A 72089-nucleotide genomic window follows, 5' to 3' on the forward strand; every position below is an offset into this window, starting at 1 on the left:
GATTTTGGTTATTTTGTTGTAATTTTAAAATATTATTTGTGGGTAAGTACTTGAAACTTTTAACGTAGGTGTATTAATATATTTTATATACAATGATATTTTCAAATCCAATGTTTTCGACAAAAATAATTTAATCTACCGTATTACAAATAGCAAAATAAAATAGGTAGTTACCAACTAAAATATAAATATTATATTATAGCAAAATTATATTTGATAATATTAGCTGACAGGCCCTTTACTCAGAATCGTTTTTCATAATATGCAACGGTTTATCATTGAATTCAAATTGAGCACTTACATAATTGTCGGAACCAGATATTTTTGTCTGGGTGGGCCAGGCTGGGGCCACTGATTTAAAGGGAGGGCTAGTGGCGTAACAAAATTCGCTAAATATATATATAATATATTATACTATACTACCTATTGCTACCACCGTCCACTACCACCACACAATGAGTAGACCGGATTGTGTCAAAACCCAGTACAGATTTTATAAATTTTAAAGTATTTAATATTATGATGTAATTCTAAGCAAAAATACTTTGAAATCATACAGGGTGGGCCAGCCGCGGCCCACCCTGGCGCCGCCACTTTCTTACATATTTACTGTGACCTACTCAATGTCTCAATGACAAGGTACATTCGAAGTATTCTACTGTACAGCATTTATACCTATACTTCTTCCCTCCTAAAATGTATTGCAATTTAAAACCAAAGTTTAAAGTTTGTTCAAAATCAAAAAGGCCCAATTCACCAATATTTGACTTACCAAAAATAAAAGTTATGTAGTGGATTCAAGATATTGTTTATAACTTAAGATTATAATATACTGCCATAAACAAAAAACTATTCATCACCATTTAGTATTGGTAAAATGGTAAATTGGATATGTTATCGTATGCACTTTGTCGCAGATTGCAATCTATTGGCGGTTACGAAATAGTGGGACACTGTCATATGCTATCTACCACTCGATTACTATGATGAAATATTTTATGCACATACGACATATTTAAAGGACAGAAAGTTTGTGGAGATCTCTGAATTGGCCGTTGACTGAGGCTAAAAATTGTAAAAATATGTTGGTACAATTCCTGTCTCCTGATATGCTTTCAACGTGGTGGAAAGGAATCAATGAAAGGAACACACTTAACACCTTTTTGAGGGACATGGCACAATTTTAATATTTTTTTTCCAATTATACTGTAAAAGATCAAAACTTCAGAGCGTATAGGTATTTGTTCGTGAATATTGATAAATAAGGAGACTACGACGAACATGGCCGTTGATAATATAATATTTTTTAATAATAATATACCTATTATTACCATATTAATATATTATGCTATATTGCTATTACCTACCTACCTATGTATAATAATTTTTAATAATAGGTAGGTACACTAATACACTTAACTTTCGGGTATTATTTAATCAATCACTATGTGGTCGGTACAGCACTACGATAAAATAGCAGCTAAATGTAATAGTTTTTATTTGATTTTGAATAGTTTCCATTTAAGAGGACGTTCACCGGACCTTTGTTGTCCCGTATTACAAGTGCGTAATACAGCAAACTGTTAGCTCAGTTAGTTTAAAAATTAGAGTGAATTGACCAATTATAAAATTTAAAGGTAAGATTATTATCTAGGCAACCTCACGGGCTTTTAATTATATTTTAATTTGAAGAGATTGCCTATATAAAAATCTTACCTTTAAATTTTGTAAGAGGTCTATGCACTCTAATTTTTAAACCAACGGAGCTAAACGTGTTCTGCTGAGCCTGAGCGTACAATTTGCTTTGTACGCATTTGTGACATCAAATTTCAGTGTAACGTCCAGGATTATAGTGTAAATAGTGTTTGAAATTTGGGGGGGAGGGGCTGAAGCTCAGGTCTATACTCGATACTCTTATGATGCTTTTAAATTATAGTAGTGAAATCATTAGTTTATGGGAGGGCTAATGAAATTCTAGGGATAAGGCCCTTCAGCCCCCCCCCTATTTGTGCCTATGAATGTCCTCTTAAGTTTATTTTTATAAAATATAAATATAAAATTTTTAACCATCATTTTTGTTTTTAAAATAGTTTTTTGAAAAATAATAAATATTTGTTGTATATCATTAAAAAATAAAATTAAAAATGTAGGCTCAGACTAGACGTACAAGTGGCAAGTGTACAACAAACTTGTATGGAAATTAAAACAAAATCCAAGTACATGGTGAGACGTCTGCTATGGATTTGAAAATGTACTTATCCTTGATTCTCAGTATCTGAGCAGACAACATCAATTTATATTGAACTCTACTATATATCAATATGTCATGTAGCCAAAAATCAAAAATCAACGCTTTTTGTCAGACATCATAAGTAATTACTAATTACTAATTAGTATCTATTCTAGTGTGTCCACCTGGTTATGGTATGTGGGGCGCCTTTGATAACTAATAAATAGGTGTCATAGAAAGAATGCCAAGAGGCAAAATATTTTGGGGAATCTTTGAAATAAGACGGTCAGCTACTACGGCCCGTGTTCTCGAAAAACTTTGTTATTGTAGGTCGGCACTCGGAGTTTGTGACCTATGCTGTTCCACTGACCGCGACAGACCGTTGCAGTGAAACAGTACCTTGAGCATCTAATTTATTATTATTAGGTATATTATTTTCAAATTTGTTGTATTATAATTTTATTATATATTTAAAAATTTAATAATATAATTATAATATTAATATTTAAATTACGATACTTTATCAAGTCTGTTATATGAAATATAGAATATATTATTATGATATTATTGTGAATTTTGTGAAACAGTTTTGGTAATTAGATAACATTTTCGACGGACAGATGTCGCCACACGTATGAGCCAGTGTGTACTAACTGTGGTTTATGAAAGCAATTTTTTTTTGTCTCTGCGGCCTCGGTATCCGTCGCTCCCACCACCGCCGACGACGTCTCTTTCAGATTCCGACCCGCCGCGACGAGATTTTCACTTTATCATCTCTCCGATTGTGTTGTGTTTGAAGTACTACTAATATTATATATATACACAGCACACACACACTTATATTTATATATACATGTACACAATATTATAATCTCACTGCGTGTCTGCATCCTTCTCTTCTAGACTCTCAAACACTCGTACTCACACACACACATAAAATCCGAACTCATACTCGCACGCTCTTTCGCCTCACTACCGCTACCTATATATTATATATATTATTATATATTTTTTCAATCGAAAAATAATTTCGTTTTTTTTTATTATTATTATTATTATTAGTAGTAGTAGTAGTAGTAGTATATTATCATCATCATCATAATAATATTTATTATTTTTATTATCATTATCATTACTTTAATTATTGTTGTCGTTTTACACGGTTTTCGCCGGAACCACTGAACCAGTGCTGTTTCGAATTCACTAGATCGAGTTCGATTGCCCTCTCGTATCTCGCCGAACCATGTTTTAAAATTCGTATTTCGTAGGACCTGCTTGTGAATAACAGTACGCGCGCGCGTGTGCTGTGTAGTTTATGCGCGCAGATGGACCGCGTCCCGTACGGAGTGGAGACGACGCATCCGGACAACAACAACAACAACAACAACAACAAAGACGACGACGGCGACGGTAAGCCCGACGAATGAGTTAAGATTCAGTAAACGGACGACAAACGATGCGATGATCGTGTGCAGTCTGAACCGCGGCTATGTCCAGTCATTGATTTATCGCTGCGCTACAACGGTTTCAAAAAATATTACCCATTACCTACCTACCTATTAATCTATTACACGGCAGCGGTTTTGGACTGTCGTAAAATTTGTTCCTGTGATATAATTTTTAGATTATTGTTGTTTCTACTAAAATAAATTGACCCTTTTATTTGATTTGAGTTTTCGCATATCATTCCTCGAGTTCATGCCTTAATTAGGTACTTATATGGGTATTTTATCGTCTTTACCTGTCTTGATTTGTCCACTTGGCAAGTGCCTATTATTTTTATTTTACCTAAGTACTATACCTACATAGTAGGGGATAGTGTTGTAGGTACCATGGTACCATTTTTATTAAATATCCCCTTACAGCTCTAATTATTAATTCCTATTTCAAGTTAATGCATATTAACAATATTGTAGATATAATACTTGGATTTTTTTCCAAACTCAAAATCAACTGCCTTCTGAGATAATTTTTTTTTAAACAAACTAAAATAGTCCAAAGTACAACGTATAATGTACCTTGGAATTTAAATTGAAGTATACATAGAACAAGAAAAATAAATTCAAATTTATTACTTAAAAAATCATAAATGACCTAAGAAATTCAGTATATAGATAATATAATATAACCATTTAATTTTAGGTAGATTAGGAAGAATTAATAATTTGGCCCAAGGTATATGCATATTAATTTGGAAAGCCTTCTTAGGCCTTGATACTATTTTTTTGTAAGAATCGACTACACCATTAAACTCTAAACAATATTTAACGTAATCTAACCTTAAGAACTTCTATGACAAATTGTTGAAAATCAAATTAAAGAAATTATTTTGATTGGCGAAATAACATTTTTTAATTATAAATTCATGAGTGATTTTATTGTTCTAACTGTCGATATATTTCAATGTCGTGGAACTAGTGACTATAATTACTTCCACAAATCAATTCTTTACCAATTATTAAGGAAGAAATTAACATTAGCCCAAGGTACAACACTCTCCCCTACTTATACAATTTAAAACATTTAAATTAAAAAGCCAATACCTAGTAACATTTCATAGTCAGATGGAAAGACCCGCGGAAAGATTTTAAATAAGTACTTTTATAGTGTTAACATGATTCTGATTTTTTGATTATGACGTCGTAGGTATCTGGTACAATGTTACAAATAAAATGAACAATTTAAGGTTTTATTTTATTTTGTTATGATAATATAAATTTGTTAAAACACTTTATTTTAAATTTTTACAATGTAAGTAAAGAAATGAGTAAAATCTATTAAAAAAAAAGAACAATTCCCTGTTATGAATACCTAAAAAAATATATTGATTTTGAGAAATATAAATAAGAGCAAATAACTTCAAAATAACACTGCCCAGTCCACTGTTTTGCAGTGCCCTAATTAATAAACCTAAGTATATCTAATAATATTATACCCCCTATAGTTTCAAGATAGATTTAAACAGTTGCTCAAAATTATTTCTTCTGTAGAATCTTAATGCATATTATTACCTAATGAAAATATATATTGGGCTTTATTGGCTTTTTCTTCATTGTTAAATACTATTATAAGGTACTTTTTAGTTTTTAAATATAGTGTTCTAAGTCTCTAACCTAGTTATTTTATTTCAAAACATTTATTTTTATTCAAGCAAATAATTTGTAAATTGCAATTTACTATTAAAAACATAATTTGTATATACTAATTAGTAGGACTCTGAAGGTTTTGCATTTGCATGTTTTTTTTGGAATAATTAATTTATTGCTTACTTAGCTTGAAATTAATTTCACGACACTATGAATAAAATATTAAAAGTTTATTGTGCATATTTTTGCATATTTAGTGATTTTGTAATTTTAAGAGCATATATTTTTATTTTACTATTTTTTAGAGCATATTTGATCATTAATGATATGTTTATAACACAAATTGAAAATTTGACATAAAATAAAAATGATACTTTATAGGTAGGTACCGCCTAATGTACATTTTATTAATTTGTTTTGAGAGTTTTCACTAGTTATTAGTGTATCATATTTTTCAAAATCCCTAGTTGACCTACAATTTTTCGTTTTTATTAATAAATATTTAGGTACATTTATGAAAATTGTGATTAAAAAAAAGTGCATATTTTTAATGATATTTGTACTATTAAAAGCTCACAAGTGCATGTATACTCAGTACTTTAGTACTAAGCGCATTAAGTTCTGAGCCCTACTAATTAGGTACCTAATAAATCATCAAATTTTCACCAGTTATTATAAATAAATTATAAATTTTGTTTACTTACCTATATATTTTTAATTAAAATAAATGCAAATAAACCTATAGATACTCAACTTCATTGCCTAATAAGTTTCTTATTTATTTTATTGTTTTCAATAGGTACCTACCTACTTATTTTATATATGCCACTATCAAAATATGTGCAAATGAAAAGAGACTCAGAATGACATTTTGGAGCATAGCCAATATCTCATTCTAAATTCTTGTAGTCTTAAATATATCTTAGACTGATCAATGATATGTATATATACTAAATAGATTAAAAGTAGTTTGACTGTCTAAAGGTGATAATTTTCATTTGACAATTAAAATTGTGACTTCTAAGAATCTGATAATCTAGAAATATATTTATATTATTCAACTAGATATTTTTATCTACGTTAGATAATACTTTATTTTCAAATTATATTTATTATTCTTCTAGATTATTTCATTCTGTGTTTGATAATACTTAATTTTTAAATTTAAAAATATTATTAATTTTCAGCTGATAATAAAATATTTTGAAGGTACCTACTACTTTTATAAATATTAATACCTGTTATTTTTTCCCGGCCTAATAAACTCCTTAACTTATAACAGCTACAGAATTTATAGCTTTTGTTTGTTTGGTCTAGAAATTAAATACAATTTAAATTACTTTATTTATATAATTTAATAATTTTAGGAAGAATCAAGATTTGAATCAAAGATGGTATTTATTTTATAATGGATAGTCCTAGTTCAACAACTGGTGGTCGTCGAAGGCTTCCTACAACCCATTATGCTGAAGACCAAGCGTTTGACCAAATAGCTAAAGAAGTAAGTAAATTAGTATAATGATAGTATTGTATTTAGGTCCTTTTAAATTTTAAACATTTTCGTACTTCTTAGTTTTTATTTTGTATGCTTTCTTTTTATGATTATATTTTTAAGTTATTAAAGGTAAGTAGGTATATTATTATAATTATAATACTATTGTATAGATAAGATCAACTTTCTAAAAGCATTGATTATAATACTAAAAGTTATTCCAGAGTTTGCTACTGTTATTAATTTTATCAACTGAATGTATGAATATATTTTAGATAAATGTGGGTTTTAAATGTTAAAATATTATGTACTAAGCAGAATATAATACAAATTGTATGTACAATATCTTAAGAGGACGTCACACCTCTAACTGTTGTATCCATCTTACAAAATATATACATAGCAAATTTGTGATATTTTGCGATATTTACATTTTTAAGCGAGTTATGAGTACATTAGATATTGTATAATTTAAAAATGATCATAACTCACTCTAAAATTAAAATATCATAAATGTACCTAGTCCGGATTTATTTGTTCTTACATATCATTACTAAGCATATTGTGCAGTCTTATGGAAGGTTAGGTTATGAATGTAAAAGATGTTAACAATTCATTCAACAGAGTTCAGAGAAAATATTTAGTTTATTTAGCATATTTTGGAATATTTTGTAAATTGTGAGAAAAATTACTACATACCTGATTTATATTTATTTTAATACCTATTATGTCATCTGAAAAAATATTTTCTGTACATTTACCAACCATAATTTTTTTTTCATTTTGATAAGAAAAAAACACTGTGATAGGTAGTTCTTTTCAGTCACTTTTATTGTCTACCATACCGGCTAATCTATACTGATTAAGAACAATATATTTGTTTATCAAATGTCCAAATATTTTGTTTTGAAATTGCATGATTTTAAGATTTTAAAATGATTAAAATAAAATAAATACCTTTTAAAATAACAAATTTTAATATTAAAGCATAATATATTAATGTTCATTGATTATTTTTGCATATTTCTCTAAATTTTAGAGAATATTTGTAGGTTTTTTTCATAGAATATTAGCATCATATTTTAGGTCTCTAATATCTTATCTTATCCTTAGGTATCTTATCCTGACTATAATTATAATAAACCAACGTACTAACATAGGTAATATTTTTCCCTTTAAGTTTGGTTATAGATTAATTCACTCATATATTTAAGATAACTGTATAGAAATGGTTTTGCAGTAAGTAAATTTAAAGTGTAATCTCGAGTGTGATGTTCTCTTAAGTTACTGTTTTTCCTAATAATGTGACTAATAGTATAAGCAGAGAAAGTTTGGGTATTACTGATCTTATTAATAGTATGTTTGCCACATTTTTACAATATATTTAGGCAAAAAATGAAATATGTATAGAGGGTAATATACCCGGTATGTAAGACCAAAGAAAAAACTTTAATGACGTCTCTGTGCATTAGTGTATATATTATATTATATACATAAATGATAATAAATGGCAATAGGTTCAAATAAGCTATTACTTAAACACTAAATATTTTACTCATAACTGGCAATAATTACAGTAGAATTTTCTTTAAAATTATTTTTAGACTAAATTCTTGATCAGTGCCATAAGAGTATAAGACACATGATAAACAAGTGTAATAACTTTGATTATAAATAGTATTTATAATCAATGGTAATAAATAGTAAGTTATAACATTTTTCCATGCTAGATATGCATTTGAATATTTTTTTCTCTTTTATAAACTGTCCCCATATCTACTTTGTTGTTATTTTTAATGTAATGTGATGAAAATTTCCTTTTCATTTTAAGATCTAGTTAAAAATTAATATAATTACAAATATTTGTACATTAAATGTTTAGGTATATATATATATTATTCTTCAAGAAGATTATGGACCCCAGCACTGAACATGTTAGTATTTTATACTAAAGTATTGATATAATTATTATATAATCAATGTGTTATTTACATATTATATATATTTCATCAATTTAAATGCACATAAAAATAAAATGTTTGGTAAATTGTAGGTATAAAATTATAATAAAACTTCTAATAACCCTTAAGAAAATAAAGCAAGTTATGAATAAGGTATTTTAGAATGTACTTCCTTCAAAATTAAAACATAAATACAATATAAGATGCCATACATCATAATATTAATTTTAAATTTTATAATAAGTCAGTTCGCTCTAATTTTAAAAATAACAGAGTAAAATGGATTATTGTGAATGTAAAATTTGTTATAAAATGTGTATGTTTGGAAGACAGAGACAACACATACGGGTGTGACTCTTAATGTAACTTGACTAGTTAAAAATATTTTTAATAGATTTATTATAACCACTTAAAATTATAAAAATTAACAAATGTCATTGTACTTCCCTAAATATCTAAAAAAAAAATGTTTTATATACATTTTTATTACAATATTTTTCTATTACATATTATAATTACCTATATATTATATTTTAACACTTTTTTATCGAGAAAACATTTACCAAAACTTTTCCTGGTACATGACTATAGTAATTACTTATTAGTTAATTGGCTCTATTTGGTAGCAAACTATCGAATTGTATATCAGTACATATCATTGGCTTAATACGCGTTATGGCAATAATATATAATATATTGGTAATGTAAGAACAATATTAATAATGTGATAGGTACTTAAATAATTTTAGGGTAAAATTAGTCAACTCATTAATTTGATTCTTTGTATTCAGTTTTAACCATATTATGTTTGTTGTTATTCATTATATTATACTGCACGGAACTTTTGATCCTTTTTATTCAATTAGAAATAATAATTATTATGATAAATATACGCCGAGGAAATCAAAACACTTGATTTTTTTTCTATATATTAAGAATTTGTTTATAAATGATCCTGACCGTATCATTTATATTGAATTTTCAATCCATGAACAATAATAAATAAATATTAATCATATAAATTTAAAGCTTTTAGCAAATTTTTTAACTTTTTAAAAGTGTAATTTTTTCATAAAAACCCATATGCTAAAACAAATTGTTCTTTGCTTTCACTACTACTTGCAAACCTACAAATCTTAATTGATTAAATAATGTTTTGTATTATTATTTATTTATATTTGCATAGTTATATTTCAATAGAGGTTCCCAAACTGTGGTACTTACACAAAATGCCATCTGATGGTATTTGTTTGGCCAAATAGTGGTACGATTAATAAATTGGTTTTTTAATTTTTAATTTATCAATGTTTGTGGTAGATCTAAATATTATTTAATATTTTTTAAATTATTATTATTTATTACTATTTTTTGTACATTATTACTGTCATCATCAATCTAAGAAAATGCGTAAATAATCCGTAATCGTTGACACACCACATACACCTCACACTTGTAATTAAATAAATTGGACCTGATACTTCCCCGCTAATTTCTAACTTTCAAGTGCGTCTTTTCACTGAAATGTTGTAATTTTTTGATTTATAAAAATACTCACGTTTTAAAAACGTATATTGTAATTTTTACTTCCTTATCACTTTGATCATATGAAATTTAAATATTGAACAAGATTTTGTACGTATCTGGTTCATAATAAACATAAGTGAATGATTAAATACCTTGTTAAATATTTTGGGAACCTCTGGCTTAATAAGTTATTATTTATAATTTTTGGTGATACATAAATTAAATTAATTTAAAAATATATTAAAATTCATAAAACACTTTTTAGTAGGTATATGCATATTCATCAAAACACGTAATATGTAATAGGTTTTAACCAACAATGATAAGTTATAAATGCTAAAACTTAATATCTACCTACATTTTGTACAATATTTTATGTACGATATATTTAAAAATATTAGACCGGTTAATTTCACATTTTGCGTATTAATAAAATAAATTATCAACCACTCTAATAAGTAATACGTAATAACGTTATCCTGCATCAAATTTACTTCTTCAGAGCACCTATTAAATTAAATATTTAGCTTCTCGTGACCAACCGGTTTCCAGAGTTCGCTACGTACACCTAGTACGGTTATGTTTGATATGCCCTAATGCCGTATTGCTTATTAATTTTTCATTACATACAATACTATGTTATATCAACGGGTGTGCGTCCGTGTACGTGTTTGTGTTATGTAGTTCGCGTTCTTTCTATTGTACCTTCGTTATTTTAGTTGCGTTTTAAAATAATTTAAAATAGTTTTTGTATTTATTTATTTATGAATGGACCTATTATAATTTTTAAAATGCGTAATACACGAAGTCTCGTTTTTGTGTATCAAACCAACTTTTTGAAGCATTCATATTCAAAGTAATACAAATATCTGGTATTTAAAAATTTATTCTCCATCATCGCAAAATTTAAAATATGCTCAACTTTATAGGTTTATACATAATATAAAATAAAAATTAGGTTCAATAATTTTGACTTTTGGAATATTTATTAAATTTATAGTGTTAGTGTTAGTTCTCAGTAACTACCAAAAAGGTACAACAAAATATATAAAAATATTTTTGCACTACACTTTTGAATGTCAATAATAAAATGTTTTTCTACTGATGAACGTAGTAATCTGCAAATCTTTTATTTTGTCTTAAAATAATTCTGTAATAAGCTACCGCTAAATATTTTTAGTTTAGGTATTAGGTAAGCAATGACATAATTTGGCGTCTTGTTTCTTAAAACTAGATGTATTTTGGGTTCGTCCTGTACTCCTGTTAAACATTAGCTACACTATAACGTACTGTTTGGTGAAGATTTTATACATGAATTATTATCTATTTTCTATTTATAGAACAATAAGATTTAAAATATAGTTTTTTTTATCAGGTATTTTCTTTAAATTAAAGTATCTAAATAGTAATTTTGAATTTGTTTATAGCACACAGAAATATGTGTGTTATCGTGTAAAAATTAATAGGTTATTATTATTTAGCACTAGTATATAGTGCCATAAAATATTAATTTTATACCTATAGTAAATGGTGATATATTTAATACGTATCATATAAGGTAAATTAGTTGATTTTGCGATCGGTCTTGTGGATAGTTTAATTTTTCGTATGGTTATTGGACTGGTCATTACTTTTGACTATAATAAATACTAAATTACGTCATTATAGAATATTAAAATAACCAATAATTTTTTGAATTTATCATTATTTTGATCATTTTGGTGACCAGTATGTTTTAAGTACTTACAAATATTTTTACGTGAGTATGTGTGGTGAATCCGTGAATCTTAATATGAAAATCAGTGTTGCATTAGTAGTTGACAAAAATAAAATGTTGAACAAATTATTGATGGATGTTAAATAATAAACATTTAATATGAATAAAATATATTAAATTATAATAATGTATAATAATGAATTTTATTATATATAAAAATTACAGCATATTGTCTTTATATAATTTCAATTCGTCGTTATCCTAACAAGCCTAACATATTAAATATCTCCAACTTTCACGTCTATAAATCTTTGCACTTTTACACATTAACTCAAAATCTCATTATTTTTTTATGAAGATTATTATGTGCATTAATATTATCATCTACTTTATTTAAAATTGATTTTTAAAAAAATATATTGAAATGGCACCTAACAAAAAATGTTTTATTTAGAAATTTCTTACATTTTCCAAAATACCCATTGTAAAATATCCATAAAAATATGGATAACGACGTACATCATCAGTACAAATACAGAAATATTCGTATTTTATTCTACATCGGGTTCTCGATATTTTTTTGAAAATGCGTGGCTCGATGTAATTTAAAATATTCCATTTTATTTGTATTTTCATTAAAATAAAACTCATTTTCTATAAAACCATTGTACACTTACTTCACACTTATTATTTTAATGTTATAACGTGTATCATTCATACTGTTAGATGTAAACAGCATATTATGTACAAATATACACATGGTATTTTTTAAACATAACATACTTTTTATTTTGAAAATTATTTTGATATCGTTTGAAGTCATTAATAATAAAAAATAAATGTTCACTACCTATTTTTCATTATCATTTTTTAAGTTATTAGTTTTCGGAATGACAACATACTTTTTAATTTCATATTTCAAAGAAAAATATTGTTTGGAATATTTCTATACATATAAATGGAATTTATTAATCGAACGAGTAGATGATTAGTTATAACTTATACATTATAAAATTATTTAAAGTTTAAATGACCGAAGTATTGGACCAACATTTTGCGGCGTACACTGCTTTGTCACACTCCTATTATCTAAACTTTAAATAATTTAACTCATCTATAATAACTCAACCAATCCACTGCTCGTTAATGACATTATAAATATTTGTTATCATTCAATAATAAAATAAGATTAAATAAAAAAATGTTTGGAAACATTTTGTCTCTAAACCAAAATGTGTTTTCTCCGTCTTACTTAAACACGTACATTTCAGTTCAGCTGTTCGATTTTGTTAAGTGAACTTTAATAATAGAGTAAGTTTACCTTAAAGGTAAAAACATATTATCTATCTATCCTTTCTTATGCTTTTTTACGATGTTTTAATTTTTAAGCAAGTGATGAGTATGTAATATATCAAAATTTTAAAATTCTCATAAATTGTTAGTAATTTTTAAAATAAAGAGTATCTTACATAAAAAAAAAATCACCCTGTACATTGTATATGAGTTGGGGTAATGGTATCACAATGTATTATAGTCGTGTACGTAACGGCTTTTCGGAACATTCTTCGATCGTTCTCACGATAACTATTTTTCGTCTGTTTTGATGAAAATTACTTAGTCTAGACTTGTATTTACCTTTATTATTCTGTTCTTACTAATATTTTTTATTTTTGTTTTGTTCAAAATAAAACCTAACGATGTATATATGTTATAAGCCGATAAGATATCAAACCAATAAAAGGTGTGTGACTATGTTTGTGTAAGAACTTAAAATATTATTTTTATTTCTTCGTATACGTTTCTAACCCAAGGAAAAATATTTCAATAAAATGAACATTTAAAAAAAAATGTTTCAGGTTCTTAAAATACTGAGTTCTTGTTTCTAATTTCTTTATTTTTTGTCATTCCGTCAATACATACATACATATTACATAAGTGATACGTCATTACTCATTATGTTTTGTACAACATTGTATTTTTCCTTAGAAATACATTTTATTTCAAACATTTCGCATACTGATTTTTGTTATGCATGCATTGTACAATTTATTTGTTGATGCCTAATAGAAATGATCGTGGATGGACCAACATATATCAATCATCGTGATTCACGAGTTACGCAAAATAAAAATATATACGGTTTTATCTCAATATATGTTCATAGTTAAATTTATTTTGCGGTGGTCGGTCTATTATATTATAAAATAAAAAAATGTCATATTGACATAAAAAAAATCAATATGGTTTATATTTTATCTCGTGATGAATAGATTTAGTAGGAATAACCTATAAGCATATGGGAAATAACTTATGTAAGTACCTTGGTATTTTGTATGATGTAGGAATTTTTTTACCTTTTTATTCGTGATAATTGTTTATTTTGTAGTTTATTTGACTACAACAATTGTATACAGTATACCCGTATGCATGACGTAAATTCAATGTACTTATACAATGGATTTTTTGTTTTTTATGACATCAAATACCTTTTAAAAAAACCTTTACGTTTTTAATAATTTAATGTACTTGTACACCTAGAGTAAATAATGCATAATCGTGCATATGTTATGTATTGTATTTATAAGCCATTAAAATTAATTGTTATGATGTAATACATATTACTTAGGTATACGTTTATTTTAATTCTGACTCGTTTCGAAGCTAATGGTGACCAAAGCGAAAAAATTCCAAACGCATTAGTAGTATAAGTAGTACCTATATATTTTATTTTATTTTGTTAAAATAACAATAAATAAGAAACATAGTTCACATAATTTGTTTTGAAAATATGATTACTTATTTATGTAGGCGTATTAAGAGTAGGGTAATCAAGTGTGCAACTATTTCTGTTAGTTCTTCAAATGCGTATTATTCCGCTGTTAATAACAACAACTGTGTGTTTGAATTCGAATTATTCATTCAATTTAAATCGTTGTAAGCTACAATTCATTTTAACCAAACATTCATTCTAACAAGTTACAATTATAAAAGTTCCTATCTTATACTCAACAACTTTTTTATGGCAATAAATATCTGTATATATTGTATTCTTACTTACAAATTAAAGTACTAAAACTAAAAGTAAGTAGGTATAAAATAAGAATAGACTCTCACTCTATTATTATAGTCGTGTTAGCTATATTAACTAGGTATGCAAACTATACTCAGAAGATAACATTTTAGCGAGTTGCCTTATTTTTAGAAGTAATCACTTACGAATATCAAATTTGTATTATATAATATATTATTTATTATATACGTTAATCTTAAATTACTTTGTTGTACCCATTAATATATGAATTGTGTCTCAATCGGTGACTAATTTTACATTTTATTTTGATGACGTTGCTGTGATTTACTTGTATATGATTAATATTACTTTTTACATATTTAGTGCTACTTACTAATATTAATGAGTAATGTACCTACTAAAGGTTTTTCGGTTTTTCCATTAGTATGTGACTATTAAATTATCGGACTTGAGCCACATTCTTTCGAGGTATTTACTATTTATGTTGATACCAATGTGTTTTACGTTATTAATGATAAATATATTTTTGCTAAACATACAATTTATCATAAATACTAGTAGTTTTACTTAAAATACCATTTTTTTTAGAAAATCCATATAACAATATACAGGCTTTGGAATACAATTTGCTTTATTTATTTCTGTGTTTTTACGATACTGCGACTGCTCCTCAATTATTTCTTTGAACAATTCAATTATGACCCACATAAATTTGAACTGCCTATTTTCTTCTATTTTTGACTAGAGTTAAAGCATTATTATTATAACTATCTAAAATACTTATAAATTTCCTTTAATTGATGTTAGGTAGTTAAAATAATGCGTTGTTATTTCATACGTCGCCTATAGTATAATACATTTTTTTATGTAATTTGGTAATTGTTTTAGGTCTAGGAGCATGAGTTAGTATTTTATTGATATGAAATTATTCACACTATTATAGCCGATGTATTATTCATTGAAAACAAATTATTGCTAATTATGACCTGAGTATACAAAAAAAATTTTGTTAGTTAAAAAGTAACTTATAACCTAAGAATGCTTTGAACTTGGTTTATCAATTCAAGGTATGAATTATTTTTTGTTTTGTCTAAATAAGAATTTTTAATATTTTGTTTCTGACTCGCGTAACCGATGAAATCTACAAGTCACGTACTAACACCATTTATAAGCGATCCATCTAACCATCATACATAATACATTTATGTTATGCAAAAATATAAAAGTACAATATTTCTTTGGTATTTATCTTACTTACATTCATGTGCACGAAATTAAGAGGATGCCACACCCGTATTTGTTATTATAGTCGCACATTGGTATAGCGTATAATTTATGTACTTAGTGCATTATTTTTTTATTACAGTAAATTTATCAAAATAAATATAGACCATACACAGTATCTTGGAATGATTCAATAATTACAAATTTTGAAAAATATTTATTATTTAACCACCGTATTAAATTGTTTTAAAATTTAAATTTAAAAACTCCGTTATTTTGCATCAATATAGGTATAGAAACAGTTTGCATTCATCCGTACATTATTGATCGGTAAATATACCGTATACACTATGCTGTTTAATTACTAATGTTCCTATAATAAACTAATATAATAACATAATGTACCAATAAACATCTATAATAAAACTGTATGAGTAATGCTCCACGTAAAAAACGAGCGCTATGTGTGAGACCAAGACCACTGCAAACAGCTGGTGTTTCGAATTATTATATTTTGATGTCTGTTGTATTTTTTTTTTTATCACATACATCAATAATCATTAAACGAATAGTTGAGATTAAATTACAATTTTTGAATACGATGAATTCATGTTTGATATCTATGACATAACCATATACGTGTATACAAATGTTACGATAGGTACTATAGTGAATGTGTATTTGTGAGTAAATCACATTCTGCCTATTTCGAATAGCTTTATGACATCACCAACTAGTTTTTCCACTAATAGACCGAACACTAGACCTAAACAATAAATTGTTCGAATATTAATTTGATTTTTTCTGTTTTGTAGTCTGTAAACGTATATAATAGGAAACAATTGGTATAAAAATATTAAGGTCACAAAAAATATTTTTGAAAATTATTTATGATAGGTATAGTAATATTATTATTGTTAGTATATTCAGTGCTTGGAAGGACGCGTTCAAGTGATTTCGTTCAATGTTCAGGAACTTAACGCGAAATTAGTTATTTTTTCGTTTGAAGGAACATATTGTGGAATTGCGTTATTTTTTGGAGGAACATGAACGATTTTATTAGTTCTTTTTTTCATTCATTAAATATAGGGAATTTAAATAATTTTTAGATCAAATGTTTTTATAATTTTTTTTTAGAAATGTAATCAATAGGTTGATTAGTTGATCGTATATCATAAAACTTAAAGTTAAAAAGTTACTTTTGTTTGTACTTTGGCTTTTTGGAGGTATTTCAAATACAATATAATATAATTATTATAAAATATTATAATTTAAAAATGTTGATTATCTCAGAAAAATATAGAAATTTTGTAAAAATTAACGCCGTGTCCTACGTGAATCATAACAGCTTGTATTTCGCCGTATGGAACGCAGTGCACTGCTGCGGAACAGCATGGTTAGAATATAATTCGCATGCACTCGTCGGATTCACGTAGGACAGTGTGTAAGAAAATAAATAGTATGCGCTGACATCGTTCAAAGAAGTAACTTATTTTATTGCTTAACATGTGAAACGTGTTAAGACTTTTTTTTATGATACATCGTTTTTGGATTAACTTATATTCATTATCAAGTTATACCTAGATTATATATTCGGCTCTACGCTATTAAATAATATATTATATTTATTTTCTCATAAATTATAATGTAACATAATTATTAAATTTTAAATACTATAACTACCTATACTATATTCACGATACAGAAAAATAAGGAATTTTATCATTTCAATTTCTGACGTACCATATAATATGACGTGTACAACTTATAATCATATGTAAAACTTTTTGAGCTTTATTTCATTTCCCACAAAACTGCTTTTCGTAAAATCCAATAAAAACAAAATACGTGCTCTGAATCTAAAAAATAATTATGACTTCACTTTTGACTATATTTTCTACTTATAATAACATATTATAATATAGTAAGCTATAGTCTATATGCCTGTGTTATATACTGTTATGTTAGATGTTAGGTAGTATTTTGTTTTGATGGAGAACTTAAACGAACTTTCTAAAATATCATGGAATAATGATTATATATAATATTATTATTGTTTTCTTTTGCACTTATTTAAAATTAAAATTTTCGTATTCAGTTAATTGTCAGTTTATTATTTATTTAGTTGACAATCTATCACATTGAGCATTTAACATGAATGATAGTCATATTAAAATGAACGTAACATCGTGTGATTTGGTTACTGGAGCACATATTACGCATATATACATAAATCAAACTCCAGATAATTTAAATGAAAAAACATTAGATACTAAATTATTACAATCTAATTCTACGTTTGTGTCGAAAGAATCCTCGTCACTGTACTCTAGCAGTATTAATGACGGTAGGGATGCGGTGAATATCTTAAACAACGCGACTCCATATGAATATTCTAAAGTTGTTCAATCTTCTCAGTTGAGACTAGACAATAATGGATCATATTCTTGTCATATATGTGTTAATGATAATGCCGCTCTGAATTCAGTATGCGAGACTATTAATACTGATGTGATTCGTCCAGTATGCAATGCTGACACAAATTATACGTATCCTTCATCAGAGGATGACGAAAGTTATTGTGGATATTCTATTGCTGATATCAGTGATATCGATGACCTATCAGATAATATTTTAAATGATCGTCAATCTAGTCCACTTAGGGAACAAACGAGGGTACAAACTAATGGTTCTAGTCATGGCTATAATTCCAGTGGTGATTCTGAAGCTGATGGAATTGTAACGTTTCTGGACAAGCGTAATAATGAAGTAAGTATAAGTATAATTATGATAAACTTGCTGGTTACTTGGAAAGCAAATTCTAGTATTGACATAAGACTTTAAAACTAGTTATTTTGTTTTACGTGTACATTTCTCTATTTTTTATGTTTACTAACAGTGCATACTGCACATATCTTTTAGGAAGTACTTGATATGGTATTTATAGTAAAGCTGTTGATCGTAAATATTTCAAATATTAAATAGCTTATTAATTTAAACATTTAATTTGTTCTAGGCGGAAGCTCGTTTGGCTGCAAGACGTCAAGCCCGTGCTGAAGCTAGAGAAATTCGTATGCGCGAAATTGAACGGCAACAAAAAGAAGCCGAAGAAAATGCAGACAAAGCATTTGACATGCATGCAGCAGGTAAGTTAAAATTAAACTTTTATATCTATGTCTGTATGTATGGCATTCTCAAAGATATAAGGTATTCTCTGTACATGCTGGGTATACGTTGCAGATTACGTTAAGTTTAGTATTAACCCAATATATGTGAGAAAAAATCTCCACAGAACAAAATGGCCAAATAAATATCCAAGTGAAAAAATGTTGGTGGGAAGGGGGATATATCTGAGGGAAAATGTATCAGAGGAAGTATATATTTATGTAAATGTTATCAAAATGTATAATAATATAATGTTGAACATTTAATAGGTAATACACTTAAATAAAATAAAATAAAATGTGTATAAAATACAAGAAAATCTTTCTATATTATATTATCTGCTTATTCATTTTGCATAAAATACAAATCATAAATATTTTACAAATACCTATGGTAATAAATATAATAATAATAAGTGCATAAAATAGAATTTAAACAATGGCAATGGCAAGAACATTGTTGCCAGTCATTGACTTGACACCCATATATCTTGTAAACACTATATTAAAAGATGCTGAACAAATATACTAATTCCATGAGTGGAATTAATTCATTTCATCATTGTCTTTATCCTAAACTTATCATAAATAAGGAATATTTAATGTTAGGTTTCATAAGTAGGAAATCTTCCAGTTTTAATTATCCTAAATGCTTAAAATCAGCTTGAAACCGAAAATATTTTTTTTCAAAGCGTTTAATGACTAATTTGAATTTGTTGAAGAATACCATGGCGTACTTTGTGTTCATTATATCGCCAAAGTGACATTGAGGTTGAATTTGATTATGCTAGTTTTGTGCCATGTGACAGCTTTTCCCACAAACCCCTTGCTGAACCAGAACTGATGGTTCAAGTTGCTCACCTCCATAGTGTCCAGATTGATGACCTCCAGTTCGTCAAAACCAGTCAACACACAGTTCTTGAGAACTTTGCAGCCAATGCCGCCTACGACCATTTACAAAAAGTTGAACTCTTTGATGAGATTTTGCATTTTGAGCTGAAAACCCTAGCAATGGTGGCCATGGTGGTTGAATTGTGTCTCTACTGTACATACGGTTTGAAATTCTATTCGGGAATGTGTACTTGCCACGGTCGGTGACGTCGTAGTTTTTGTGAACCTGCAGTCGGAAATGTTCAATTTCTATAGCTAAGCTGGAAAATGTAATACAAGGTTCCTCATAAGTAATTCATACTTAAACTAATAATTGTCAAAAATATACACACACAATTATTTTTCTTTATAGACAATTATATAATTTAAATAAATGTAATAATGTTTCACTAAAATAAATTAAAGCATATAAAAGAGAAGATAAATAAAAATAGTTATTAATTTAGATTATAAAATATAATTCTATAAATATTTACCTGGTTAATTTTTAAGGTTGTTTGTTTTTATTTATTTGAGTACCATTTTATACTGGATTACGTGTTTGTTTTGTTCATGATAAGTGACACTTCAAAGTTTTATGATTAAGTTCCTGTAATTAAAGAACTGTTTGATTAAGATAAAAAATGCTTTGTTTAAATACTTATGGTAAACAATATTTATTATATTATTTGAATTTATCTCTTAGATGGGCCTATTGCAAATCGAGTATCACGAGTAGCTGCTAGTACTGCCAGTCCTAGAGCAGCCAGTTCTATACATAATACTAACAGTTACCAATCTAGTCGACGCAATTCAGTTGATTCTCTTGATGAATCTACTCCTAACTTTCGAGATTTTAGGGTATGATTAAGTGGTATAATTCTAAATATTTCAAGGAATAAATAATAATATAATTTTTCAGATGGAATTAAAAGACTTAGAAGAAAAGTTTCGAAAAGCTATGGTACAAAATGCTCAACTTGACAATGAAAAAGCAGCTGTGACATATATGGTAGAATTATATAAAGACAAGTACACCGATATTGAAGAAGAGCTTATGCATATAAAAGTATGTATTAGAAATTATTTTATAGTTATTAAGAATTGTTTTTTTTTAATTTTATATTGTTTGACTAATTTATAGCGAGAACATAAAGAAAGTTGTAGGGAAAACGAAAAATTAAAACGTTTATTGGCTACTCAAAAACTAGAATCTATAACACTTCAACAAGAACTAGAAGAGCGTGATAAACTCATTGAGGTAAATTAATATTCTAATCTAATATTTAATTTATAATTGTATATACATTACCAATTTTTCCTTCATTTAATTTAATAACCAAAAAACTTTTAGAAAAAATTTTATTTAATAGGATATATTCTTGATTAAAATTTGTGTAATTTGTACAGTATTATTTCGTTTCTACCAATTATATATATTTATTTAATTTTAAAAATCCTGTCGATTGATTTAAAGTTACTTGAAAATAACTTTGAATACTGAAAAAAATGATCAAAGTTGTACTACAACGAACATGAAACAATAAATTGTTATTAACCACAAACTAAAATAATGTGAATTAGTTGGTTTAAACTCTTAAAATAACGTAATTATTATAATTATAATTTCAGGAAAAAGGACTAGTAATTATCAGCACAGAACAAGAATGTTGGAGTGAAAGTGACCAATGTAATAATAAAATAAAACGTGCCTTAGTTTCTGTTGAAAATGCTCAATTGTTACAAGATGCAGGAGAAGGTTGTTTAGGTATGTATATAATTATCCGTTTGTTTCACCTTACTTAAAGTATATAAATTTGTTATAACTCATAACTGGGATTATAAATTAAAGTAAATATATATTATTATATACTGAGATGTACCCCGCAAAATGTAGGTCCACTACTCTGATCATCTTCAAATAGGTGTAACAATAGGCGTGGTAGAAGTTGCATATTTTACAACCTGAAACCTTTCAATACATCAGATCTTTATTTTTCATATATTTAAAAAAACAATTTTCAATATATTAATATGCAATAATACAACAATGTTGATAAATAATAATAAATACAGATTTTATAGTTTTTTTATTCTTTTTTTGTAATCATGAAAAAAAACCTGCTTATTTGGTCTATTCTAGCTCTTATAAAACAATAAAAAAAATACTAAGAAATCTAATTTTATTTTAAAAAATGCTTAGTAATAACATATAATATTTTTAAAAACAATGATACATGGTGTTCTTAGTACTAGGTTTGCATGATATTTATTAATTTATTTTTATCATTTATTGATGTAAATATTATGGAATTATTCAGATGTACGGCTCAAAAAGTTTACTGAAGAACGCAACAGCTATATAGATGAAATTAACCAGCTCAAATTAGAGTTGCAAGAGGCCAAACGTCATAGTGATAATCATTACAATGGTACAGACTCAGATGATTTGGAAGATGCCCAAAGTAAGATTGGCTGAGTGTCAATTGCAACTTTAAAAGTACAAATAATATTATTTAATTATTTAATTTTTTTTGTAGAAGAAACTAATAAAGTTCTTGGTGATTATAAATTCAAGTGGCAAAAGGCTGAACAGGATATTTCTACATTACAAGCGAATGTAAATTAATTAATAAAAGCCATTATTTTATTTGCTAGGTTCATTCTATCTAACATTCATTAACATAATTATATTTAATTTCAGGTTGCTAGGCTGGAGAGTCAAGTTATTAGATATAAAACAGCTTCTGAAGCATCTGAAAAAGCTGAAGATGAACTGAAATTGGAAAAACGAAAACTACAGCGTGAGGTATTAAATATTGTTTGTAAATTATTTTATTTTATAACCTTTAAATTAAACATAAATATTTTAATGGTATAATAATATATATTTTATAAATAAAAGTAAGCAAATAAACTTAATAACAAATTTTATTTAGCCTTCAATTTTAAAAAATATTTACTGTAAATAAATTATAATAATAATTAGTAGTATTTATTTTCACTTAAACCAAATGGTTCCCAAAGTGTGTGCCGCGGTGTCTTTACTGGGGCACCGCGCTGCCGTAGAATTTTATAAGGTCCAAAAATAAACTTGAAAACCCAACGATTACGGTGACGGAAACAATTATGATTATGTAAATAAAAATGTATAATTCAAATTAAAAAAATATTTTCATATTACCCTTTAAAATTTTTACTGGTTTTTATGTAATTTTTCTTTTTTTTATGATTAGTCATGATATTACATGGGGAAGATAACCTGAAAAAATCTTGGTCCAAATAAGGCGCCGCAAGCTAAAAAAAAATAGGGAACCCTTGACTTAATAGATATTTTATTTTGTTTTAGCTTCGAGAAGCTCAAGCAAAAGTTGAAGAGTTGGAGACATCCAATATGCATTTGTTAAAACGCTTTGACAAATTAAAGAACGCCAAATCTAGTTTACTAAAAGATTTATAATAGACTTTGTTATCACTATCGAACAAAACTGAAAGTAATCATTTTTCTAAATTTAATTACTAGAAAAACATCCATACAATTTACTTATTTTATTCACTTTTATTAGATACGATTTGTTGTGCAATAAAATCTACATTCATCATCAGTGTCACATCACACAATTGATAATAGAAAGATGTGCAAAACAAGATAAGAAATATAAAATAATTAAAAATATAATTTAGTATATAATTTTTTGAATAATTAAATTTATATTAATAAATATTTAATAACAAAATACTAATAATTATAGAAAAATATAATTTCTGTGTAAAAATTGTTTTATTTTAATTGAAATTACAATCTAACATTATCATTTTATAAATGTTTTATTTTATATTAAGTATATTTAATTATCAATTTATTTTGAAATAATAAAATTCTTTATTTTTGTTGATTTGACTATTGTTCCATAGCTATCAACCAATAATCCAACTTTTATTGATGGTAAATATTTTTATTATTAGTACTTCTGTATTAGTTGAACCTTGTTAAACCAAAATAAGTGGCTCACTCTATAATTTATTACTGAATATTTTATCTAGTATATTTACTATGAATACTCTACTATAAATTTTAAATTTACTTTTCCTAAACTTGAATTTTTATAAACATCATAGCAATACATTATAAAAACATATATTAATCTCTTTATCACTAATGTGTATACTTGAACATCTTTATTAACAAAACTTGTATGTATATTGTATTTATTTTATTATTATTATTATTATTATTATTTTAATTACTCTAGTAGTATGAATGTGTAAATAGGTATCACATGTAAATGATACTTGTCTATTTACTTTTCTTAACAAGATAAAATTACCAATGGTTTATTTTATATTAGAAAAAAGTAAGCATTTGAGCATCTTTTAAAATATTCTCTTAAATGTTGCTATCTAATACTGAAATTAGGTAATAAAAATATTTTAAAGTTAAAGTTTGTAATTTTATAGATTTATTATACTATTTGAGTTTTGAAAATAAAATATTAAAAAAATACAAGACACGGTAATTTTATTTTGTTATTCATTCATTTACTTTTGAAGTAAAATTAATTTACTATACTCAGTTTCATGTAAGACTAGACTCAAGCAGACGGCTTCGCCCTGGATAAAATGCGTCACTTTATTATTCCAACAACCGCCTAGCCTGCATTTTGCTTAGATTAACACTGTTGAGCAATTTTTTTGTCATAGAAAATTAAAACTGATTTATCTTGAGGTGTGATGGTCTTATAACTGTTAACCGTATGAAAATAAGACGTCACGTGAGGCTATTCTTATATGAGACAGAGGCTCTATGTAGTTAAAAGTTATGAAATATATATATAAATTACTACAGATAATATGTTGTATTTATTAAAAATAATAATAACAACAATCATTTAGTATAGTTTACTTATCTAATTTTTATATTTATTAACTATTAAAACTAAAATTGTTATTTAAAAAAGTAACAAAATAAATTCAAATGCATTTCCATAATAAATGTATTTATTATATTAAAATAAAAAAAAAACATTAACATGTCCGGAAAGATTAGTAACACCCTATACTGCATACTATTACCTTTGATTTTAGAATATACTGATAAGTATTAATGTTCACAAATAAAGAGAGTGACTAAGTTTATTGGTATTAACACTTAACAGTGAGGGTACTCACCATTGTAATGTTAGACATGTGTAGTGGTTTGTCTATAAGTGAATTAACTTCATGCCACAATTCGTACAATTTATCTGTATATTCTAAAATCAATGATACAGATTTACTTATGTTTTAAGATATGATTAATGAATATTTATACATTGCTTTATATGTATTTAGAATTATATTATTTATTATTTAATCCTAAAGAATGTAATATTAACTAGTTGAAATTAAAATATCAAACCCATACCTATTTGTATAGATCATTTAAAATAATATCAAAATTATTTCTTACAGTAATCTCATGTTTCAACTGCTATTTTTATGTGATTTTATTTTCTGAAACTTTCTACCCAATAATTTGGAAATGTGACATGAAATTTGAACTGTGTTGGCAGTGCTAAATAAACCGCCGGTGCATTCCACTGGGGCCCTGACTCTATGAAATATTTGGGGGCCCCGATATCATGGCTATCGAGTACCTTAAAAGATGATAAATTAAAAACAATAAAACTTTTGGGTAGTTTTATTATAAATAATGATTTACCAAGTAGTTTTTCAGACACTTTTAGTGCTTGTATAATTTTTCTGACAATGCTGATCACTGTAGCAGGAGCAGAGCAATAATTTTCCAAACTTAAACTTATAAAGAATTACCTAAGAAACACATGTGGATAAGAACGTTTATCTAGTACTAACTATTCTGAAGATAATTAACAATTTTGCCAATGCAAAATTGAGGAAAAAAATGTCTAAAAATAGAATATCTTAACATTTTACTTTTCACTATTATATTTGAGGCTGGCTTTATTCTGTAAATAATAATATACTATTCATTTTATTATACTTTGTACTTCATTTTTTTTGTAACTGTTGAGTTATCATAGTTTTATGCTTTTTTTATAACAATTTTAAATTAGGGGCCCCTAAATTTTTATTTTTGCACCGTGGCCCTAACAGTTAAAGATCCGGCATTGTGTGTTATGGATTGTGCGGTCTGTGATAAACACACAATACTGTAACCTAAAAATCTAAAAAATATATAAACACAGTTTTTTTTTATTTAGTTATTTGATGTTCAAGTTTGGACGAAATTAAATATTTAAATGAACGGTTTTAGTTATGTATTATAATTTAAAAATATTATATGGTTGCTTGAAACTTCTAAAGTATATTTTACTGGCCGGCTACCTTATTAATAATAATAATAATATAAATATAATAAATAAAATATCCTTGGCTGACAAACCATCTCCGCTCAGAATCGTTTTTCGTATATAATGATATTATATCATTGAATTCAAATTTAACACCATCCATTAAGTGACCCACTTGTATCTTACTATACACCAGAGCGATACCCACTTTTTTATGTTACAACCAAATTATTCGCCAATTACTTGAATAAATACATTTAATTGTGTTATTATAATTTCTTATTTTAAGAAAATTGTAGGGAAGGGTATTTCAGTTTTGGATTATGATTGGGCGTAGTTTTTACATTTTCCCTGAGGGTAAACAATCCTCAAATAATTGGTGAATTATTTGTGACATACCATGGAGCAGATGCTAAGAGACGGAGGGATATGGATTGGAATGATTGAATGGTTTGTATTTGAGACAGTTTGGCGCTTCTCCAGATTTGTCCAGATGGGCCTTAAAAAAAATTTGTTAATTTTGAATTAATAGAAAGTTTGGACTTTAATATTGGGTGAGGAATGTGTAGGCGATTATTTAATAATTTGCGTTTGGATTTAGTTGTGGGCCCCACGTTTTGTCGATTATGATCCCTAGATATTTTACCTGCAGTGTAATAGGATTACCAACACCTTGCAAATTGAAGGGTCGGGGAGTTTTTTTTCTGAGTGCGAATGGAACATCAAATGATTTTTCAGGGTTTATTTTAACTCGCTATCTGGTTTCCCACTTTCCCAGGTATTTATTAAATCGAGGTGGTTTTTAAGGGCGGAGGAAGCTATATCAGGATCTGTGTCGGGAGTCAGATTGGCTGTATTGTCAGCGTAGGTTGCCATAGTTGTGTTAGCTGTTATGGGAAAATCGAATGTAAATATATTAAACAGATCAGGGGAGAGATCACTACCTTGCGGGACTCCAGCAATATTGAAAAATACGGAAAGGTTGAAGTGCCTTTCCTAACTGAAAAAGTTCGGATGAGAAGATAAGAATGGATTAACAAATAGTATGGTGCTAGAAGTAATTTTTTTAACTTGTAAAGTAGACCGCGATGGTTGAGTGCGATGCTAAAATGCCCGGGCAACATTTAGGAAAACCCCAGTGCAGTTTTTCCTAAAGTTGGCCTGTAAGAAGATGTTAAATCTTTTGGTATATGAGGTTTTGTGTACGAGAATTACTATGGAGAACTTCCATGTTAAAGGGATATAAGGGAGTCTCAACATGAAGTTGTAAATGAAAGTGAGTAGAATAATTATTTTACTTGGCAGATGTTTGAGCATTTTGTTAGAAATAAGATCATATCCAGGTGATTTCCCTATTTTTAGTTTGTTAATTATTTGTTTAACTTCATTCGGAGAGGTGTATTTTGCTAGGATATTCATGGGTAGTGGACTATTTAAAAAATTATTTATTGTATTTAGATGTCCAGGATCTGGGTTTATTTTTGGGGGTAAATATTTTTGAGAGATGATTTCCAAAAAGATTGGGCTGCTATAGCTAGTACACCATTTGAATCATTTAAAGGAGGAATTTGATCTTTAATTTTGAGCATGTTTTTCGTGGTTTTCTGCAGGGAACCGTCTTTGATGTTAAGAGATAAATATTTTTCCTGAAAAAATTCCTATTTGTATTTTTGTATTGGTTTTTTAATTAAGTTAGTTAAATTGTTATATTTCGTTATAATTCATTGTATATTCGTTTGTCAGAAGAGAGGTTGTTATGTTGCTAACGTGAACGTGCCCTACGCTTTTTAAAATTAATTCGCGAAAATAGGGAGGGAGAATGTTATTGTTTATTGAGTTATTAGGTATATTTATAGCATGTGATGAGTTGAAAATAGCGGTCTGTATTGATATTGTCAGGTCTTAGACTGCCTCCTCTATTTGATAATTTGGTTTTAGTGAGATATTTAAATTGGTAAGGTTTACTACATTTTTGGAGAAGTGGTAGTCCCAGTCTACAGGTCCTTTAAGAGAAGAAATAAAATAATCTTTTAGATAATAATATGTCAGTATGTTTGTTTTGGTGTGTTGGCCAATATGTAAGCCCTAGTGGGGACAATACTGAACAATTTTTGTTTTGAATAACATTTTGAAACATATGACCTCTTTAGTTTTAAGCTTGGCAACCCCGCATTGAGGATACTTTGCATTGAAATCTCCACCGATAAGAAAAGTTCGACTGAGAGAACTAAGAAATTGCTGTGTTGTTGAAAGGATATTGCCAGTCTTGAGGGACAGTAAACTGAAGAGATAGTTGTTGGAATATGATTTAGAGTGATTAAAATTTTTGCTGCTTGGTTTGTATTTGTCTGAAGGTTTGGTAGAGGTTGTTATTCAATTTTTGTGGAGATTATGATAGCAGAGCCACCGTTGGCAGTACCATCAGGATGGTCAGTATATATTATAGCCAGGAAAGAAATTTTTAAAATTTATAGTGAACTGGGTTTCAGAGATTAAACCGATGTCTATTTGTTTTTCAATAAATACGTTTAATAGCTCAAGTTTGTGTCGTTTTAATCTGTTTCCATTCAAGAGAAATATATTGAAAGAGTTAATATTTGTTTGTCTATTTGTCATCTTTTAATATTAATTTGTTTATGACAGTCGTGAGAAGTTGAATTAGATGATTAATTAATAGTTTTAATTCAGATAAGAAGGAGGAAAGTTGAGTTGTTACCTTAGCTCATGTTTTTACAGCAATTACAATTCTATGCTGGTTGAATTGTTAGGAAACTGGAAAATGTTATGTCCTAGTGTTACATTTTAAAGTTTTTTGAAGATCAAATAGTTATTTTTTAAATATACCGCCGTGAAGTTGGTCCTTACACTTTTTCAAAACAAGTTTTGCATTCTGCCATAATTTTGCAAGCAGATAGGTAATTAGCAAGAAGTTGCAAGTCCAATCCTGGAACTTGCAAGTTAAAAACATAGGAGTAATTAGGAGTGGAATCGAGGAAGGGCTAACTTCACGCAACTCTTACATGTTGTTTGAAACTTTCAAGAATTTGAAGAATTTGAGAGAATCCACTTCCAAAATTTGCAAATCGAAACTTCACCCTTACTATTTTTCAAAATTTTTTCCCCAGCCCTCGAGTGCACTTGTTTGTCAAAACTTTCAAAACTAGTTTCACAACACTTGTTATAATTAGCAAGTTAAAACTCCATATGATTTTTCAATTTTTTTTCCCCAAATTAAATATTAATTAATATTATAAATTATAATGATCAATACTAATTAATTCTAATTTAATGTTATTCATTATTATTTTTTTTTTATTATAAATACAACCTCGACTACATTGGTCATTGGCCGCTATTAGTGCGTTACATAATATTAATTTACGTAATATTATTGGTTTTTAATCATCATAGAGATACAAGCATTTTTTTATATAACTTCGAATTAAATAGGTAATTAAGTAACAATCAAAATTTAAAAATAAATATTCACGTATATTTTGCTTTTAATTTGATTACATGTTTTTTTATAAATTAGTCTTTTATAGACTTTAGTAAGTTGTAGATGTTTAGAGGTTCGTTGTTGAGCCATTCGAAGAGGCTATTTGGGATGTTGTATTTTGATTTGTCTTCATTAAATTTACGACATTCTTGTAATTACTAATTTATGTTTGATGGAGATTTTAGAACCGCAAGTAGTGTATGGATCGGGCTTTGTTTTATCCGTGAAATGTTTGTGGGTATGCCAGGTGTGTCCTGTCAGTGGCGTAATCATGGTGTGATATGTAGATATATCCCCCCCCCCCCCAGAGTCTTTTGTTCTAAATAACTGTAATTAAATTCTTGTGAGCACTTAGCTATAAAATATTTTAAGATTTTAAATAAAAATTAATGGACTATGGTCAATAAATATCACAGTTAAAAGATAAAACTGATAAAAAATTTGGTGTTTCAGTCAATTTAGTGTGATATGGAACATAAACATTTCAAACCATTTGCACTTTTCTTACTTCAACAAATCTGGCATATGCATATAATTCCAGTCTCTAGTTATGAGTTAAGACTAAACCACTAATTTGGTTCTGAAGTCGCAAAAAAAAAAAAATCATGATAAATACATTCAAATTCAATTTATTAAATAAAAAATATTGAACAAATGTATCAGTTATAATTTTAATAGTTGATTACTTATTAATATTATATTTGAATGTTTTTTTTTTTAATCTGGAGTAAAAAAAAAAATTACATTTTCAAAACATGTGTAATTGCAACAATTTATTATGATTTAAAATGCAAAACATCATTGTGAATGTGATATTATACTTCTCTCAAAAATTTGAATACATCCTCAAACTAATTCCAATGATTTGTGGAAGAGAACAAAATTAGAAATATTTTTTTAATTTATTTTAATGTTATATTAAAAAATATACAATATTATACACACATAACAACGTACATCAAGCATAAAGTTGAACTAATTGTTCGCGAAATATTTTTTCTCAAGTTGATTTAGCTTAAAATAGTTTTTTCTTAATACTACTTACTGTAAAAATTGAAACAATAATACTTTTCATTCAAAAAATATAATATATAATAATGTGTATAATATATATTATACTCTACCACAAATGAACAGTTTGTATATAAGATGTAACAAAAATATTTACAATTTGTATCAGTTCATAATGATCATATAATTAAACATACAACTACTTAAACCTATTATTAGGACTAAATCTAATTTGTAAAATATAAATAAGGATTTATTGAGAAAAAAGGCTACAGCAAGTTCAATAATATTAATACCCTGATGAACGATTGCTTTAAGTTTATAAGATATTTGATAACGATAACATATCAAATATATTAATAGATGAAAATCTAAATTTAAGCTTAATCATTTAACAATTATTATTTCATTAATATTAAAAATATATTAATACAATTTACAGCTAATAATTAGGACAATTTTTTGATTAAAAATCTACTTTGGTATAATCTGGTTGATTGTAAAGAATGTATGACCACTCATAAATTAAGGCAAACAGTTTTTGTAGTAAAAGTTATTTTAATATTTGTATTATAATTCATTGAAATGAGTTAAATTGTATAATTATGCTCGACAAATATGGTGATGAAAGTTCATGCAGTTTTCCTAGTGAGCAATTTCATATATTTTTTTTATATAAAAAAAAATTATAGATTTTTTTTCAGGATAACAATTAAATTATAAATATTTTTTTCAGGATAACAATTAAATTATAATAATTTAATTACAAATATTTATAATTTTACATGGATAAATATTAAATATACAACACAAAACATTAAACTAAACTTAATTGTACGCGTGTCCAAATTGAATGTAAAAATATATAACTATCATCTCTAAGAAAAAAATATAATAAACATATAGTTATCTTTATATAATATTAAGTAATAACGAAGTAAAAAATTATTAAACAAATTATAAATCTAAAATACACATATGTATATACTATATACTATATATTATATATTAATTTATATACAAATATATGTATGGTAGACCAGTTTTTCCCCCATAATACTAATACAGGAAAATGGGAAAACACCCTACATATGTGTATACATAAACATATATTATGCTGATGATATTAATAATAATAATAATAATTAAAATAATAATTAAAACCATTATGAGTGTAGAAAACTAATACAATTTAAAAAAAAAATGCTAGATCTAAAATCTACCAGTTTTTGGAAGGAAAGTGTTTAAGCATAGATTAAAATCTTTGATAGGTGGAGTCAGATTTAAATCATCAATTACGTCAACAGTTGTACTAGACACCTATAACATAAAAACAATACATTATAAAATGTGGACTAAATTAATTCACAAGAACATTGCTATGTAGTATGTTGGTTATGACAAATTCATACTTATACAAAAAAATAGAGAAAAATGAAATCAAAAAAACCAAACTTATTTTTGTAAAAAACACAATATAGAGTTGATATAGGTACATGCATTTTAAAATAATATTATTTCAATATAGTTTGCAGCTGTATGACACATTCCATTTAAACTGTATATTTTTTTTCAGTATAATTTAAGAATTGTTGGTCAAAAACATTTTTATGTTGCAAGATTTGCTTCCATTATTAAAAGGTTAATATCAGATATTAGTACTTGCGTTTTAAGATTATACAACTTAATATTTTATTATAATTTGCAGCTGTATGACACACAAATAATTTAAACTGTCTTATTTTATTTCAGTATAATTTAGAAGTTGTTGGTCAAAAACATTTTCATGTTGCAAGATTTGCTTCCATTATTAAAAGGTTAATATCAGATATTAGTACTTGCGTTTTAAGATTAAACTATTTAGAATTTTAACATGTTTGAAACTGTATGACACACAAATAATTTAAACTATATTATTTTATTTCAGTATAATTTATGAGTTGTTGGTCAAAAATATTTTCATGTTGCAAGATTTGCTTCCATTATTAAAAGGTTAATATCAGATATTAGTACTTGCGTTTTAAGATTAAACTATTTAGAACTGTATGACACACAAATAATTTAAACTCTATTATTTTATTTCAGTATAATTTATTTGTTTTTGGTCAAAAACATTTTCATGTTGCAAGATTTGCTTCCATTATTAAAATATTAATATCAGATATTAGTACTTGCGTTTTAAGATTAAACTATTTAGAATTTTAACAAGTTTGAAACTGTATGACACACAAAGAATCTAAACTGTATTATTTTATGTCAGTATAATTTATGAGTTGTTGGTCAAAAACATTTTCATGTTGCAAGATTTGCTTCCATTATTAAAAGATTAATATCAGATATTAGTACTTGCGTTTAGATAGTACAATTCAATATTTTATTATAATTTGCAGCTGTATAGCACACAAGTAATTTACAATATACAATTTATTTCAGTGTAATTTATATGTAGTTGGTAAAAAATATTTCCCTGTTGCAAAAATAACTTTAGTTTATAAAAGTTAAATACCAGATATACTAAAATTTTATTATAACAGACATAATTATCCTACAACAGACAATGACAGTCCTGTGTTACCTATATCCCCTACTTAAGTTTTCGTATAGAGGAAACACTTTTGTAACAGAAAAAGCCATTTGCCTGGTGCAATTCCAATATAAGGTGAATATCATACTTGCATTTTATATACGTATCAAGATTTTATGTTAAATGTAAATATCAGCTAATAATATTATCAAAAGTATAATGATTTCATCATAAATTAAACATACTACTCTAAAAACTATTATATGTTTTGTAATTCTCATAAAATGAGGTATAATTATTAGAGAATAATAATAAAATATATCACATTACTATATTTACCAATTGCTATGGATAACATTAAGCTAATTATTTTATCTAATCAACTATAATACATTATCTGAATACTGAATCAATGTGTATGTACCTCATCTGTTTCAACATTGTTATTAGGCTTTTCAGATTCAATATCAGATTTTGTTGAATTGTTATTGGCAAGCGCTGCTGCTATAATATCACTTTCAGCTTCATTGGCATTATTTTCAACAGTTGATTTTAAACCATCAGCTAAATTATTTTCATTATTTTGTACATCAGCGGGAATTCTAAATCAGAAAAACAATAAATAATTAACTTAAATAAAAATTTTACAATAACATGAATAAAAAAAAGAAAATATGAAAATAACCCTCCAGCCGGTATTGGTTCACCAGATTCGTTAGTCCTGGGCTGGTTTTCTCGTACTCTTTGATCTCTTTTTCTTTTTTTGCTCCAAAGCTCATGACAATCTTGCCATGTTGGTAATGCTGTCACATCCATTCTATACAATTCATAAATATATTGATAAAATATTTATACTAATTGCCAATTTTTTTTTAATGAAAATATTATTTGTGCCAATAATTTTATACTAACTTATCAGGTTGAACATTTTTTAACCAATTACATTTTAGAGCTTTATCAGCAGTAATTCGTTTGCTAGGGTCTAATTCTAACATATGATCTAAAAGATCCAAGGCACTATCATTCATAAATGTAAATTCTTCACGTAACCGACGTCGATGTACTTTCTTAGCTTTTAAGGAATGCCAGAAAGGCAAGTTAATCACAGTAGGCCATACAGCCGGTGTTGGACTACCACATAAACGAGATATTGTTTCCAATTGCATCATTTCTTCGTTGGCCTGTAAAATATAATATACACATTACCACATGAAACACCACTGTCAAATTAGACAACCTATACATTTTATAGTGATTTATTTAATTTGTTACATCACTAAATTTAATAGAATTTTTCATAATGGTATGTGGGGATGTTAAAAATTTACAATGTATACACTAAATTAGCTTCTATGTAACACATATAATTTAATATATATAATACAATAACACGTTGCATGTAAATTTAAAATAAAATATTACCTGAAATAAAGGTTTTTTTAAGAACAATTCTCCCAAAATACATCCACAAGACCAAACGTCAATTGAAGTTCCATACCTCTCTTCGCCAAGTAATAATTCAGGTGGCCTATACCAGAGGGTTATCACTTTATTAGTGTACGGCCTTTGTCTATCTTGAGCGTTATACAACCTAGCTAGACCAAAATCAGCCAACTTCACTTCACCTCTAAAGTTAGAAAAAAGTAAACAATTTAATAACAAAAATAAATATTAAAATCAATTCTGTAAATTGAACAATAAACAAGACTTTACTTGTTATTCATTAAGATGTTGCTGCATTTGATATCTCTATGAAGAAAATTTCTACGATGACAATAATTTAAACCTTCCAACAATTGTCGCATAATACTTGCATTATGTGTCTCATTAAAGTCAACCATTCCAGATTCTAATAATCCCATAAGATCATGATCCATGTATTCAAATACTAAATAGAACGATCCTCTATCCTAAGAAATAAAAAAAAACATGAATAATATTTATTTATCTCTAATAATGAATAGAGTTCAAATGGATTTTTATAAAATATACAATCTATAGTTTACTTTTTTAAAATCAAGGGCATCTTGTTTATCAGTTACAATTTCTCTAAGGTTAACAATATTTTTATGGTTTAATTGCCGTAAAATTTTTATTTCCCGAACAGCGGTAATTGGGAATCCTTCCTTCTCATTTTCAAGACGAACTTTTTTCAATGCTACAAATGTACCTGAAAGTAAAACAATATTTAAAAGTAATTAAACATATTGCATAAAGATATAATATATTGAGTATGTACATTGAATTGTCTTATGAATATATTTGGTGCTGCTTAAAATTAAGTTTGAACAAATTGCATAATATATACCTGAAGTTTTATCTTTAGCTTTGTAAACTTGACCGTAGGTACCTTCACCTATTTGATTTATTACTTCAAACATATCAACACACTGCTCTCCCCAATCAATAGGGTTATTAGCTGCAGCAGATTTTGTATTCCGTCTTCGATAAAGTACTTTGGGTCGTTTAATCTTAACATTTGGATCTAATGGACGAGAGGGCAGTTCCATGTTTGAAGTTAATGAAAAGCTTTGTGGAAACACTGATCCTAAGCCCAACATAATTGATCTTTTAATTGCACTTTGTTGATGATCAGGTAAAGGATTTGATACAATTTCTGACAAAGAAAGATTTTTATCATCATCTATCTTATCCACATTTTGAACAAGTCCTGAAAACATTACAATAATGATTATAGGCATCAATATTTAAAATATTACATAATAACCAAAATTTTGTGAGATTAATAATGTCCGATTAAAATTCTAAAAAAAACTTACCTGGTGGTAGAGGTAAATCTTTAAAGCTTTTTTTTGAACTCTTAAATTCTGAATCAGGCGACGTTTCATTGAGTATTGAAAAAACAGGCGGCAATGGCATTTTCGACAAATCTTTATTTTCTATTACTTCTACTTTTTTCTCAGGTGGAGTTATTTTGGGTGTTAATGTTACTTTAGGCTCTTTAGGTTCTACAGAATGTTCAATTCCATTTTCTATGATCTCTACTTTCGTAATAGATGGACTTAGACTTTTTAGAGAAATCACTGGAATGTTTGTGGTCATTTCTGAAATTGGTGAAGTAACTGATTTTACATTAGATGTTTCAACATCAGGTTTAGTAGTTTGACTGATATTTTCTGACATTTCTACTATTACACAAGAATCTACATCATCGTTCGCATTAATTTTGTTTAATTTTGTATTTATATCACCCGTCTTAGAACTATTTTGTTCATTATCTGAATCATCTTTTATTTCAACTACATCATTTTCATCAACAGTCTTAGAACTAATTTGTGTTAAACACTTCATGGCTAATTCCCGCATCTGCCGATCTTTTACCAACTCCGCAAAAAGACTCGTTTCACTAAGTTTTACTTTAGAATTATATTGTTTTGCAGGACTTTTTGTAGATTTTTTTTTCTTAGAAACTGAAGAATAACATCCAGGTGAATCACTATCAGAATGCTTTTTAGTAGTTTTAGAATCCTTTACTGGAGAAGACGATTTACTTTGAGTGCGTATGTTTTTAGATGGAGAACGTGAATATTTTGGTCGATTATGACTTGATTTTCTCGAAGAACGAGAATTGTGAGGTGAGGCTGTTCGCGGTATATGAGACGTGTGCTTTAATGATTTGGAAATAGTAGTACGCGGTGGAGATTTTTGACCACGTTTTGGCGAGTGGTGTGCATGATGGTGATCATGTCTCGATTGATGGGGGGAATGTGAACGAGAACGAGAATGGGAACGGGAATGAGAATGGGATTGTGAATATCCCGCTTTAGAACTTTTCACATGTTCATGGTGTCGACGATCTCGAATTGGACTTCGTGATAATCTAAAATCATATTCAATAAATGTTTAACATGAATTCCTTCGTTTCACTTTAATATTGATTAAGATAAATTGGAGGATAAAATTAAGTTACACAAAACCACTAACATTTTTTTTTAAAAACTATTCATCTTCAATATTATTTTAAAGCTATTAAAAAATATTTTATAATTTATAAATAAACATTCATGAGTGTCTTAAATTAAATGTAATCATCCAGTCATTTAAATGAATTACAATGTATAAAGTATCACGAATCATCTTAAATTATTAAATATCTTTAAATGTCAAATTCTGTAAAAAAGAATAAACATTTTGGGACTAACAATTGTTTAATTGCTCGGTTAAGTAAGAATTTAAAGCAATCTATACTATTTTAGATTTAGGCAAGGCTGGGCAAGTTAACAATTTTTTTTAACTCGTTAAGTTAAGTTGTTTTAAAATAATAAAGTTAAGTTAAGTTAAAAGTTACTCGTATTTTTTTTTGTTAACTTAATTTAGTGAAAAGTTAAAATTTGCTAATTTGCAAAAATAAAAATTCCAGACACGTAATATGGTTTGTTAAATAGTTTTTATTTAAGCTCAAGAAAATTACTGAGAAAATTTAAAATGATACATCAAAGTAAAAACCCATTCGAAAATTTGTATTATTCTTCGGACGAAAATTAACTTAGTTTAGATACTTATGAAATAAAATTAACTTGAAGTTAAAACATTAATCTTGAAAAAAAAGTAACGAGTTAATTAACTTAACGTTTTAACTTGTTAATGCCCAGTTTTTGATTTAGGTATATGATCTATAAGATTACAAAGTATTGGTATCTATATCAACGATTCGTTAATAACTACATTTTTCATATTTAATACTCTAAATAGCCTTATTGACGTAACCGCTAATAAAAAATAAAAAAATAAACTATTCATAATATATCAATAATATAGCAGGACATAATAAGTAATGAGTTCTTTTTAATCGATGCATCACGGAAAATTTATTTATTTATTTCTCGCATATTATTAAATGACTAAACCTAACAACAGGCGACATTTCATCCAACTTATCTAACAGTAATTTTCACAAAAACGTACAGATAATAACCTTCATCGCTCTATCAAAACTATTGTATTAGGTATATTCTTTAATTGTTTCCGTCTTACAAATGTAAGACATAGAAAAAAAATGTTATGCGCAGGAAAGAACCAAGAAGGTTACAGTAATAACGAAGAAATGAAATTTTCACCACATAAAAAGAGAACTTTGGCTGTGAAATATCGTTTTTATTTTTTCGATAACAGAACTACAAAAAAGTAATTGAAGTTTGAAAAACAAACAATAATGGATTTCACAGATAATGTTTTGAACTTTATTGTACATCAATTTGGAGCCTTAACTATCACTACAGTCTGAGCGGTTCTATTCCGCGCAAAACAGTTTTTGCTATGTTGTAAATTTGTAAGACGGATACACCACATGCAGGTGTAGCGTCCTCTGAAACTACCTAAATTTATAAATACTGAGTAAAACTTGAAAATTAACCTAAAGTAAAAATAACGTACCTGTGGCTATGTACAGGTGATCTGTCTTTATCAGATTTAGTTTTCCGTACTCTACTCCTTTCATGTTTACTCTCGTGTTTAATCTCATGTTTGCTCTCATGTTTGCTCTCGTGTTTGCTCTCGTGTTTGCTCTCGTGTTTGTCCCGAGTCCTACTAGACTTGAGTTCGTCAGTGTCGTATCTTTCAAACTCATCCATACGTCTTTTATGGTCCCTAAATTTGTATAGTATTAAAATAGGTTAATTGGTAATAACTATTTATCATTAATAATAACACTAACCGATTATTTTGTTTTGAAACACTTCGTGGTTGATAATTATATTTACCATCTACAGGTTCAGGAGTGCGGCTATATTCTTTCCTTATAGCTATATTTAATAATGGTGGGCTCTTCATCCAACTTAAAAATATATTTATAAAATTAGACTAATTAAATATTTACTTTTAAAATATTAAAAATACTTCTGTGAACCCTACAATAACCAGGCCAATAAAATATTAATCAAAACCCAATGTTATTTTGTTGACAAAAGTGGGTCATATAAATTATTACCTTTTATTTTCTTTTCTATGATGTTTGGTGTGTTTGTCTTCCTCCTTATGAGTTACCTCAATTTTGGAAACTTTGATATGAGCTGGTTTTGTTAATGGTGGAGTATGTGACACCTCAATAGGTTTATGCTTTTTAACAGGTTCAATAAAATCACCATTTCGTTTGGAAGGTTCCGGATTAGAACATTTGGAAAACTTCACAAAACTATTATCACAGTCTGGTAATTCATCAGATTTATGTTTCAAATCCTTCTTCTTTTTTTTCTTTTTTGGATTAGGGCTTTTAGGTTTTTTATTGGATTTTTTAGCTTTTTTGTACTTTAAACGTGATACTTCTGATGTCATGTGTACGCAATTATTTATATTGAAAGTAGTAGACATTGAAGATTTCTCTAGTACTGGATCTAGTTCCCAATGATTACTTATAGGGGAACAGGCCGTTACTAGATTTCTAGGTGATGTGACTCTAGTAATTCGAAAATTATTAGTTATTATTCTGGTAGGAGGTTTTAAACGTATGGCCCCATGTTTATCATCGAAATCACTATGTATTTCACCTGCTTCTGGACTACTAAGTTCTTCAGAACTAACATCTGAATATTGAACTAAATGTTTATTTGAAGTAATTAGAGCAGGTTTTTTGTGTGATTTAGATTTTAATTTGTGCTTGTTCTTTTTTTCTTTTGTCCTTCGGTAAGATTTTTCTCTGCTTGCTGTGCTGCATTTTCTAACCAGTGCTGGGAGCATATCTATTATTCATTCCCATTCATAGGTGTCAAAGTTAGTAAAAATAACTTTATAAAATATTATATATTATTTTTTTTTTTCAAAATAAATAATAGATAATAATTTTAAATGATAAATTTTACTCGAAAATTATAATATAAATTGTCTACAAAGATGTCTTTTGTAATTACTTACAACTACTGTATACCATTTCTTGTTTTTAATTGCTACATTTGCTTTACGTTAAGATTGTTGGGATCTGAAAAATAAAAACCATAGATAATTTGATAGCAAAATTAAATAATATAATAATTAAAATTAAAAACATTTCTATTGGTAGGTAGGTACAATTTAAAACAATATAATAGGTATAGTTAATTATCTTATATCAATAGCTATATTTAAAGCAACAAAATTAGCTTTTATTTGAATCATATAAGTTACCTATTTTCTGCGTAATCAATAGTAAGTATTCTTATTTACTTGTACGTAAAAATGATTAATTAAATCAATTCTAACTTAGTTAAAACAGTTGTGAGTTAATTAGAGAAGCATCATAAAGCTAAGTAGTTTTATTTAAACAAATCATGGGTTGTAGATATTAAAAGGAAAATAGAGCTAAAAAATAAAAAGTTTTATAATTGTAAATAAAAATAAAACGAAATATACATTTTGTTAAATTGAATAATGTTGAGATTCAGGTCATTCATCATTATTGTTTTTGTTTTTATTCATACACGGACAATTTTTAATGCTATAATTGTAGGCTGTATCTATTCATGAAAATATTATTATTAATTAATTATTTTTTTAATTTAATTATTTGATGTATTTAGATTAAAATACATTAAAATGGCTGAAAATATCATATTATTTGGATAAACGTGATACTGGACACAAGATTGACAGAATTATGTCATATAAAGAACTTTTATTTAACTAATATATTAATAAGTACCACGATTAAAGATATTATAATGGTTGCTCAACGAGACGCGATTACGAGATCCCCAAAGTGTCTTCAACTTTTGACCGATAATAATTGTATTACGGCGCTTTATTAGTCTATTATAACTTGTAGCAGTAAAATACACAGATGCGTGGTGATAATATAATGAGAGCGCTAGTTGTATATTTTTATCAACAGTTTATCGAGGACACTCCGGGAACCACATTTAAAGTTCTTATAGCTCTTTGCACAACCATTATATCTTTAATCGTGATAAGTACCTAATAATATATTCATTTTTTAAAAATTGTTTGTCATTTCAAAATTAATTTGCATGTTATGTATGAGTTAATATTTAAATTAAAAATGTTAACAAGTTTTAACATGATAATTTAAAAAAACTATTTTTAATCTCAATAAATAAATTTGAAGCCTTACCTGTGGAAACTTAGGTACTTATTTCATTATTGATATTTATCTTTTAAGAGAAGGATAGTTTAATATTACAAATTTCAGAAAGCATTTACTAATTTAATATTAGTCATAACTTATCACTAGGATATACAATAATCTACAAAAGGTAGCAGTAAACCTAGAGCAGTCGTCCTAGGCTAAATAATATCGGTAGGCATAATACATACTATTACAATAATTTCATTGTTTAATAGAAAAATACGCCAAGATCCAAAAATAATATACAGGGAAATTAATGTTTCATTTAATAAGACTGAAATAAAATACAGATTAATGATCAAGAGTAAAAATGTTTGCATTTCAAATAATTATTTATTTAAGTCAGTACAAAACAATTATGAATAAAAAATGTATATGAAATCAAAATCACACAAAGAAAATAAATACACACAATAGGTTCGTTCTAGGTATATTCTAAAAATATACCTACCTAAATTTAAATTGAATAATGATGATGCCTAATTTAATTTTGTGTACCTATAGCTAATATAAAAATATAAGTAGGTACTTCAATAATTTCAAGTTAAGAGGACGTCTTACACACGTACAACATACACGACAAGTTTTCTTTCACCAGTTTCAATAGTGCGCTGTTAGTTTTGATATTAGAGTGAATTGATCTATTATAACTTTTAAAGGTAAGATTATTATCTAAGGAACGATGTACGCTTAAAAATAACAATATAAATAAAAGCCTAAGTTGTTCCCTAGATAATAATCTTACCTTAAAATTTTATAATAGGTAATATCGAAACTAACAACACAGTATTGAAACTGGTGAACAAAAATTTGGTATGTTGTACGTGTGTAAGGTGGAGACCACACATGTAGGTACTTAATAGTCTTTATTGCCATACTTACGAATAAATAATGATAGTGTTTATTATATTTTTAGTACCTAACCCATATTCATCATACAATAAAACATACATTTAAAAAAGAATTGCATTATTAAATATTTTAGAATCTAGATAGATTGTTTTCATTCAAGAGTCAACTCTAAAAGGTTTAAGTAAATAGTCAACATTTGCCTTATCTTTAAAACATATTTTTTTTTTAATACTTTTTAAACAGCTATATTATTTTGGTTTAAATGATTTTTACAAAAATATTTATTTTCTTTTTATAAATAATTTATTTATAATGACCTATTTTTATTTTTACACTCCATACTATATAAAACAATATACTGTAGTGTTGAGTAGTTTGAAGTGCTGAGAAAGCTGTATTTACCAAGCTGACTTACCAAAATTTAAGGCAAAAAGAATTTGTATTCTCTCATAACAACTCAATTTACTCACAACTAAATATTTAATAAGCGTAAGCTTGTTATGTTATGCATTTGTAAAATAGAACAAATGTGGGTGTAAGTCTAATAATTTTAAGTGCCAACAAATTACGAATTAATATTATTTAAAACAAAGTTAATCTAGCAGAACTAAACTAATATTAAAGAATTTGATTATCTTCTAACATATTATACTTAGTACACATTCATAATATTTTGATAAGTAATTACAAATCAAAAATATAAATGTACCTACTTACCAGATACCTTTTATATGATTACATTTAGGTAATTTTGTAATTTAAATTAGTATAAGACGTATTAAAGATAAAAATTGGACGGTGCCTGGGTAAAAGGGAATAAGTCAATTTTTCCATTTTTTTTTTTATTGAATATTATAATCCACATTGATTGGCATTAGAAAATTAAACAAATTGTAGGTTCATTTTATTATAAAACCTATGAGAAAAATAATAAGTAATCAGTCATTGTACAAATAGGAACGGTTTTTTTTTAGTTTTCTCAAAACAGTGTTTTTGTACTTATTCCCTTTTGCCCAGGCACCGTCCAATTATTTTATTAATTCATTTCATTATTTACTATACCTACCCGGTAACATTTGACAAAATTAATGCTTGTTAAAATACTTAGTACCAATCTTACATTTTGTAGTAATTTGATAAAATGCATAGTATCTTTTCTATACTACATCGGCAAATGTATTACAGTATAATATTTACACAGATCGCACAAAATTATCCGTGTGACGGAGAATGCCAGTTTATTTAATCAGAGGAAAAACTAATAAAATATGATCCAATATGATTCATTTAGAATCGTTCTTACCTCGGTATTCCAGTATTCATTCACGTGTAGTCGAAAATCCCAGTTTGTTGACTGAATAAAATATTATGATGATCGAATAAAATATAAAATAATAAAAGGTAATTGTAATTTAAAATCGCCGAATCCACGGTGAAGAGCAAACGATGAAAAAAATGCAAATACGTGTGAATTTTCTTATTCGGAACTATTTTATATATATTGTAATTTAATATAGCGTATAATGTGTGCCTAGATTAGCACATGACTGACGTTCGAAAAAAAATGTAATATAAAACGTTATGATCCCGATTTGCGCGTGTCGACATTTTTATAATGCGATTTGGCCTTTTGATGTGTTAGCGCTGCGATTCCGGTATTACGAGAATAACAATTCCGAATGATAACCACCACCATTTAGTTTTTGGTTACGGGCGTTCGGTCGTATTTCGACGATTAAAATATGAGTGGTTTCGCATAATCGTGCGTTTCGTGTATCAATGGTGTTCCCTATTGAGGCAATGAGACGACGTACGCGACGGAAAATCGGTTATCAATGATCACCGCTCGCCGACGAATGGGAAAAAAGAATAGCCGAGGCCATTTTCAGCAGTTTGGTTTTTTTTTTCCCGAGTTCCGTTTCATTTACCGAGTCTTTGGCAGTCGGGCGGCTCACTTGAGACCGTTCTACCGATGCGCGCGCGACAAACGTTCACAGTCACCGGTCGGCGAAATATTTTCATGTGGAGGTTGTGGAGGTTGAAACTGCGATGACTATTACAGCAGTAGTTGTATTATACCTACCGACTGAGGAAAAGCGGACCGAATAGTAATATAATTTATGATTTTCCGCGGAACGTTCGCGAATCGATTTCTGCCGTTTCGTGTATAGTGTATACTGAATATTGATCAACGATTAAATAAATCAAAGGGGATCGTAACCCGGTCCGGATTTAAAGTTAAAATCACGAAAATTTGAAAATTAGTTTGAAGGTTGAAGACTCATAAAAAATGTCTTTCTATATCGAAAATTTGAACATTTAATGCAACTTACATTACTCAAAGGTTTTTCTACCTTTAAAAATATGAACTTCAAACACTCATAAAAATTTGGCTTTTTTTATTTCTAGTAAAACTTAGGTATTATTCATTAAATTTTTATATCGTATACATAAAAAGAAAATTTTTTATGAAATTCTAACTGAAAATAATTTGCAAATTTTCGTGATTTTGATAATCTTTATAAAAATCCAAAATTTTTTTTAAATTTTACTAATAACATTTATGAGTTGTGAAGAACTTAATTGTATTAAATTTTCAAGTTTTTAGACCAAACAATACATTTTCTATCAGCAATAATTTTAAAACAACTAACAAAAATCGAAAAAAGAACCAAAATATTTTATTTTGTACAGGAAATTCTAATATATAAATATATTCCGTGAAAATTACATGAATTCAGTTTTTCAAAAACTGGTTTTGTGTTGAACTTTGTGTTTATCCTTCAATTTTTTTTATTTTTCCTGACACTTTTGAAAACTATTGTGAATTTTCCATTTTGACCTTTTAAAAGTAGCTACGTCCAACTAGATTCATTTTTCCACCAGAAAAAATACTGAAGTTGAAAATCGAAGCATTATTTTGACTACTAATCGAATATATATATAATAGATTAGTACATACCTACGACCTATCTATAATATTACCTATCCAAAAGATAAAAATGAATAAAAAAATACCCATCATTGTAAAACCAATACCTACATTCATTATTCCACTTAGAATCTAGGTACGATTAACCATGATGAAGCTAGAATATTTGGCTACGTTAATGATAATGGCTTTAGAAAAAGATGACATAACAAATTACCGAGAAAAATGTATTAACAAAATATAGCAGGCTATTAATTTTTTTAAAAAGATTACTAATTTTTATTATAAAAATTTAAATGTACAATTTAATAATTTACTTCTGTTTATTAAATTTTAATTTTTATACATGTACGTTGTACCTAAATATCGTACAAATTGTAAAATAAATAGTATTAGTAATTTTTTTTTTGATAAAGAAATTTCCTAGCAATGGTCATCTAAACTTAGTATTATCCATTAGGTATAGTATTTTAGATTCTGAGCGAAGCGATGAATGTATTGATTTTACAATGATGTGTTTTTTTTTTATTTTTGTGTCTGTCATCACCTTTTAGAACAGTAAAAGTGCTTGGATTTTCTTCAACAGTAACTTCTCTGATAGGAAAGTGAATCTAGTTGGTACTTCGGGGGGTCAAAAGTAAAAATTTCCCATTAGTTTTCAAAAGCGACGTGAAAAACAAAAGAAAAATTAAGGAAAAACGGGAATGTTTACGTAAAATCTGTTTTTGAGAAAATCGATTTTGGTTTTTGTGTAACTCTAAAACAAATGAACGTAGGGACATGACATTTTGACTGAATGTTTATAATTGCATTTCCTATACACCATAACATTTTCCAAATATTTTGACTTATTTTGAGCTGTTTACGGACATTGTCAATTTCCTTTTTTTTTAGTTTTTTTTTCTATAAATATTAATAAAATTTTACTTGTTGTAAAAAAGCTTGAAAATTGAATAGAAAACTCCTAGGTTATTGTTTCAAAGGCAGATGAAAAAAATTAAAAATCCTTGTCACAGTTTTTATTCATAAGCATTTCAAGTTCAAATCTTGACAAAATACGGAAAAATCACAAAAATTAGCAAATTATTTTAAGTTGAGAATTCATAAAAATTTTTCTTTTTATTAAATATAATATTTGAAAATGTAATACAAGATTATCCATAAGTTTGTCTACCTTTATCAAAAAAAAAATGTCTACAAGTCAAATTAAATTTTTATGAGCGTTTGAAATTCATATTTTTACAACATTTGATATTCACTCGATGTTTCATGTAACGATTTTCTTATTTTGTTGTAATTAAATACGTATGACTGTAGATACTTGAAAATTTCACTGAATGTTTATATTAGCATTTTCTATAAACCATACAATTTTGAAAATATTTTGACTTTTTTTGAGCTGTTTACGGACATTGTCATTTTCAATTTTTTTAGTTTTTTTTTTTATAAATATCAATAAAATTTTATTTGTTGAGTAAAAAAGCGTGAAAATTTAATATAAGGCTCCTGGTATATCGTTCTAATAGTAGTTGAAAAATATTTAAAATACATAAGCACAATTTTTTTTTTTATAAGCATTTAAAGTTCAAATTTTGACAACATTTATCAAATTTATAATTTATTAATTATTTTGTAGTTAAAAATGTATAAAATGTTTAACTTTTATGGCTAAGGATTGAAAATTTAAAACAAGGCTCCACGTAAATAGGTTATATATAAATTACTTTATTCACAATAATATCATCAAATATACTTGGTAATATCATAGGCTGATTGACCGTTTTCGCTCAGAATCGTTTTTTTTATACAATGATAATATTATATCATTGAATTCAAATTTAACACCATCCATTAGTACTGTACAGCACTTACCCATCTTTTTTTAATTATTGTCGATAAAAAACATTTCGCTCAGTCAAAAAAATTGAAAATATATAAAACACCGCGGTCCTCATAAGTTTTTGTTAATGGAAATTATAAAAAAGTTGAGCGTAAATCAACATTTTTCTATATTTATCGTAGATTTGAAATTCCTATACAAGATTCCCCTTTAGTTTTCCTACATCTAACAAACAAAAAATATATCATTGAATTCAAATTTAACACCATCGATTACAGGGACCCACTTGTAACCTACTGTACAGCAGACATCCACTTATCCACCTTTTTTTGTTGTTGGAATTTTAAGAATAGATAATATAATATTGTTTACAACAATTAACAAATAATGGTGCAATATAATGTAATGGTACAATAAACATAATTATATAAATTATTATTAGCTATACTTAAATATACAAATTGTAATTATTATATATTTTTTGTTTTCAATAAATAAAAACCCGTGGCAGCATAAGTCAACCGCGGGATTCAGAGTTTGTAATTATTGTTTGCATTAGTTTTAATAATAAAAATTTAAGTAATACATTTATAAATTAAATGTTTCAGTTTCTATACGATTAATATTTTTTGTAATAAAAAAAAATATCAAAAATCATTTATGGATAAATCGTTATTTTACGCATGAATACACAATGTCGTCAAGATCAACATTTGAGTCCCTGTTTTATTTTTTTAACTGTATATTTTCAAATAATTAATTAAGAAAAGTTTTTTTTTAAATTTTTTTATAAATTGTAATAATAATTATATAACTAGAAAACCATTCACTGCAATAAATTGATTTATTTTTCCATTATATTTGCTATGACAACTAACATGTACCAAATAATATCGATTACCTACGTCCTACTAAAAATTATCATCAACTGTATATTGGTAAAATGTACCTATATTTTATTATGTTATAATTGTTATTTGTACATTGATGTATATAATATTATAATGTAGTTACTAGTTAGGTACCTATATATACTACTATAGGTAGTGTATAAACAGCTATACAACTGGTGTGCTATGCCATATATGCAACAGTGTGTTCGATATATGGGCGTTGACGTACCTGCAGTTAATTGTTATATATGCAAACTACATACGTGCGCAGCACATGTTTTAAACAAAAAAAATTGGCAGAGGTGTGCATGACAGACTCCATGCCAGTGTGTGGACGTCTGTGTGGTACCACGAAAAATTAGGGTACTGGGCAGTGGGGGGATTTATTGATTCCGCCAAAACTATAGTTGCTTTGAAAAAAAAGTTTTTATACTGATTCTTTGGTGTACTATTTATAATATTTATAAATCAATTCCTCTAGCTATTGATTTCGCCAGATGTTCATATTCAATGGCGTAGCCAGGGGAGGGGGGGGGGGGTTAATTGGGCTATAGCCCCTTCCCCATTGACTGTGTTGACCTTATAATTTTATCAAAATTAATATAAAAAAAATAAAAAGTGTAAATAAAAGACATATTGTATTTGTATACTTAGCCCCCACCCCTCATGCAAAATTCTTGGCTACGCCACTGTTCGTATTAACTAATAGTACCTACCCACCTAGCTATTATAATATTATATAATGATTCCACCAAGTCTTAAGACTTAAATATTATAAAATATAAACTTTTCAACCAATATTGAATATTAACTAGATTAAGTACATGCCTACCTAATAGAAAACACTCAAAGTGCAAAATTCTGACAGTGTACTAAAACAATAGAACAATTTGATGTATACAATTTATACAATTATAAAATGTATACATTTAAATACATATACTATATAATATATATAAGAATTCAAACTCACAATGCATAGTACAAGAACATAATACGTCTCCAAAAATCAGACTTTTAAGAAAATTACAAAGGATAGGTATAGGCGTATAGCTATAGTAAAGTGCTACAGTAAAATGTTAAAAGTAATTTCATAAATATATGAAAACCCTCTACGTATACCGCAAAGTAATATTCCATTAACTTTCTAAGGAGATTTATTTATTTAGGTAACTTAATTTAAGCTAAAATTACATCTGTAAACAATATGTTAATATAATATTATGAACTATTATGGCCTAGTAGCCGATGTTATTAAGATCAATAAAAAAAAAATTATCAATATACAATATGGTGATTTTTTTTATCATTAATCATGATTGAAAAATACTATAGGTACTCATTGTTTCAACAACTATTAAAAGTATAGCCGCACACTAAATTTGTTTTCTCTCTCTGAGCCACATGCAACATCGATAAACGCATTCACGCAAATATATTTTTATGTTCTTGAGTTATCTTAGAGTAAAATCAGTTATCAGCCATTACAAAAATTAAAGAGAATAATATTTTTGAAGGTATGACATATCGAGTTGTCTAAATATTTTTTTTACCTGTCGGTTAAAATTATTCTTTTTTTTTTAAATTTTGAATACGATTTCGTATAATGTAAAATAATAATAAATATAAATCCAATATGTTTTTAAAATTAATAAAAAATATGCTAACTGTGCATAATTGTACAGATTGTTTATATTATTGTGTAAAATAAAAATAAAAAAATAAAAATAAAAAAAGGTTTCATTTTTATCGTTAACAATTTTTTTAATTGTTTTGTATACTGAAAAAAAATTGAGACGGGAGAATTATTAGGAATTTATATGAGCCGTATCCGGTAGAATCGATGTGCAGATATTATAAACACTATAATATACAGTAGCTAAGTAGCCGGCGGGGTCGTTATGCTCGACAATGTTGAGTTGTCACTATAGAGCGCAGGCAAAACATAAAAGCATTGTCTTTAGGCGTATTTCTTCTTAATCCGGCTCTGGGCACCTACGCTGATTATAGTGTTCTATTATGAATAGGTCACACTTATAACTATTATTCAATTGTTACATTTATATTTTATACATAATACCGAGGCAGTAGTAGATACATAATGCATATAACATAATATGCATATATTATTCATAATTAAATTAGCTATTATACAAGAAAATCTATTTAAATACCTATGTAAATGTAATAAGTAAGTGCCAACATTTTGTAGTTGCATATACGCATTTAATCATTGGTATGAAATAAATAAAGAGCGATTACCTTTATACCTACATATAATTTACTTTTTGTGTTATTGTTGTCTATAATTAACTAGGTACGTTATAAACTACGACGGTACCTATGCATTGTTTTACTGTTTACTATAATTAAGAGAATTATGTATAATATAGATACAAAACTTTTTATTATTTAAATTAGGTAAAGGTACCAAAAACAGCTATACTGCTATAGGTACATTAATTAAAGAGAATATTGGAGGTAAACTTATTGATATTGTAAGCGATAAACGAAAGAGAAAAATGTAATAATAATTCTAAATTTCTAACCACGGACTATTCGGTTTCAAAGTTCAGAAAGATGTGATTTTAGAAATTAGGATCCCCATTCCCCGTAGTTTTATTAAGTTTTAATAGTGCCAAATTTACCTAAGTGATACAATTGATAACATATCAACAGTAGGTAATTGTTATAATATAATTAATGATATCATTGCTATCAGTTATCATTATATTAATCAGATCTCTTGAGTCTCGAGTCTCGAGCGCGAAATCGGAAAATGGAAATATCATTCAACCAATTACCAAGGTGAAATATTTGTTCTTTATAAGGTGTTCGTAAAAATATATTACATAACTTTTTAGTGTTATTGAGATGTTGGTTTTCAGTGATATATTTTAATTAATTTTTTTACGATATAAGTGTTTTCATTAAGTTAAATCACTCGTTTTTAAAATCGTTAATTAGCGTCCATCGTTTGTGATACCTACCTACCGATAAGACGTGTTTGTTCCATATAAATATATTATAATGGCTAATACTGGATTGTTGATATGTTCGAACCCATTCCGTCTGCTTCGCATATTTCCGCAAATACAACGCGATGTACAAAGTACGCTTTACGTCCATTTCTTTCCACTTCCAAAGCCGGATAAGAAAACTGTACGACATCGATTCATGATGATAGATGCTTACAAAAATCTAAGTCCCATGAACGTGGATGTGCGCATCCTTTTATGTGGTCTCAAGGGCACATTAAACTCTCAGATCACCACTAAACGACCAGTAGATGTGATTTTTTATGATGACCATATAAAGTCTGAACAACTTCATCATGTGATGTCGTCATTAAGTAACAAGTCTCCTAATTGCAAGACTGTATTTGTAAAACCAAATGAAGCTTATAGTTCAAATGATACAAAGGAAAATAACCAATACGATGAAATGGAAAATGAACTGTACGAGAGTGTGGTTTTAGGTGGAACTTTCGATAGACTACACAAAGGCCATAAAATATTATTAAGTACAGCTGCGCTAAAATGCACTAAAAAATTAACTGTGGGCGTAACCGACATTTCCATGTTAAATTGTAAGTTTATATTATCTTAATAAAATTAAGGTAATTTATTAGATTGAGCTTACATATATATTATAAACAAACGCTAAACAAAAACATAAATTTGTATTATTATTGAAACCTTATACTTGTCGTTTTAATACTGATAAAATCTGTATATTATTTTAAATCCTAATATTATGCAAATAGTTTTAATTATTTCACTAAAGACACTGTAATAATTTAATTTTTAATTTTTAAATTTTTCTTTTAGTTCAATACAAATTTAATAAATAAGAATACATTTTTGATATCATTACTGCTATTTACTTCCAAACAATTAAAATGTATATATTTTGTTAATTACATAATGATTATTATATAGCATTATAATTTATGGAACTACAATCAGTATCTTTTCTATGTAAAAGTAGGATACATTTTTTTAAACATTACATAGTATGTAAATTACAGTTTATATTAGAATAACTGTTGTTTATTTTGTATTAAGTTAACTATATATTATTGATTATTATTTAATTTTACAGCCAAAAAATTAAAGGAACTTATTGAACCTTGTAATACTCGAATAAGTAATGTTGAAGGATTTTTAAAAGATATTGATCCAACATTAGAATATGAAGTATTGCCTATTTATGATAGTTATGGTCCAACAGTTCTTGATCCTACATTTCAGGTTTTCAATTTAAATTTTATAATTGTATTTGTTCGTTTAGTATTTTTAAATTTTATATTTTAGATGATTATTTTAAGTGAAGAAACTATGAAAGGTGGAGAGTTAATTAACGAGAAAAGAATTCAAATTGGTTTACGACCCCTCGATATAATACCTGTGCCGTTATTAGAGGAAGATAAATCAACAAGTGATTGTTGTGAAGAAGAAGAACAAAAAATAAGTTCAAGCAATTATCGCATGCGATTGTTAGGTACACTCTTAAAACCACCACAAGTAAATAAAATAAACAATTTGAAATTTCATGTTTTATTGATAGTTTATATTCAACACTTTTATGTTTAGCCAAATCCTAATATACCCTCATGTCCATATATTATTGGATTAACTGGTGGAATTGCAAGTGGCAAATCATCTATTGCTAATTATTTAAAAGATCTAGGAGCTTTTGTAATTAACGCTGATACTGTGGCGCATAGACTTTATGATATAAATCAGCCTGCATACCAAGATGTCATTGATGTGTTTGGTCCTAGCATACTGAATACAAATAATGAAGTAGACAGAAAAAAATTAGGTGACATCGTATTTAATAACAAGGTAATGGTTATGTCAGTATTGATCAATAATATTTCTTAACTATTGTATGTTATTTTTTTAGGATAAACTGGAACAATTAAATAAAATAATTTGGCCTCTAATTTTGCAAAGAGTAAAATCAATAGTCCAATCAACCAAAGGTCATAATATAGTTGTATTAGAAGCAGCTGTTCTTTTAAGTGCAAATTGGCAATACCATTGTCATGAAATATGGGTTTCAATTATTCCACGTGAAGAAGTAAAACATGATTCATTAAATAATAGTTATACAACATTTTTAAAAACTTGGAGGCTATGACCTAACTGTTAGGACTTAAGTTTAACTTAATAACATATATATAGATAACAATCTCTCAATTAAATAATAAATTATTATTAGAAAATTGTAATTGCATATGCTGTATAGTCTAGATTCTAATTTTTAAAAAAAGTTACATAGTTTATATTTTATAGGCTAAAGAAAGACTTCAAAAGCGCAATAATTTGAGTGAAAAACAAGCGCTTGAACGAATTGAGTCTCAACCATCAAATTATGAATATGTAGAAAATGCAAATGTTTTATTTTCGACATTGTGGAGCTGTAATTTTACTCATATTCAAATTAAAAGAGCATGGAATAGCCTTTTGAGTAGAGTTTCTAGTAACTACTGATATTTTTCAGGTCTTAAAATGTTTTATTACATTTATTGAAAAGGTTTTGGCTTATTATATTAATACAATATGTATACTGTTTAGATTTATTGGTGAAATGTTTTTTTTTTGTTATCTTTTTTTAATGATTAATTATTCATAATAAAATGGATATGTAATAAAAAAAATAACATTGCAATATTGTATTTGGAAATTTTACAAAAAAAAACATATTATAAATGTAAAGAAAAGGTGTAAAATAGTTGTCGAGAAAATGTAGGTCAGCATAAAAAAAAATTAACATACATTTTACAAATTACTAATGTGTTTTCTATGTGGTAAAAGACTTCCTAATAGGTTGATTGTCTCCAACTTATCATAAACTGTTAATTCTTATAAACAATTGAAATTATATTACCAATATACTAATTGAATAAGAAAAAGTTTGATAAAGAAGATTAAAATTATAAATTGTCAAATTGTTTATTTTAAATAGGTACTTGGCGAGTGATAACTATAATATTATGCTGTTAGAATTTGAGAAATACATTATTAATAAACAATTAAAAAAAGGTGGGTAAAGGATGGTGGTAAGGATGGTGTTAAATTTGAATTCAATGATATAATATCATTGTATAAGAAAAACGATTCTGAGCGAAAACGGTCAGTCAGCCTATGATATTACCAAGTATATTTGATGATATTATTGTGAATAAAGTAATTTATATATAACCTATTTACGTGGAGCCTTGTTTTAAATTTTCAATCCTTACCCATAAAAGTTGAACATTTTATACATTTTTAACTACAAAATAATTAATAAATTATAAATTTGATAAATGTTGTCAAAATTTGAACTTTAAATGCTTATTAAAAAAAATTGTGCCTATGTATTTTTAATATTTTTCAACTGCTATTAGAACGATATATCAGGAGCCTTATATTAAATTTTCACGCTTTTTTACCCAACAAATAAAAATTATTAATAATCTGTAAGGCCAACACAACTGATATATTGTTATCATTGCAAACCGCAACATCATTGCATATTTGCATCTGTTTTCACTCTTGTTTAAATGCGCTATAATGCTCCTGTGAGTGAAAACCATCATTTTTCTCTCCGTTATGTTGACCTAAAAGTGTATGTTTAATGAAGGTAGGAATGCTAAATCCGTACGATCAATATTAACGCAAGTCTTATCGAGATTCGACTCTAGGTCGCAGTTTCACTCACTTTATCTATTTTCTATGGTTTCACTCGCCGCCATTTTCACTGTTCATCACGGTCATGAATCCGATCACAAACAGCCAACAATCATACTCTATGATCAATTATTCATCTCTTCATGTGCGATGTGCATGATAATATTATACAGATAAAACTTTGTATTAATTGTATTATGTATACCTATTATTTTATTTGTCCTACTGAGATACATAACAACATACTGTTGCGCGGACTCTTGAAGGTGGAGCTTCCTAGTGACCTAGTTCCTAATGATTTGTATTTTATGATTAATGAGTAATGACTAATGTTGGTATGATAACTCGACATTATTATAGATCTAGATCTATAAGGTCTATAGGGCAAAGGCTATAAGTACTATGATAGTATGATACGAAAAACACGAGCGACGAGCCGTGTTAAGTTAGTTAATCATGCCATCATGGAGTACGGACAATGGACACGTAGTTCCACGGACTATGATACTATCGAATGCCGCTACCCCCACCGCCGAAGTCTTAGATCATAATAATTCAAAATTTATTATTTGTAGGTAGTTACCTAGCTGGTATATTATGATTTACGATTGAAGACCGAGCTACCAAAAATCGAAATGCAATAATTCGATATCAAACGCCCGCAAGATTAACAAGAAAAAAAATTAAGATTTTTCAAAAATATGCTTTTTATCACACATTTGATATAAATTTTCTTCCATATTTTGAGTTATATTTCTTATTTTTAGCTCACATCAATAAATGTTGGTTTAGGGCAATAGGGCCTTTGGAGCACTTGTCCATGGCATGAATACCAATTATAATAATTTTATTTAAACTAATTTGACTTTCTAATTTTTTGGTGAAATTATAGTTACTATCAGTAGGTGCCTATAAGTATTGCGGACGCAAATTTAAATGGGTGTTGCCGTGGTAGTACACTGGTACGTAACCCGTAGGACAGGGGTCTCCTACCATTTTTTACGCGGGCCAAATTTGAAATACGCTTTGGAAACGCGGGCCAACATTTTTATGTATGATTATCATAAGCTGTTATGAATAACATCAAAAGAAAACATAATAAATTCACTTTTATTTAATTAATTCAATAAATTAAAAACAATGAAAACTAAATGAGAATTGAGAATAATATATTTAATATATTATTTTCAAAACATTAATAAATTAGCTTGGCAGGCCGGTGCAAAAACCTTGGTGGGCCGTAGGTTGGAGACCCCTGTTGTAGGATATAAGTACTTGAAATTTGACATTAACATACGTTAGTGAGAACTCAGTGTTTCGAAATTGAAGTTATAACTAAAAGTAAATTTTTTGTTTGTTATGTTAAGGATTTTATGACAAAATATTCGACAATTATTGTTCCACCTTCCCAGCAGGTAGCAACATCAGGTAAATAGACATGCTTGTTAGGTACTTAGATAATTATTAATACTATTTTCAGTTTATATTTTAAAATACATAAGTAACAATGGTAATGTGGGTGCCAACTGCTAAGCCCCAACTGATCTACCTATTTCGTAAAAAAAACAGCAGCGCAACACATCTGAGATTTAATTTTAACCCAATACAATTTTCAACTTATAACAGCGCCACAAATAATAATTATTATAAATAAATTAAAAAATATGAGTATTCTTATATTTTAAAGACGAACATACTTTTCAGCTAATTTTTTTTGTTATTACGACAGAAGCAATTTTAATTTATTATTTAAGTCTTAATCTGGGGAAAGAATTTGTTAAAATGTCGGAAAATGGCCATCACTTTTAAACAGTAACAATTGGAGGTGCTATACAATTAATATAGAATTCTATTGCTAGTTGTAAATTATATATATTTCAAGTCAACATTAGGACAAATAATTTGATACCAAATTTGACATACAGGATCATTTATCATTATTTTTTTGAACTAAAAAGTATAAAATTTAATGTCAATCTTACGGTCATTCAATATTTGTATCACAAATCATTGTTATGGATTAATGAACGGAACACAGTGACTATCATGTAAATAGCTATATGTGTATGTGCTATACATTTTATAAATCTATAGAAATTTAAAATTAAAACTTCTTGGTTTCAGCGTATTTGGACTACACTGAAATTCAAACTTTTTGACACCTGTTACTACACCACATTCAAGTATCTTATTTTGTGAAATACTAAATACCGCATAGTACGCAACTTAAATATTGTTATTTAATGTATATTTTTACAAAATACTTTAAGCATTGTTAAACATTAGTAGATCACGGATGGTCAGCTCAACGACTTTAAGTCCAATTAATTAAAACCTGAACAATTGTTTTCACAGCACATAATTAATCATATTATACTACATACTAAATAATTTGAACTTACAAAAAACAATACTGAATGAGCATAAACATAGGATTATTAAATAACTTTTTCAAAGCTAACTTCATAATAACTAGATAGTGGAAAATATGTTTCAAGATATTATTTTTAATTTTAACATTATAAAAAAATAAAACAATAAAAAATAGACAGCACAATTTGCAGGTAACCTGTTGGTCATCCCTAATATATTGATTTAAGTTCTGCTAATAATTATAGTTTAATGGAATGTATTTTAATGATATTTAGATACATGAAACCAATTTCATAATTAAATATTACAATACACGATATTAGATTTCTGAGCAAAAATGATTTATTTATGTGGTGTTTTGACTAAAATCAAACTATAAGGATCAAATCAACATTCCTCAAGTGTTATCTTTTTTCATTGTTTGCTGTTTATTAAGGGAAATATTTTTGAAACACGGAAATCTTTCTGTATGTTATTTTGATCTTTAAACTTGAAGTTTTGTGTATACATAAAGTTATTATATGAATGTAACAGTATAAAAAAAACATTATGAGATGAAATTATATTTATAAATAACTGCTGTAAATAATTTTTTAATACTACAATGGACACTAATGTTTATTTATTATGTCACATTGAAAATTTCATGAAAAAAAGATATTATATTATTATGTTCAAGTTATAAACACAAACCAATTTGATATTTAAAATGTTTGATTTTGGTAAAATCTATGTGAAAATTTTTTATTTGGAGTTCCAATATAACCATAACCTATGTTTAATGTTGGTTAATAAACAAAGTTTGAAAAAAATAGGAAAATATGTTTAATAAATAAATATAAGACATAATTGCACAAACAGCCGTCTAAAAAAATACATGCCATTTGCATAAAATAAATAAAATTAGACGTTAAATAATTAATTAATTAAAAAAAAAAACAATAGATATCATTTTCCACTAAACTTTATGTATAAATAAATAAGCCAAGTATAATTTGGTAGTGGAGAGTAAAATGAATTTAAAATCAAATTATTTAGATTTTTATAAGTACAGACAATGTGAAAGCGAATGATAAACAGCACCATTATACATTTCAAAAGCCACTCAATCCAGCTTTTTAAAGGTATGTGCAAGGAGAAGGAAAATGGCTGTTGCATAGTTGATACACACTCGCATATATAAATATGTAAGTAAGTATATATTAATATTATAGAAGGTGCGATAATTAAATAGGTTTCTAAAATTATATAGTAAAAATTATTTCTGTAAATAATATAAATTCAATTTGTATCAAATACTTCCACCACTTGCAGTTTGGCAAGAGCATAAATGTAAATTATTGTAGAAAAGCTCTTAACTACTTTCAGCAATCTCTGAAAAAGAAATAGCAAATTTATATTAATTAATTGTGGTGTTATAAATTATTAGAACATATTGTAGTTAAATAATTATTACACACCAGGTATAGCAGCAGCTTTACGTTTTTTTAGTTCATCTTCACTAATACGATTAATTGAAATAATATTATGTTGTCCTGCTCTGATTGGTTTGGCTAAAGTGTTAAATAATTACATTAAATAAATATAAAAAAAAACTCAAAATTCAATTTAATATTACTATGTTGATAAACTTACCAATTTGTGGACTAGGTCCTCTGCGAGCTAAATTCTTTTGTCTCACTGCATCTTTAATACGATCTACTTCATATTGATACCGTTTCCTATCCCTCATGGCACCTTCTTTAGCATCTTTCAATGCCGATTCAAGTGCCTATGAAACAATATAAAGGAATAGTATCATGAAATGTTATATTCAATAATTTGCAGTTATCAAATTAAAACTAACCTTAACACGGTCCATTGTAGCACGTAATCTTTTTTCCAATTTAGGTAATTCACATCGTAGATCTGCATTATCCCTGACCAGTTGTTTGTGGACTTTGGTAAGTTGATCTAAATTATTCTCCAGGAAACTAATTTTTTGTCTTTGGGCTAATGTTCCTCCACTACTGGCTTCATCTGTATCTTCAGCTGTAGCTGATTTTTTCATGCGAGACTAACAAATAAATACCATTTATACATCCATTCAAAAAATAATATAACTTCTTTAACATACTTGTAAATCTTGCACAAATATTTTACGTAAGTTATGTAATGTTTGTAGTTCTTTGGTAACAGTATCTTCCAAGCCTTTGAGATCTTTACGTGCTTGTTCACGACGCTCATTGGCTAAAACATATTCTTGAAGGCGTTGACTTTTTTCTTGATCTTCTTGCAATAGTTTATTGTAATCTGTTTGCAGTTGTTGTTGTGCCAAAGAATATTTTTGAACTTGATCTTTAAGCTCTGCAATTAATGCTTGTTTTTCACTAATCTCATCTCTTAAATCAGCAACCTAATAAAAAAGATGAATTTCAAATAAATATTTAACAATTTTAATCCTACCTTAAAGTATTGAAATATACTATTATTATTAATTGTTATTGAAAACTTAATGTAATTAAAATTAGTTATATTTATTCTAAAAAATATGAAAATATTGTAGGCTGTTTTCGGGCAATAACAGTATAAAATATATTAATATGAATTCTGATTATAATGATGTTAATCGTTTTTGTAAACATTATTTTCTCTATACCTTAGGTAGATTAAAAATATATTTACTTTTATTTAAGTGAAACAGAAGTAAAATAAGAATAAATAATATCAGATATACATATTTAAAAAAGAAAATAACTGAATATATCTAGTTAAGTAAAAAACAGTTCATCACAATTACAACTGGATATAAACTTTTTAGTTTGAAAATTAATATTCAAACATTAAAAATGTCATAAATTTTGTCAACTAACAAAATCATGATATAAAAACAATTACTAAAGTAATATAATCAAATATGGGTTCAATCTAAATTGGTTGATAATACAGTAAAATGTTTCACATTGAGTTTACAAAGAACCACACTAAAACATTTATTGATCCCATTCATCTAATTAAAGATGAAAAATAAAAAATGTTTTTAAATTGACTATAGATGGTTTAATGCAAATGTTTACTTGTTTATGATGGACATCTCGTAATTGGTCCATTTGTGTTTCAAGAGCAGCTCGCATGCTAGTAGCTTTCTCTTTTTCTTCTGCTTTTTCTTTCGATGATGATACAATGTGAACTTGTTCTAAATTATAAACGTACGTGGTTATCGTAATGATTCAGTTAAATTAAAACAAAAAACAAATATAGGTGCTATATCTTCAGGCCTATATGGACTATTTTTAAAGGTGCAACTTAAAAATATTGTAACATTATCAGTGTCATGTAAGTTATGTAGTGGCAATATAACTTTGATAATAATGGCTACTGATAAACAACTGCCTACACGAATGCACTGGGAAATTATTTGACAACTGTACCAGTGATTAACACGGTTAACATTCCTAAGGTCAACACATATTAGCAAACAACGGAAACTATTTAATTATTTATTGGCTAATAAGATTAGATTAGGTCTTATTTTAAGTTTATAACTAAACAAACTAAAATAAATTCATAAGATAAAAACATCAATAGACTAATTATTCAAAAATGTCACTAATGCAATAAAATATTTAATACCTGATGAGGCTTAAAAATATGGCCGTTAGGTGATCACGAGATGCATGTCGTGCTAACTGACACTTACACTATACTCTATTTAAAATAAGGACAAATCTCGGTGGCCGGCTTATGTGAAGGTGCGTCGCAAAATATAGTGAAGCATGACCGGCGCTTATGTACATTACAGATTTCCAAGAATCAAAGTTGTAGTATCTTTAATTACATAAATCATTCAGAGAACTCACGCACTCTAATAATCCGTCACTACACACAGTCACTAAGCACTCTCGATTGATATAGAATATTGCCTTAAACCAATCACTTAAAAATGGTTTGCTTTCAACAGCCTTAAGACAGTTAAACAAAAATCTTAGGTATTAATTTAAAAGTCTAATAAATACATTCCTATGTGCTGTAATAACTTTAATCTATAATAATTATAAATCTATAACTAAAGTATTTGAAAATAATTACAACTTGTCATACCTGCTGCTTTCATTTTTGCAAACTCTTCTCTTAACGCATCAATATTTTCTTCTAATGTACGTTTCTTATTTTCTGCTTCTCTTAAAGATTCTTGCATAGATTTAAGGCGAGCCTCATTTTGTGAGATTTTCAAACGACTTTCACCAAGTTCCTTCTCATAATCACTAACCTAAATTTAGTGAAATAAAATATATACTAATATTCTAATAAAACCAATTGTTAAACACTACTAAACATTACTTTTTTGTTCATATCAGTTTGACTTAATTCGAAGAAATTGCATCGTTGAACTAAATTTTTTACTTCAGATTTCATTTTACTAATATAAAGTCTAGCAACAGTAAATTCTTCATCCAGCTTGCTATTCCCATCACTAATAGCTTGTTGCTTTAATAAATAAGATCAATTTATATTATTATATTAAACTCGGCTTTCTATAATAAACAATAGATTGGAAAATTACTTACATTAAGTTCAGCTTCACTTCCAATTGCTGCTCCAATTTCAGCTATATCTTTTAGAAGATTTGATAACATGTCTGTTGTACGTTTCTTCTGATGTATGAACATATCTTTTAACTGTTGTAGTTCAGATGATGTTGAGTTCAAAGATGACTAAAAATAGAAAAATATTAGTACATTTTCTATACTAGTTATTGATAGCTATAGGTAATAAAATGTATTTATTTATATACTTCTTTTATTGATAATTCTTCCATAAGAGTCTCGTTTTCTTTATTTTTTACATCAACTTCTTGACTTTTTTGATCGTAATTAACTGCAAGTTCTTCAAGAGCTTGCAGAACTTCTTTCACTTCTTCTTTTGCACTTTCATTCTCTTGAGTAATTCTATGCATTTCTTGTTGTAACTGCTCGTAGTCTCTTTGAGTTGATGTTAGAAGCTATTATATATCAAATTAAAATTTAATATTTTTTTCTTAGTTACATTGACTTAAATTAAAATCTTACTTCTTCCTGTTCCATTATTTGTTCTTTTAATTTTTCTATGTCTTGACTTTGTTGATTTATTTCTTCATCTTTATCGTCCAATTGCTGATATAATGCTTCACGTTCTTCTTCAAGTTTTTGTCTTTCCTCTGTTGACATGGATTCAGTCATTACGCCTCCTGGTATTGCAGGAACTGGTCCAACCACTAATTCTATAAACAAAATTAAATTAATTGATATTATTTATTCAATTTTAATTTTAGAATATAAAATAATATAATGATCAAACTTAATTTTTTAAGCAAATTATTATGGTTTATTAGTATTATGAACGTGATTCACTCAAAAAGGTAAGCATCACAAATTACTTTCAAAAATAAATAGAATTTATAATTTATTTATTTTTATTTTATGTATTAGGAAGACTATACAAATTGAGATTTATTGATACTGATACCTTTTTTAATATCAACTTGAACATTTGGTGTAGATGCTTCCATTGGCTCTTGTAAATTAACTTGTTCATCTTCTTTTACAGTTTCTCCACACCTCCAACTATGTAATTTGAATTAGTTTTATTATTAAAAATAGACATACTAAAAATGTTTTACCGATTAAGTTCAGTCTGTAGTTTATCACACTTTGCTTTATAACGTGTACATTTTTCTTTTTCTTTTTCATAACGTCTTTTCCATTCTTCTGCCGTTAACTCTTCATTGACAGTAATAACATTCTTAATTGTTTTTGCTCTTAAAAGTAAATAAAATAAATGATTATGTTTTATTCATGTTACTTATGTTAAATTAACAACTAGGGAATATTAAGCCAATAACTCAGCAATTCCCAACCTCAGGTCATGAAGGTTTTTAAAGTGGGTCGCGAGTGCATAATTCACACATTATTTCAGCACGATCTTTGTGAATTTCCAAAAAAGTATTTTCCTAAAATAATGGAATAATAAAAAAGATTGAGTATGAAAATTGTTATAAATATTATAAATTATTGTTATACTCATAATTTCTATTTTTTTTTATTATTTTATACTATAATTTAGTGTTAATAAAATATAAGAATTATGCTTTCAATTTTTTATAGTAATTTTTTTATTGTTGAAAAACATTGAATTTAAAATGGTAGTGTCGCTCATAAAAGACTGGAAACTTATCCCCATAGTTTTTTTAAACTAAAAAACTATATAATATAGTAGCATTCCCGACCATGTCTTATATGATACATATCAAGACATCACATACAACAATATTGAATATTAACAACATTGTGTTTATAATTACAGAAATAGATATCATGCAACATGCAAGCTAATATCTATTTCACCTTATTGTTATTTGATTTGGCCAACTATCTTTATTGAATTTTACAATTATGTGAAAAATAACTTATGTTTTATTAATTTGTTCATAAAGAGTAAACACACACACACACTGTTTTAATTTAAACATATTCCTTTAGAATTTGTTTAATATGTCCCATATTTAGCCATGTTAAATCACCTATTACTACACTAGTTAATTAGGATGTAACCTTAGTGTTATATGAGATTCACCCACCTTCTACCAAAATCTAAAGTTGATTTTGTTTCTGACTCATTGAAAGATGCAGGAGAACAGCAAATTATAATTGTAGTACGAGCATTTCCACCCAATGATTCTTGTAATATACGTGTTAGTTTTGAATCTCGATATGGTATATGTGTTTTTTTATCTTCGGCCAATGCAGATATTACATTACCCAAAGCTGATAATGATTTGTTAATATTTTTTGCTTCGTCTAATACTGTACCTTCTGCACCAGTTTTGCTTACCTTAAAATAATAATAGTTTTATACAAATATGAATAAATTTTTAAAAACATTTTAAATGTAATAATTAATATAAATCATTTACTTTTTCACTACCAGCTAAATCTACAAGATAAAGTTTTCCAGATAACTTTTTTTCATTTTCCAAATTTTCTTGCTTCACGTTTATCAAAAACACACTATGACTTCTAGAACTGTGCTCATTCATGTCTAAGATTTAAATAAAAATATGAAACTTAAATCTATTTAATTTATTATTTAATTATCATAAATTTACTTGTCACAGCTATATGTCTGTTGGCTTTGCCTTCTTCAATAACAGCAAATACTTCTTCCGGACTAGAAACAAAACGTTCAGTAGCACCTTTTACGAAAGGAACTCTATTTTTGTCTTCATGAACACTTAAGTTCACTTTTGATACTAAAAACAGTCAATATTGAACAAATTATTATACATATCAACATACATATATATATATATATATCAACATACCATCTAATAAATCACGAATCTTGTCCATATAAATTTCAAAATAAGACACCTTTATATGAAACTCCAAATTTTCTTCCATTGCATAAATATGGTTAAATATATCATTGACAATCCGTGGAATAATACCTTGTTTTGATGGATCACCAATGACCCCCTCCATAGTATGTGTTTTACCAGAAGACGTTTGACCGTATGCAAAAATTGTTCCATTATAACCAGCAAGTACATCTAGTTAAAATTAATTTAATTAATTTAAACTTATAAGATACTTAAATACACATGTAACAAAACTAGGTACTATGTTTTAGTGTTATCGGGGGTACTTGTTAAATTATGCTTGACCCACATAAAATATTGGGCCCCTAAACAAAATGTCCAATAAAATACAATCCATTACAAGAGATACCGGTGTCCCATACATAATATAGAGATAATCAATAGTTAACCCATTGCTTAAAATAACAAAATTGCTTAATCCCTACCTTAAATCCAAAAGTCAGTCTGTCTGTTACACTTTCACTCCTATACTTTTGAACCGATTTTGATAAAATTTAAAAGGACATAGGATACCATTTGTGGCAAAAAAAGGTAAATTAGAGGTGCTCAAACAATGAATTTGAGATTCACTGTGGAAATTGAAACTTTTTATTTGTTAATAAACGGTTGCCATTGGATGCAGATTATAATAGTAATAGTAAAAACCCGTAAATTTTTTTTGTTTATTGGTTGCCATTGGTTAATTGGGCAGATCAGTTGAAGCAAGGATCAAATGAATTTTTGCAAATTAACTACCAAGGAAGAGTTGACATTTTTTACGGGCAACGGAGTGCACGGGATCAGCTAATATATTATAATATACATTTGTATCATAAAATAAAATTTAATATAAAATAAGTACCTATTCCTATCAAAATTTCAAATTAATTTAAATGCATTCTTAAAATAGTCAGGTCCTTGTACCCCAGGTTCAGCAGCCTCCTTGTAGGAGCCCTGTGTCTGACTATTGTGTTTCTACTTTTTAAAAAGTTAATCAAAATATAATTTTGAAAAGGAAGCAAAATATTTTTTTTATTCTATTATTTAAATGCTTAAAACACTAAATACATTTTATTTCTAACTCACTGTAAAAAAAAAAATAAACTGAAATAAAAACACTACCTACTATAGTATAGAAAAAATAAAAAAATTTACCTGATACAATTGACTTTGCTGCATCACCATAAACTTTATCTTGACTGGCATTTGGCTTGAAGACTTTATCAAATAAATAAACTTTTCCCTAAACATAAAATAAAATATAACAATTAGGTATTTGTTAAATATTATTTGTCAGCTGACAGTTACACATAACTGACATAGCAAATAAGACAATCATTAGAACAACATTGCTTGTATTTTTTTAAGCTAAACATACAAACAAAGGTAAAATTAAAATCAAAAAATGATTATGACTTGTACCTATGATTCTTATTGTAATATCTGGATTAAAGTAGTATTATACATATCTATCTAACTATAAGGAAATTATAAAAATATAAAATATAAATTATATATACATGTACACTCAGTAGCGGATTGAACTTAAATTTTAAATGACGCATTTTCATAATTAAGTACTTACCACCACAGGCGGTGGCCCATTATAACTCATAACAAAGATATTATGTAAATAAAATGTGGTCGAAAGAGGCTTTAGCATGTAATTGCGCCACAGTCACAGGGTGTCACACTACCCACTTTGAAAAATTGACAAAATTGAGCCTTTCAGCCCGCCACTGTGTACGCTTACTATAAATTTTATTTTGTGTCAACAACTAATACATTTGAAATAAACTTTGAAAAAAATATAATAGTTAGGTATCTACTTTATTTTTTTTAAACCAACCATTTATTTTTTTATTCATTCCAGTCAATAATTAACTTTTTTACTCTCTTCATAAAAAAATTTGCGTGTTTAATACAATTTTGAATCCATACTTATACCTACTGTTATTTTATAATTTTATTTTTTTATGCACCTTCATTTTATGTTAAATATAGAAAAAAATTTTTAAACATAATCAATGAATTACCTAAATGTTTGTGGAAATGTAAAATACTTGAGTGAAAAATATCATACTTAGATGATTAACATTTTATTTTAATAAGAATCTATTAATTTAGTTTTTTTTTTGGATTATAAAATGAATCTAACTCAAAGAACACTATTTAAATTATGATGAATATTAGTTAAATAAAATAATATCTATCTAATAAATAAAAATACCTTGTGAAATAAAATAGTTATTTTATATTAACTTTGGTCACCATTATACAACAAAAAAGTAAAATACATGTAAATACTTAAACTATTGAAAAACTTTCAAAAAAAAAAAATATAGGTATTACTGTCTCAAAAATGTGAACCTGTAGTTGTCAAAAATTATTATATTATTATATATATTTTTTAAAATAATTATTTAGTTAAAATTAGGATCAGTAGCATACGACATATAAATTATCGTACAAGGTACAAGCAATATTGACATGACATTAAGACAAAAAAAAAAGGTTTCTGCATAAAACGTAAATGTGGACGGACATGAGCATTTTATCCAAACATATATATACACCCATACTCATCAAATGGTTAATTTATCGTCATACTTGAACTTGATTATTATAAAAATTTATGAAAAGATACTTAATTTTAAACATTAGATACTAGATACTGTATGTACATTTTTTAAATAATTAGTCCATATACTATGTAAAATTGCTAAAATACTTAAATATTATTTACTTGGCTTGGAAGAAATATGGACACCCAGGGGCGCAATTTCAATGAAAAAACTGGGCCCCTCTATTTTTTTTGTCATATTATCATATGTAGACTTATGCACTTATGTAGACGATAAATACAAGCAAATAGCAATTCGAAAACATTGGTCACTAGTATAAATAGAATTATTTACTATCATTATCAATGATAACATTATAACAGTGGCAATAGTGGATTGGGGTTTGTCCATAGAAACATAGAGTATTCTGAGTAATATATTTGTCACACTGCAGATGTGTTCAGCGATGCGTTTTCGCCGAATTGCTGTACGAACGGGTCTTATCGACACTACTAGAGTATTTACAAATAATCTAATTTTAAAATGTTCCCTATGATTTTATGTTATTATTACACGTTTTACGTATTACCCGTCTACACTCTACATACACAAACGTTTCATCAGAATACCACTTGATTAGTTTTTTAAATAATAATATTATTTATAAATATAAATAAAAATAACATAATAAAAACTGTTTTTTTATACAGAATGACTATTAAAATGTAAATTAACATGAAAAAATTTGGGGTGCTAAGCACACTCAAGCCCCCTCCCCCCCAAATTGTGCCTATGTGGACACCAGGACCAAATCCTCCTGCCACTTTAATCCAAGCTTATCTATACCTAAATTTCCTTTAAATACACCATTATTTGCATTCAGTAATAATATTAATGGTTTTTTTTTTGTTACAAACACAAAAATAATTTATAAGTAAACGGGCTTACACCAAAATGTTTGGACTCTTTTAATCTTGTATTACAATTTTGTGATCCCCCCAATCAACTATAAGTATAGTTAATATGGTGTTAAATAACCTGATGCAAATTTAAATACTCGGTGAAATTATTTATTATTTTTTTTCATTCGTTTCAACTTCTAAAAAAAAGTATTAGACTTTTATCTTTAAAAAAATTAATTAAAAACAACAAAATAGGCTAATGAAAAAAGTATTTATACATAAAATATAAGTATCTAACTAAGACATTTCCCATCACTGAATGTGATTGTGCGAACAATGAGAACATTTTCAGTAGGAAATAATAAATAGGGTAACTGAAATAGATAACAGGAATTTTGAGCCAAATCCAATAAATGTTTTCAGAATATTTTGCAAATTCCTTCAAAAAAGAGCTAATCTTAAAGTATTTTTAAAAATAAGTTGATAATTAGTATTTACATATACCTACACACATTCAAATATATTTAGTAAATAGAATGATTCTTTTATTAAGTACAAACCCGATAATATATTAGAAAATATAAGATTTAAAATTTTTTTTTAGAAATTTGTTAGGGATTAAATAGATAACTAAAATCATGGTTTTTAATTTTGTTGGCCAAAACAAATAGCTTAAAACCTGGTTTATCGCCAGAGTTGAGTGGTAAAACTAATACTAGGTAATTAAATATTTAAAAAAATTCCTTGTATTTCCTAAGATGTTGGTTCTTGAAAGAATCATCCTGTATATAAAATATAACTATTTAATAAATTAGGTAACTTTAAATTAATCAAATCTGGTAAAAAGTTTATTAAAATATATTTTTAACTTGCCTATTTTAAAACACATTTATCATTCACAACAAATAAATAACTAGCAAATATAGTTTAAGAGATAGTATAAGAAAGTGAATTAATTTCTTACCTATTTACTATTGTAATTGTTACATAATACCTATATAGATATATTAATATTATATAAGTATAACTACCTAGCGCTTTTACACTCTAAATTACAGAAAGTAAAAATATAGAAACTGTTCAAATCCAAAATGATTGATATCAGTATTATTCTAAATAATGGTTAGGTATCTAATCATTAACAGATTTTTTATGCTAAATTGTTCTACTGTTTTATTTAACAGAGCTTTACCTATCATTTGCAGTTTCGTCTGTAAGCTATAAAATTCTAAAATACTTTAACTAGCATAACCTACCTATATCTGTGCTATATAATCATAATTTTATATTTTCATAGGTAGTACCTATCTAGCTTGTATTTTTTTAATACCAACCTATTGATAGTTATTTAAATTAACCTACTTTTCGACCTAATTTAAATTGGTTAAATTATGCGTGGAAACTCAATTCGTTATCTAATCGTGAAGAATTTGTTATCATTTTAAGAGTAGATGAATAAGAATCTAAAAGTTATATATTACATCAAAATTAAGTACATGTAGAGGTAAATTAAAAATGTAAGTTCACAGAACATCTCAAAAACTTAAAAATAAAAGGTGGACATAAAAAAAAAAATGATTATATTTTATTAGAATTGTTGTTGTTTATTGAGCTTGTTCTATTTAAAATCTAATTGAATATTAAGCTAAAATACGTACTACTTATGGCTGAATTTACCAAAGAAAAAGGACAATTAATAGTACTTACCTACCTACCTACCTACCTATCTATAGTATACCGATGAGGAGTATTGGGCAGTAAGCACACATAAAATGGATTTATCCAAAAGGTTTATCGGTAAACAAAATACTTATGCTGACAGATTCAAAACTAAAGAATCGATTAAAAAACATTGAAAGCAGTATGAAGTTATTAAAGGTAAGTATGCAAAGGCATTGGTAGGTCGAGTATCGTGTACTTACGCCGATCGTGATGCAGTTTTCATCGGGTCCAGTGGGAAACTTAACGACGAACCTGGACCCTGCTTTTTCTTCAGAATCGTTAAGCGGACGGAAGCGACAGACGACTTTGATGCTGTCCTCGGCGGCGATTTCTCTCTCGGCTGCCATTGTATCGGATCGCAAACTCGAAAAACGACTGTAACGTAATTACACGTATCACTCGACGCTCGTTACCCACGGTTTGCCGGGACAAGGTGCAGATTACGATATCGACGTGAAACGGTTCGCGAGTAGGTGGCGGCCACCCACACCCTTGACGATATGCTTACGCAGTTTATTTTTCTAATAATTTCTAATTTTCTATTATTGTTTGACAACACACATCACACTACCGCTGTAGGCAAGACTACGCTATTATGACATCTATCTGTCTATCACTATTATATTATTATAACAATATCACTTATATAGTTATATCAGACGATCGGGAACGCACGCACCGCATCCGTGTCCGTGTGTGGACGAAATACACGTATAGCCGTACAGGCGCGAGTGTCAGCGGTGGCCGTCGGAGAGCGCGCGACGGTTTCCCTGGTGTGAGGTGGGTGCGGGAGGGGGGGGGCAACGAACGCTCGGCGATAAGCCGATAACAAAAACGGTGAAAAACGTAGAAAACTTTCGTCGGCGGTGGTGAGGGGGTGATGATCGCCGTTCGGTTTAAAAAATAATAATATTAAATTAAATTATCGGAAAAATGATTACTGTTTACGGCAATGTCCCGTGCGTCGAGCGGTCGAGGTTGAGCCACATCGATACGGGTAATAGCTGCTGATATTCCGTGAAACGCTTCTTTTTTTTTTTTATCTTGCAGCCGTTCCGTCTCGGCAGTTGGCACAAAGCATTCGCGGACACGGTAACCGGACCGGAACGATATACTCGGTTTATGCTCGCGGGGGGCATGGAGGTAACCGTTCCGAGCAGCTGCCAGCAGTGTTCGGCACCTATTATTGTTGGTTGGTTAATCGTTCGTCTCCGTCGAAAACATCGACGAATGTTCGGGGATCGCGGTTAGAAGCGCAAAGATTGGACAACACAGACTACTTGATCTCAAAACCTACGTGTCGTGGACACGATCGACGAGTATCGGAAACCGGAGTGTTTATATTAATATTTAATTATGTTTAAGTAGATATCGGGTAATGACGTAATGTATACATTGCCTGGGTGGCTGGGCATTATGGTACTGTCCGATCGTGATGATCACCGATGCGGGAAATGTAAACAAAACTACATATTTATTGCCTGCCCGAGCTATATAGGTCTGGCCCAGCTGTATAAATCTATCCCGGTCTGGCTTTGGCAATGCAAACCAAAAGGCTTTTCGTTATTTTATATTATGATTAAATTCGAAATAGGTACCTGCAACTATAATAAATTTAAAAAAAAAGTTCGGTTCTTAGGTAGAAATAAAATATTCTATTTATTGAATATTATTTCTTAACTACCTAGGTATTTAGTTGAACTGCCTACCAATTATTATTAAAATTACATTTTTCCCTGTCCTCCTAAATTTAAATATTTTTTAATTTCCTTGCTGCTTCTCTTATTGAAATTGATAGATCTCCAGGAGTCAACTAATTTTTCTTTGCATAGAGGAAACTGGTTACGACTATTTCTAAATCCGAATAATACAATTATACAAGTCTTCCAATTTTCTTTCGGTGGTTCCTAATTCCCATCTTATAGGTAACATAACTATCATCTTGAACTAAAGTCGAAAATAATCAATGAAACATTATAATATTTATTATAGTTAATTTTATAATAAAATTTATGTTTACCTGTACCTACATGGCTGCATAGTACACAACGAAGTTCGCTGAGAGCTCGTCAGTTTTCATTTAGAGGACGTCACACCCGCATGAGTTGTTTCCGTCTTACACTCGTACGACAGACAAAACGCGAATACGCAGTCTGAGTACCTAGAATTCGCTCAATTTTTGTTCTAGAGTAAAAATACCAATTGGCAATTATAAAATTGAATTGCAACAATATT

At 27.5% G+C, this 72089-nt stretch overlaps 4 protein-coding genes across 7 annotated transcripts; 2 read left to right on the top strand and 2 right to left on the bottom strand.

The window, feature by feature from the left end:
• Nucleotides 1-2949: 2949 nt before the first annotated feature.
• On the top strand, nt 2950-25292 carry LOC132934339 (leucine-rich repeat flightless-interacting protein 2). 3 transcript variants are annotated; one of them, XM_061000647.1, is made up of 13 exons: nt 2950-3028; nt 3499-3640; nt 6684-6817; nt 19282-19411; nt 21006-21160; nt 21222-21368; nt 21444-21560; nt 21932-22067; nt 22621-22764; nt 22840-22919; nt 23004-23108; nt 23649-23793; nt 23866-25292. In XM_061000647.1, the coding sequence occupies exons 3-12, from the start codon at nt 6725-6727 to the stop codon at nt 23757-23759; spliced, it is 1218 nt and encodes a 405-aa protein (XP_060856630.1). In that variant the 5' UTR covers nt 2950-3028; nt 3499-3640; nt 6684-6724; the 3' UTR covers nt 23760-23793; nt 23866-25292. The 3 variants fall into 3 exon arrangements, with proteins under 3 accessions (XP_060856630.1, XP_060856631.1, XP_060856629.1); XM_061000648.1 differs by lacking the exons at nt 2950-3028; nt 3499-3640 and adding an exon at nt 6507-6525; XM_061000646.1 differs by lacking the exons at nt 2950-3028; nt 3499-3640; nt 6684-6817 and adding exons at nt 10950-11149; nt 18391-19034.
• Nucleotides 25293-30807: 5515 nt separating this feature from the next.
• LOC132934211 (cyclin-dependent kinase 12-like) lies at nt 30808-44407 on the bottom strand. Of its 2 annotated transcripts, none has more exons than XR_009662997.1 (14): nt 43874-44407; nt 40512-40575; nt 39592-40339; nt 39319-39438; nt 39039-39251; nt 36425-37485; nt 35953-36315; nt 35651-35814; nt 35358-35554; nt 35067-35271; nt 34557-34825; nt 34330-34461; nt 33984-34246; nt 30808-32440 (listed from the first exon to the last, which is right to left on the bottom strand). XR_009662997.1 is itself a non-coding variant. In XM_061000487.1 (14 exons), the coding sequence occupies exons 2-14, from the start codon at nt 40525-40527 to the stop codon at nt 32333-32335; spliced, it is 3774 nt and encodes a 1257-aa protein (XP_060856470.1). In that variant the 5' UTR covers nt 40528-40575; nt 43874-44406; the 3' UTR covers nt 30810-32332. The 2 variants fall into 2 exon arrangements, 1 of the variants encoding a protein (XP_060856470.1); XM_061000487.1 differs by having other exon boundaries at nt 30810-32440; nt 34069-34246; nt 43874-44406.
• Nucleotides 44408-50974: 6567 nt separating this feature from the next.
• On the top strand, nt 50975-53914 carry LOC132936773 (bifunctional coenzyme A synthase-like). Its single transcript, XM_061003540.1, has 6 exons — nt 50975-51824; nt 52340-52488; nt 52552-52761; nt 52831-53085; nt 53147-53323; nt 53539-53914. Exons 1-6 carry the CDS (start codon nt 51266-51268, stop codon nt 53734-53736), a joined length of 1548 nt encoding a protein of 515 aa, XP_060859523.1. The 5' UTR covers nt 50975-51265; the 3' UTR covers nt 53737-53914.
• A 3491-nt stretch (nt 53915-57405) lies between these two features.
• LOC132934882 (kinesin heavy chain) lies at nt 57406-70595 on the bottom strand. Its single transcript, XM_061001278.1, has 19 exons — nt 70055-70595; nt 65822-65909; nt 64631-64858; nt 64415-64558; nt 64223-64347; nt 63887-64140; nt 62930-63067; nt 62776-62873; nt 62340-62530; nt 62066-62272; nt 61839-61985; nt 61612-61758; nt 61372-61540; nt 60348-60466; nt 59408-59686; nt 59138-59347; nt 58927-59062; nt 58752-58844; nt 57406-58665 (listed from the first exon to the last, which is right to left on the bottom strand). The coding sequence occupies exons 1-19, from the start codon at nt 70199-70201 to the stop codon at nt 58646-58648; spliced, it is 2940 nt and encodes a 979-aa protein (XP_060857261.1). The 5' UTR covers nt 70202-70595; the 3' UTR covers nt 57406-58645.
• Nucleotides 70596-72089: the final 1494 nt, after the last annotated feature.

The sequence above is a fragment of the Metopolophium dirhodum genome, chromosome 1, assembly GCF_019925205.1.
Source record: "Metopolophium dirhodum isolate CAU chromosome 1, ASM1992520v1, whole genome shotgun sequence".
NCBI classification, from domain to species: Eukaryota; Metazoa; Arthropoda; class Insecta; order Hemiptera; family Aphididae; genus Metopolophium; species Metopolophium dirhodum.

Excerpts from the sequence above, each read along its gene's own strand:
- LOC132934339 (XM_061000646.1), top strand. The coding sequence starts at position 18,420 with ATGAATGATAGTCATATTAAAATGAACGTAACATCGTGTGATTTGGTT. Across the intron at positions 21,161-21,221 it reads CTAACTTTCGAGATTTTAGG|ATGGAATTAAAAGACTTAGA; the intron begins GTATGATTAAGT and ends ATAATTTTTCAG. Across the intron at positions 23,109-23,648 it reads AACGAAAACTACAGCGTGAG|CTTCGAGAAGCTCAAGCAAA; the intron begins GTATTAAATATT and ends ATTTTGTTTTAG.
- LOC132934211 (XM_061000487.1), bottom strand. Across the intron at positions 37,486-39,038 it reads TCACCTGTACATAGCCACAG|ATTATCACGAAGTCCAATTC; the intron begins GTACGTTATTTT and ends ATATGATTTTAG. Across the intron at positions 34,826-35,066 it reads TAAAAAAACCTTTATTTCAG|GCCAACGAAGAAATGATGCA; the intron begins GTAATATTTTAT and ends TATATTTTACAG.
- LOC132936773 (XM_061003540.1), top strand. The coding sequence starts at position 51,266 with ATGGCTAATACTGGATTGTTGATATGTTCGAACCCATTCCGTCTGCTT. Across the intron at positions 51,825-52,339 it reads CGACATTTCCATGTTAAATT|CCAAAAAATTAAAGGAACTT; the intron begins GTAAGTTTATAT and ends TTAATTTTACAG. Across the intron at positions 52,489-52,551 it reads TTCTTGATCCTACATTTCAG|ATGATTATTTTAAGTGAAGA; the intron begins GTTTTCAATTTA and ends TTTATATTTTAG.
- LOC132934882 (XM_061001278.1), bottom strand. The coding sequence starts at position 70,201 with ATGGCAGCCGAGAGAGAAATCGCCGCCGAGGACAGCATCAAAGTCGTC. Across the intron at positions 64,141-64,222 it reads ATTTAGCTGGTAGTGAAAAA|GTAAGCAAAACTGGTGCAGA; the intron begins GTAAATGATTTA and ends TATTATTTTAAG. Across the intron at positions 59,348-59,407 it reads TATTTGTGCAAGATTTACAA|TCTCGCATGAAAAAATCAGC; the intron begins GTATGTTAAAGA and ends TTTATTTGTTAG.